The sequence below is a fragment of the Sorghum bicolor genome, chromosome 3, assembly GCF_000003195.3.
Source record: "Sorghum bicolor cultivar BTx623 chromosome 3, Sorghum_bicolor_NCBIv3, whole genome shotgun sequence".
In the NCBI taxonomy this organism is placed as follows: Eukaryota; Viridiplantae; Streptophyta; class Magnoliopsida; order Poales; family Poaceae; genus Sorghum; species Sorghum bicolor.
This window is the reverse complement of record NC_012872.2, coordinates 42,613,840-42,685,928: the sequence shown is the minus strand read 5'-3', so window position 1 is coordinate 42,685,928 and position 72,089 is coordinate 42,613,840. Positions and strand designations below refer to the sequence as shown.

The 72,089-nt window shown below is 42.8% G+C and overlaps 1 protein-coding gene and 1 long non-coding RNA gene across 20 annotated transcripts; one reads left to right on the top strand and one right to left on the bottom strand.

Annotated features, from left to right (window-relative positions):
* On the bottom strand, positions 45,772–55,422 carry LOC8069613 (wall-associated receptor kinase 3). Of its 19 annotated transcripts, XM_021456590.1 has the most exons (12): positions 54,923–55,417; positions 54,395–54,548; positions 54,197–54,287; positions 53,819–54,050; positions 52,888–53,053; positions 52,702–52,793; positions 49,983–50,043; positions 49,252–49,382; positions 48,995–49,113; positions 47,487–48,458; positions 47,255–47,389; positions 45,772–47,063 (listed from the first exon to the last, which is right to left on the bottom strand). In XM_021456590.1, exons 10-12 carry the CDS (start codon positions 48,445–48,447, stop codon positions 45,859–45,861), a joined length of 2,301 nt encoding a protein of 766 aa, XP_021312265.1. In that variant the 5' UTR covers positions 48,448–48,458; positions 48,995–49,113; positions 49,252–49,382; positions 49,983–50,043; positions 52,702–52,793; positions 52,888–53,053; positions 53,819–54,050; positions 54,197–54,287; positions 54,395–54,548; positions 54,923–55,417; the 3' UTR covers positions 45,772–45,858. The 19 variants fall into 19 exon arrangements, 9 of the variants coding, with proteins under 9 accessions (XP_021312265.1, XP_021312271.1, XP_021312270.1 ...); XM_021456596.1 differs by lacking the exon at positions 49,983–50,043 and having other exon boundaries at positions 52,888–53,033; positions 53,920–54,050; positions 54,923–55,422; XM_021456595.1 differs by lacking the exon at positions 49,983–50,043 and having other exon boundaries at positions 52,888–53,033; positions 54,923–55,420.
* Positions 49,915–59,117, top strand: LOC110433831. Its single transcript, XR_002451179.1, has 2 exons — positions 49,915–49,995; positions 58,744–59,117. It is a non-coding gene; the product is annotated as an uncharacterized LOC110433831 (long non-coding RNA).

Below are 72,089 nucleotides of genomic sequence, written 5' to 3'. Positions count from 1 at the left end.
CCTGGCCCACCACTGGGCTCCTAGTGGTATCCCCACTTGTCATGTGAAGTGTTGTCCAAAATTGAGTCTAGTTGCACACTTGCTTGCTTCCATGTGGGCCCAAGGATCCATGTGCTAAGTGTTTGAACCGTTGAGAGCAATCACACTTGGATCCAAGGGTTGGGATTGACTCCTTGGAGTATGCCATGGCTCATGCCATGGAGGGGAGCCCCTGGTGGGCCCAAACCCCGGTCGGTTGACCTAGGTTATGGGGCCCACAGGGCTCATTTCCTTCTTCCCTGCATTAAACAAGCTAAGAGTACAAGTGGAACTTTATTAGTGATAAATATGTTCATGTGATGCTTATCTTTCTTCCATCGAGGACTGTTGATGGGCTTTTGAGTATATAAAACTTGGTCTTATTTCCCGTCAACATCAATCAAGGCATGGAGCCTCTCCTCGTTCTGCGTGTCAGTCTTGGTGATGTACGTGACAAAGCCGTGGAACACCACCTCCATGTCGAAGGAGAAGCCCGAGGAGACAACCGCCATAGCTCGCTTCACCTTGATATGGAGTGCATCCTGGACTCGATCCCTCACGGCGGCACCTAGGTAGCATAGTTGGTCGACCAAGGCATCGCCCCGAGCCGCCTCCCCCGCCTCGTTTGTAGGCTCGAGCTTCCAGGAAGTGGAGAGGTCATTGATAGCGGTCCTGAGACGACCGTAAGAGCTATGCCTTGAGGGTCTGGGAGTTAGTCTGGGCCGCCAGCAGTTCGTCCTTAAGCTCTACGGAGATCGATGTAAGATTTGATACATTGTCCATTTGATACAAAGTTATTAGAGATCATCAAGATCTACATTTTTATATGATAAATAAATTTTTTATTTTATGAAAGTTGTATCCTACTCGCATTGTGAGTATTAAATCATAAAAATAAAAAGTTTAACGTCAATATGATGTAAAAATAGATTTACTGTTGATTGGATATAGTTTTTTAAAAACTTATTGGAATAATATATTTTTGCATTAACAAAATACTAAACATTAGTTATAAACTTATTGAAAATTTTAAAAAGACACTAAGATATTTAAGGTTAAAATTTTTCATGTGTACGTTGAATAAAAATAAAATACATGTCACTTTTTAAAAAATATTATGCGAAATATTCAATTTACTATACAATTAATAAGGTTTAGTGTATATATAAAAAGGAAAAACAATTTAAAAAACTAATCTAAAAAAACAGGCGGGCACAGGCCAAGCACCGGCCCATAGTTGGAACCGGTGCTAAAGGGTCTTAAAAATTTCAGGACCCCGCCTAAGAACACTTTAGCACCGACCCATGGCTGGAACCGGTGCTAAAGGGTCCCTTTAGCACCGGCTGGTGGCACACGCCAGTGCTAAAGGGTCACCCTTTAACACCGACGCGTGCTAGCAACCGATATCAAAGACCCTTTAGCACCGGTTCCAGCTACGGACCGATGCTAAAGAGTGTGCCCCTATATAACCACACAGGCGGCCTAGAATTCGAACCAGCATCCGCCGGCCAATCGACTTCGCGCATGTGTCCTCGTCTCCAGCGCCGCTGTAGCCATCTCCACCACCGCCGCAGCCATCTCCACCAGCGCCGCCACCGTCCACCGAACTCGGGCCTATTCCTACATACTAGATCATCTCCACCGATGCATGGCAGCAGTCTTTATATATATATATACTAAAAAATAATGAATGAATTATATATATATATATATATGTCCAGCAGTTTATATATATATACACTAAAAAATGCATGTTATGAATTATATATATATAAACTTTAGAAAAATATAATTTTAGTGTTTTGTATATATATTATTCTAGTATTTTGTATATATATTAAGTTTATATGTACACTAAAAAATAATGCATGCTAGCCTAATTATTACGTATTTGTATATGATTCTAGTGCTTTGTATATATTATTGTTTGTAGTATTAATCTAGTATTATTTTTAGTCTTATTTTTTAATATATTATCCAAGTTTTATTTTTTAGTTTGGAGCACTCCAGCACTTTCGTTTGTAGTAGTACTAGTAGTAGTATATAAGTCTCTAATATATATTTTATTTTCAATTATTTTGTAAATATTATTGTTTGTACTATTATTGTAATATTATTTTTAATATTATTTTTTAGTATATTACTTAGCTTAGTACTAGTAGTAGTACATAAGTCTCTAATATATATTTTATTTTCTAGTGCTTTGTATATATTATTGTTGGTACTATTATTCTAGTATTATTTTTAGTATTATTTTTTTAATATTATTCTAGTATATTACTTGGCTTAAAAGATTCTAGTATTATCTTTTTGTTTGGAGTACTCCAGCACTTTCGTTTGTAGTAGTAATAGTAGTAGTATATAAGTCTCTAATATATATTTTATTTTCTAGTGTTTTGTATATATATTATTGTTTTCTTATCTTTTATATATATATATATATATATGGTTGCAGACATATTAATGGCAGACTGTCCCCACGATGATCCTAATTATATGAAAGATGCCATGAGAAATATGATCAACGACGGTAGTCAGTACTTTGCTGATTACAACGAGCTCATATAGGACAATCCGACTGAGCAACAAGAGGGCAATGCGTCTAAGCAACAACTCGTCGTGCAACAAGAAGGAAATACCGACGAGGTATGTAAATGTAAACATATATAATTCATCTTTTACATTAGGTTTTAGACTTACTTGGTTATTAATTTAGTATTTTTTCTAAATCTATGTGTAGCCCTCTCGACCTCTACGGGGAGAAGCGTACCTCCACGAGGGCCAAAGAAGCCGTTGGAGGGCCACTACGTAATCTCCGAGTTCGAGACAGCTACACGCAGATGTTGGCATTTCTTAGCGTCACTACTAAAAATAGACCATATATCCATCCTTAGCAATGGCACCGGAAATGTCGGGTGTTGGCATACCGTAACTATCGCTACATTAGAGAGATAACCCAAGGCAACTCGAGGGCGCCGGCCTGAGCAGTGCAGTCTAGTAACAATAATTAGGAATGCCAGATTGGCCTTCCTAACCATCCTTACTTGCGATATGCAAAGCTATGGCACTACGCTTGAAAGTGCACAAGGATTACAATCTTAAGTAACGGTACTTTGGTACGCCAATCGATAGTTCATGAAAGAAGAAGTAATATAACTGCAAGCAGACAGAACTATCATTATAGCATTTCAACCCGTGAGTATTCAAGGATGTCGAATTTATAATTCCCGTAGGATGGCAAAGGGATCAAACATAGTGTAAACATGATTACTTATTAAATGCTTGGTAGACATAGAGTAAACAGGAATAAACATGATATTTAAGATTATAAAATAGAAGAAAAATAATAAATAAAGAATAAAGAAATAAATCTACTTAAGCAGGCATGGGTCACATATAACTATACATAGAACTGTTAGGGGATCATCTAATTAGCAATAAATAGAGTTAGAACTAAGCCTGAGATGAGGGGAGATCCCCGGAGCTGGATACACAGCCGATAGAGACTTTACAGAACTCCTATCGGAATACCTGATCGTGGGGTAATGCAAAGGATGACAGAGCTATCACCTATCCCTCTACCTGAAAGATACCCGCACATCCACTAATTCCTGCATACCTGAACACCATGTTCACGTAATTGGAAACAACTCCTAAACCCCGCAGGCCCCACCCCTTCGGAGTGACAGGCAAGGCTAAGAGCAACCATCACAGCACAGTGAACCATCATCCTATTCCTAATTCTAATCCTAATCATACTAATCTGATGAATAATGAAGAACAATGATGAACATATCAAGAACATAGCACAAGAACTAAGAACTAGTTCATATACTCTGAACATGATAAGAACACAACCATACTCTAGTTCATATACATAATCATACAAAGATAAATAGAACTTGCTCATGGAAGAAGATTGAATATTATTCATACAAAGAAGATCCTTTTTTCCAAGGAGACAAGATCTCTTTGCTAGCTCTTGCCTTGCTCTACTACTAATCTATACTAAAGATACAAGTGAGAGGTGTGAGGTAAATTGACTCCAAATGATGTGTGTGTTGAAAAGGGGGAGTGCCTCTCTTTTTATAGTGGAACTAGGACGGTTCATCACATCCAAATTTGGTAGTAGGTGAAATCGTCCTATGCATGGCGGCATGCAACCACCTGAGAAAGATGGGCCTGGTTTGTTTCCTCCAAAGGTGCGCTCGCACCAGGGTGTGGCCGCACCATGGGTGGGTCCCCCTGGCCACTGCCTTCACGTGGTCCGTTTGGCTCTAGGCCTGGATCTCTCCCGTGGTTACGACCAGGCCTAGTTCTGTGTTGTTCGGGTCTTTCTCTATTTTCTTGGTTTGTGCATTTTTGAATACGTCTTATTGTACTTTGCGCTTTCTTCGTGGTATGACACATTTCCACTTGTTGCACTATAATTCCTGCAAAATATAATCACTATGGTACAAGTGGGACTTGTTAGTAATAAAATGCATGTGTGTATATAATATGATTGATTCTTCTCCTTTTGGATCAATTTGGCAGCTTATGATTGGTCTATAATGACTGCCAGCAAGTCCCCCAAGCTTAACCTTTGCTCGTCTCGAGCAAATAATTAAGTATGGTTGTTGATTAGGAGTTGCTACTATGCCGATATAATTCAAGAGTATCATACCTATAACAAAGCATTCATTCGCAATTTAAATAAGTTGGCATGCTATCCACTCTTTACCTTGACTTCTCATGGGGCTTATAGCTCTTCCAAGTTCTTGGGTGGTTGCAAGATTGAATGGTTGTAACAGACTCACCATTCATTCATCCCTTGATAGACCATCAATCTGGAGGTTTTATAAATTTTTGCAAAATAAATAATTTCCTCGAATGATCCTCTCGATCGCTCAATGAGTATGAAATCCTCACCAAAGGCATTTGTGTTTGCCTTTAAGACCTACCACTAAGGTTGATAATGGAGCTTTGGGAAGGTATAAAGGTGGGTGTACTTATGACACTTGTGTTGCCAAGTCAAAGCCTGGACCATGAGGAGGTACAAGTCATACACCTTCATTGAGATGTGCAAGTGTGTGGAATTTTTGGTGGTAGTCCTATCTAAATATTTTTGGTTACTCCGTGTATCATGACTCTCTTTATTTGAGGAAGAGAATGAGAGAATGTAAACATATGGGCCCTAAAAATATGGATCATATATATATATATTGACGGGGATTTTGATTTTCCCGTCCATGCCTTTTGGCTTTTCCTTTTTTTTCATGGATAACTGATGCCCACATGTTTCAAAGGGATCACAAAGAGGAAAATGGAGAGATGTCATGATGGTGATGTAAGGAGTAAAATTGTGTATGGGGATGCGCAAACCTCAGGGTGAGAGTTTGGCATACTTATTTGGTGGAAGCTAAGGCGCAACTCTCAGGGTAAGAGTTGGCATATTTTTGGTGGACGGAAGGGTGCATGTTGTGCGCAACTTCTCAGTGTGAGAGTCGGCTTTATTTGGTGGGTGCGTGAATCTTATATCATGGGTCCATGACCATAATCTCACTCTAGGATACCTGGTATTTGACTCAACACAAAGCACCGCAAGCCGCATATGACTAAAGGTGTACAAACTACTAAGCAAGTCATATGGCCTTGGTAGGAATTTCATAATCATTGAGGAACTCTTTATTTTGAATTTTTGAAAAGAAAACTCTGGATGTCAAGTTTCCCTTAGAACAAAGTCATAGCAAAATCTATTTATACCATATCATGTCTCGCAACAACTTAGAAAAGGAACATGCATTTGCAACCCATAAGATTTCAAGTTCTCAGAATGAGACATTTTTAGCCAACAAACTTAAATCTTGATGAACACTAAATTATAACTTAGATACTTGAGAATTATAGACAGAGCAACTATTCATCATTTCAACAGAAGAGAAACTAACATATCATAGCGCACATGAGAGTGGAATTTTTTTTTGAAAGATGATGAAAAATTGCTGAAATTTAAATACTGAAATTAAGAACTAAAATTAAGTGCAAGAATGTAAGATACATGTTACCTCTTGTGGGGTCCTCCCCCAATCTAGCTCACTACTGCGGTCCAGGGAAATGTCCCATGGATCGCAGGTAGGCCATCTGTGCCACGTGCCGGCGACGGCTTGCATCCTCAAGGTCGATGAAGCTCTGTTGGGTCTACTGATGCCATTGGGTAGCAGTCTGGATGTGGGCATTCAACGTACCTTGGATCTGCCTGTTCTGGAGCTCCAGTCTTCCCATGAGAGTGTTGAGGACGTCAAGTGTGACCTGAGGGTGAACAGGGGGTGGCATCCCTTTGGAATCTGAGGAGTGTCCTGGCTCGTAATGCCTGGATCCCCCTGCCTCATATGCCTCTGGCTCGCTTGGGCCTACACCTCCGTGCGCCTGCCAGCTCGACCCTCCTACCTGCCAGCTCGAACCTTCAGCCTCGTAGGGGTGAGGGACGTATCCCATACCATATCCATACCCAGGGGTAAATCCGGGTGCAGGTATAGCAGGGGTCCATCCCATCCCTGGCATAGCTGGTGGTGGAGTGTGCTGTGCTGGCTGTGCGGATCGTGCTGGCTGTGCTGCCTATGCTGCCCTTGCTGCTTGTGTTGCCTGCTCTTCTTGTTCCCTCCTCCGTGAGTTCCTGAGAGAAACAGAGCTCCTGCAACCTCCTTCCCTCTCAATGAGGGTGAACGTGAGTGATGGGGAATAATACAGAGCGAGATCCGGGTTAGGTAACTCGATCTCGTTTGTATATCTTGGAAAATAATATAAAATCTTTTTACCTATTTCATCATGTTTAATCACATGTGCATGTGAAAGGTATGATTTATTAATCATGATGCGAGGAGTAGTGATGTAAATAATGGTATTGTTGACGGTCCTTAAGTATCAAATACAATCAACAAATAAATAGAGAAAAGGATCCAAATGCAACCGACTCCCAGATTTAGGGTTTTATCTGACAGAATTCCACGAGTTTTGGTGTTTGTCTATTTCTGTAGGGGGTTATCAGGAATTATGGAGGAAAGGCCCACACGTCGGGTTTACATAGAGATATTAACATGCTGCGCAATTATCCAACATCTAGAAGAGTCCAGAAGCCACGGGAACGAGCAGGAGGCCGAGTAGGCCTGGGGACAGGGCGCCCGCCCTCCCCCCTTGGGCTCACGCCCTGGCCTGAGAGCCAATCAGGCTCTACCTCGCGGATCATGCTCCACCGACCTAAGGGATTAAGGAAAACAGTGCGATTAAGGTCGGTTTGATCCGACGGTCCATATTCATTTGGAAGGACTATATAAGCAAGCCCCCTGGCCCCTGGAGGAGAGGACCTCAGAAGCCCTAATTCATTTATCCATCTCGGGAGAAGAAGTCTCTGATCAAGCCCTAGAGCCACCACATCAACTAGATCTCTAGTTTAGCATAGCTACATAGGATTAGAACTAGAAAGAGTCAATCTTCGATTGGTTTCTGGATCTGTCAAGAGGATTCTTGGTAATTCCTCTACTGTTCTTCATTTGTTCATCATTGTTCTTCAATATTATGAATATGACTTTGTTCTACTTCAATATATTTATTATGACTTTGCTCTACTTGTTTATATTTGCAATTATATCGTTCTTAGTTTATCATAGTTATATGCTTGGCTAAGTTAGATTGGAATTATAGACATGTTTAGGATCGTATAGCATTTATCCATGTGTACAGTGGGTAAATGATATGTATTGTGTAAGTGTGGTGCCAATACCGTATTTATCTGCAATTGTACCCTATATGCCGGATCGTGTGGTAGTTCGTGGTGGTGACAGCTCCATTGATTCTTATATAGTCCCCCTCTCGTGCATAGGGCATGCAGAGCAACATTATTACAGGGGAGTGATTGCTATGTTTCTCATCATCCTTGATAATATCACTATGCATGGGCGTAGTCCTGTCTCGAAATGATTGTCAAGTATAATTGCATTAACTATGATATGCTAGACTTTATAGTTAAGAATAACTTAGGAAATATTCTTGTAGTTCATCCTAATTCCATGCAAATGACTTGCTAGAATATCTGTTGAGGTGCTTATCATTATTATATGTGGCTAGTTATGCTGATCAGATTAATTATCTTTGTCACCATTCACACTTTATCTATATTTTATGTGACATTTATCCCTGTATGAAAGAGATAGATAAATGCTCTCTATTACACATGCAATGATAGATACTCAATTCCATATTCCATTCCATAATCAACATTGATGATTAGCAATCCTTTCGCAGTGGTAAAAATATAAATAACGATACCTGGAATACTTCCCGGTTAAAATGCTACATCGGTATTAATATGTGCGCTTGTAGATCTCATTTGTTATTCATTCAGAAGAGCAATTGCATATTTCAATACCGCGTCTCTCATGTCATGCTAGGGATGACAACGTGGCTTAAGTGGCATGAGGGATAGGTTTGGCATTTTTGGCGCCGTTATCAGAATTATAAAACTAAGTCTACTTTTGGTAATGACGTTAAGAATGCCCAATAGGTATTAGCAGCATGGGGATCAACACTTGCAGCAAGGCGAGTAATAAGAGATGTGCACATGATAGCAATTAAAGTTTTAATGGAATGCAACCAATGATTAACAAGCTCAACAACAGGATCAACCTTAATCCTTTTGAGCGCAGCAAAAAGCAACTTCAACTCTATGTCACAAGTAAGATGCGTATCATCTCTTGAAAATAATGAACTAGCGATCCACTTATGGAGAAGCCTTAGAGTGGGGTGATGGATGTTTGCAGAATGCCCCTGAAACTTTCCAACGATGTGTTGCCCTGAGATCAAATGCCAGAAAGCATGATGTTGGTAACCACCAAGGGAGAAACCTTAGTCAATGGAGCACCATTCGTGGAAACCCAAATGGTTGGCAAGATCCTTCCAATAAATACCGAAATCTCTTCCAAGGCAACGGAAGGTAATACCAAAATCGACAATTTGTAGAGTAACCAAAATTTGGATCGTCGAAAGACGTGACCCAAGCTCATGAATGGGGGTAACTCTACTCCAACCAAGATGCTCGAAAATAGTATCAAACTCAACATCCATACCTATTTGGTGCAAGAATGCGGGGTCAAATGACGGCGAATGGAGGAACTCGCGTTCCTTTATGAGGTTGTATGCCTGCTGTTGACGGTCCTTAAGTACCAAATATAATCATCAAATAAATAAAGAAAAGGATCCAAATGCAACCAATACCCAGACTTAGGGTTTTATCTGATAGAATTCCACGAGTTTTGGTGTTTGTCTATTTCTGTAGGGGGTTATCAGGAAATATGGAGGAAAGGCCCACACATCGGGTTTACATAGAGATATTAACGTGTGCGCCAATTTTCTATCATCTAGAAGAGTCCAGAGGCCACGAGAACGAATGGGAGGCCGAGCGGGCCTGGGGGCTGGGCGCCCACCCTGCTACAGGGACCAATCAGGTCCCACCTCGCGGATTATGCTCCACCGACCTAAAGGATTAAGGAAAATCATGCTATTAAGGTCGGTTTGATCCGACGGCCCACGTTCATTTGGAGGGGCTATATAAGCAGGCCCTCTGGCCCCTGGAGGAGGGCAATCTCATTATTCATTAACATATTTTCAGAGAGGATTCAGAGAGAGAGGTCCCTCTAGGGTTCCAATCTCATAGGGCTTAGCATCCAATGTGAGATTAGAATTAGTTCTTCTAGATTGAGAGAGATAGAGTGGAGGTGTAGATCGGTGGAAGCCCGACCTGTCGGTGTCTACTCCGAGGTTGTACCTGCGGGATCAAGTCTCCTAACCCGAGGCTTGCTCCTAGGATTCTTCAGTATTTCGACTTCTAAATTTGAGTAAGTTCTTTGTTCTTATTGTTCTTTGGTTTATGAGTTTACTTTAATCTCTTCCAGTAGAGTTTAGAGTAATCATTGCTAGCGTAAACGTGGTGTTTGGGCTAGGGTACTCATAGATATCCCCTGTCTAGCTGGACCGTGGTAGTAGCGAGGAACATGACATTTCTGTAGCTACCTTTGTAGCCCACATTCCCGTTAGCAGGATCGGTAGGGTTTATAGGTGCGGGTCAAACATCCTTTGTGGTGTCTACATTCCATAAGCCTCCCCAATAGAACAGTAGATCATTCTTATCAAGGTTAGAATGAGAGTGCTGTTGTAGTCTTCTCTATACATCGCTCACATTAAATCACATTGTTTGTAGCCTAAAGGGTAGTAGCAATAGATTTTGTTAGTCAGATGCACGCTTTCTCCCAGTCGTAAAAATATAAATACGATACTCTGGATAACCTCTCGGGTGAAGTGCTCACCGATATTCGTGCGCTTCCGGATCATTTCCTGATGGCGTTAACAAATATCAACAAGCATTTCTGGCGCCGTTGCTGGGGAGAAAGACGGTTTGCTGAGATAACTTTGAGTCTTACTATTATCTTGTTTTATACTTTTATTCTTTTATCTTTTTTATTTTTTCCATCTTTATGGATAACTAAAATTCCACACCTATTATTGAATTTTTTGCACCTTTAGAGACCAGCCATAGACCATGGGAGTAAACAAGTCCTTTCTTTGCCTCTAATTATGATCTGTGTCCAGAGTTGATTGCAATAGGTCAAAACCAACCCTTTTCTATAGCCGAGGTCCTATCTTTTAATCAAGAAGATAATGAACTTTTAGCTACACCTAGGGAATCTTTTATTATTTTTATAAGTTCTGGTTTAGACCTAGCCCTACAAGTCCATGTTTTTCCTCGATATTTTCACATTGGTCTTAATCATATAACCTTTGGTAGAGTTTTTCTTTCTTTATCTATTAGTAAAGCAAGGTATGTCTTCATGTGTGGACATCCTTCTTGCACTAGTCTTCATAAAAAATCCTAGAGATAGAGAAGGAATCATCTCGGAGACGAGGAAAGGAAGTTTCAATAGCCGATTTCCAAATATTTCAATCCCATGATTCGGCTATCCAACCCAAACTAGTAGTGCTCCTAAATCATCTAAGGGAAGAAGAAATTCTACCTTTGGGAATTCATTTTGGAATGAGCTTAAACTTCCTACTTCATAAGAGACATTTTGAGTGCATATAGTCTGAACCTTCCTAAGAAGGGATCTCTTAGAAAGCATCTCAAATCCAATCCCTTTGATGGACATCTAGAAAGACTCAAGGATGGCATCTTAAGTGATGCAATAGAAGGAGAGCGATGCCATTTAGAAGACAATCTCATCTTCTCCCCTTCTACGCCCACTTTTGATGACTCATTCGAACCAATCTTTAAACCCATCCTTGAGCCTAATAATTTCTACTATGCTCTTTCTCTTGAACCTCCCGATGATCCTATGAATCTCTCTAGACATCCCATGCATAAAAGTCACCAAGACCACAAGGAGGATCGAGAAGAGCAACATCAATGGCTAGAGGGCATTAAAAATCCATGTGCTATTACCATTGAATGGATGGATAAAACAAACTTGAGAGACAATCCAAGAGGAATTTTAAGCATTCATGAAGAATCATCCTTGGAGTTTGAGAATGAGAGAAACAACAGTGAGCATCGAAGTTATTTCATAAATACCTCACCAAGTCCTTGCTCATATAAAACATCTCCCCAATCAATTGGTCTCTCCAACCTTACCACATTTGAGATCTCCAACCCCCTCTTCGTTTCTATTTATAAAAACTTTAAAGGGGTAGTTATCGATGCATATGTCTATAATAAATATTGCAGATATCGTTGAGTCGATCTTGATATAGGCACACTTAGGTTGGTGTTGGAGGGGAAACCACTTCACCAACATAATTTGATGGTTTCCCAAGGACAAGATTAGTGTCCTAAGATAAGCACTTATCAGATCGTAACATGAACTTTTAATTATTTGCAACATTGCCTTGTGTATTAAGCATATAAAGATAATTGTAGAAATATTCCTTCGGGTATTCGTGTCACTAACCTTTCTAGGATTGGAGCAAGAAGATCTGAGGAATGACAAGCGCAAGGTATGCCCAACCAATCATCATACAACATTGAACTAAATTCATCCAATCTTGAATTTTGCAAAATTTAGGCTTGGGGGAAATACCTTACATAAGAACATCCTTTGCCGTGTTGCTATGTTGGTTGTCCATACTTTTGAGGCATGCTCCATTTTTCTAAACACTAAACTTATTTTTCATTTCCACCTGAGTAGATCTCTATAAATGCTGTCATGCTACCTTTGTCTATTCACAAGCAAGTGTTGGTTTGGAAGTACTCGACATACTTCCATTGGCATTTAAATTAAGCATGGTGCTTAGGATAAATAGCCTTCCTTAATCTTATTAGACATGGAGTCTAGTTTGGTTACTGAACTAAAACCTGCTTGAGTAGACATTAGTATATTTTGTCGGACTAACTGTTGACACCGTTTTTGGGCGCGTGTCTAGGATGGCAGGATAAGGTGGCAGTACGATGTTTACAAAGCGGGTTGCCGATGAGGATGGTTGCCGATGAGGGAGAAGTTGAATGTGACTAAGTCCACAGGCAGTAATATGGTGCCGATGGCTAGATAAGAAAGTCTGCCGATGACTATGGCAAAGGATCTGCCGATGATGCAAAGGAGGAGTCTGGAAGCTGCCGGTCGTTATGTGGAGGAGTTTCGGTTTGTCACGAGGGATAGTTTTGTTATTTCCTTAATTATTTGCATCGTTTTGTATACGGATTCCGTGTAATTTGGAATTCAAATTCTAATCGTGTCTGGTTGTAGCTCTTTAAGCAGGGTATAAATATAGACCCTAGGGCCTTGTAATAATGAATCAATCAATCAAACACACGTTTTTACTCATATTCCAGCATTTACTTTTCGACGACTTCGTCATACTTTTTCCTTTTGTTACGAGTTCTTAGGAATTCGTCGACTTAAGCTCGGCGTGTTCTCAAGTTCCGCGTGAGTACCTCTTAGCCGTGACATCCGGGCGCATCGCTGTTGTCAGGACTAAAGTATTCGAGTTATCACCTTTGTCGATAGCAAGGTCAAATCGGCTGGCACGCCTTAACGTTTGAATCGGGTATTAGCCCTTTGTGTTTGCAGATCAGTTTTGCATCAACACATTTTTTGGCACGCCCAGTGGGACCAGATTCAAGATCAAGATCAACATGTCGATCTCTGACCTCGATCAAGAGAACGTCATCCCCGTGACGAAGGCCAACCTCAAGGATGAGCAGAACCAAGCTATTGCCCAAGCCATGGAAGAGTTCAAGCAGCAATGCCTGAGGTCTTTCAGCATAAACAGGAGCGGCGAAGTGGTCCAGAAAGATGCACTGCCGGCACCACGGCAGGTTACCTTTGACGCCAATCCTGGCAAGCTTCAAGATATGGTTGACAATGCCATAAATCGAGCGTTGATTAACCAAGCTGGTGTACTGTCTAATACGGTTTTCAATGCCGTGGCAAGAACTTTCAAGGAAGGACAAATCCCACCAGATTATGTGGGCCCCTCCCATCATCAGCCAGCAGCACCAGAGGTCACGGCTCCATCGGCTGCCTTGACGAATGCAAGTGCACAATCTGCCGTCCCTTCAAGTACATCGGGGACTACTGGTGCACTATCTATGCCGATGGCAACCAACCCACAAATTTCAGTTGGGCAGCATAAACTGACAACAGATATGTTGGCATCGGCAATGTCAGGGTTGACTCTTCCTCCCAACTGGTGGGGTTACGGTATGCCTCCAGAGTTGACGCGGGGAACATCACAAATAACTGACATGAGGGGCAAAACTCCTATGACATCGGCATCTCCCAATGCGCCGGTGAACCAGAGTCCTCGGTATACCACAACTACTACTGCAAGGCCTCACACTGGAAATCCTCAAGATGCAATGTTCCAGATGCCCAACGCATCGGCAGAGTCAATGCTGATGCAACAGAGGCCTATGGCCCAGTCGGGGTATGTCAATTCAACGATGGTACCCAATTACCAATCATCGGCAGCACCTATGCCGATGAACGCTAATAATGGATGGCTTGGACAGCAAGCCTTTCCACAATCGCCCCAGCAGAGTTACCAGACTACAGGGTTCCAGCAAGGACAGGTCTATCCCGGGTTCCAAGGTCAGGGGATTCCCAACCAGCTAATGAATTTTGGACAGCAACTCGGAGGACAGCCAATCGGTGGACAGCAGTTTGGTGGTCCGCAGATTGGAGGACAGGTGATCAATACAATGTTCCGTGCAGATCACGTCCCGAACAGACACGTGGAGGTTCACCACCAAGTGCCAGATCCGCAGCCGCCTCATCGGCAAGATGCCGATGCATATTGGGCCGATAAGATTGCTGAAGTAATGAGGGAACAATTTGGGATAAAACCCAAAGTCAACACTTATTCTTATCGGACACCGTATCCTCCCGCGTATGATTTGATCCCGCTTCCACATCGGTACAAGGTACCGGATTTTACAAAGTTTTCCGGACAGGACGACACGTCAACCATGGAGCATGTCAACAGGTTCATTATTCAATGTGGAGAGGCTGGTAACAGGGACGAATTGAGGGTTCGTCTATTTTCATCATCATTGTCTGGATCGGCCTTTACTTGGTTCATATCGTTACCTCCCAACTCAGTAATTACTTGGGCCGATCTAGAGAAGCAATTCCACAAATACTTCTTCTCGGGGGTTCATGAGAAGAAGATCACCGACTTGGTCAAGTTGAGACAACGTAATGATGAGTCGGTTGAGGGATTTGTGCAGAGGATACGAGAGGTCAAGAATAAATGCTATAGCCTGGTTCTGGATGATCGGCAGCTAGCCGATTTGGCTTTCCAGGGTTTGTTGCCACATATCAGGGATAAGTATGCCTCTCAGGAGTTCGAAAGTTTAAGTCATTTGGTGCAGAGGATTTCTGATCAAGACATCAAGCCTTTTGAGCCTAAGAGAGCATGGAATAAGAAAGTGTCATTTGTCGATGAAGCAACAAGCTCAGATTCTGATGAAGAACCAGTAATCGGTTTGGCAGAGTGGGTAAAAAACAAGAAGCCGATGTCTTGTCCTTTTGGGCAGAAGGAACCAGAGAAGTTTGCTTTTGACACCACTAAGGCTGATAGGATATTTGACTTTCTACTTCAGGAAGGTCAGATTAAACTGTCACCTAACCATGTGATCCCATCGGCAGAAGAGTTGAAGAGGATGAGATATTGCAAGTGGCATAATGCAACTTCCCATGACACCAACGAGTGCAAAGTATTCAGACAGCAGCTGCAATCGGCTATAGAGTCAGGGAGAATCAAGTTTGACAGTTCCAAAGCCCAGAAGCCGATGAAGATAGACCAACATCCTTTCCCGACAAACATGTTGGATGCTAAGGGGAAGGCTAAGGTCTTAACATCGGAGACAGCTGAGAGGAGTGCATCGGTAGATCCTCAGCATCAAGTTACTACTGCCGATGCAAGAAGTAAGGGCTTGGTCCAGGAAGGAACTAGCTCAGGAAGGCTTCCTCGATCTAGTATCGTCATAACTCATAGAAGGCCTCGAGAAAAATGGCAACAACGGGAAGATCGGTGTCGGCGCCAGCAGGAAGATTATCGACGGGAAGAAGAAAGACGCCGACAGGAGTGGAATCGGCACAGGGATCATTGGAATTGTCCATTCTTCATCCATTGTTGGGAGGAAAATATCAAGCTTCCTACTGTCAGAGACTGCCCTGAGTGCAACGGTTATGATCGGTACGATAGGATCGATCGGCATTATCATAATGATGAACGGCGATTTAATGGGCCGATCAGAGGAAGGGTGTCAGTTCATGACCGGCTGGGGGGCAGATATAGCGGGCACGACAGACTTAGTGACCGTGTCCAGTATTTTCCCAGGAACCAAGAAGAGCTCGAGGGAATGGCTGATGCGCGGGTTCCCGATGAATTCATATTTTGCAGGGATGCTAACACGCATCGTATGGAGTCAAGGGAGAACCGACGCCCGACGGCAAGGCAAAGGCCACTTCCTCCATGGTGCCCTGGAGGATTAACCAAGACACAGAAAAGGAGATTGCAACGTGAAAGGCAAGAAGAGCTAAACAAGGGAGAGAACTTTGGAAGTCGGCAGCCGTCAGACACTAAGAGGGAAGGTCCATCGGCAGGCGTCAACATGGTCTTCATGTTGCCGATGGAGTTTCTTGCACCAGCCAGTGATGATGAGTTGGAATTTTCTGATCAGATAGCTCAGTTGGCTCTGGATCCGATGACGGCTATCTTTGAGAAACCTGCCGATGACGGGAGGCAGCATCTTAAAGCTCTGTTCCTCAAAGGAAGGGTTGATGGGCAGCCAATGACCAAGATCCTAGTTGATGGTGGAGCTGCTATTAATATTATGTCGTATGCAGTATATCGGAAGCTTGGGAAAGGGGATCAAGATTTGACCAAGACCGATATGATGCTCAAAGACTTTGAAGGAAACGTGTCTCCAGTCAAGGGGGCGATATGTGCAGAGTTGACCATCGGCAGCAAAACCTTGCCGACAACTTTTTTCGTGATCAGCGGAAAAGGTGCTTACAACTTATTATTGGGAAGAGATTGGATTCATGCCAATTGTTGTATCCCATCTACAATGCATCAATGCTTGGTTCAGTGGATAGGTGACAAGATTGAGATTGTCCCAGGAGATTCTTCTTATGTTATCGCATCGGCAGAAGCGGATACTTACGAAAGGACCAGGTGCATTTCAGGAGAAGTTTGGGAGAAAGATTTTCTCAAAGTTGCCGATTATGAGATTCCACCGATCCAAGCAGTCGGTTCTGACGACGGTTTTTAATGGATAGATTCGCCGATGATGGAAAATTAGGCCAGGGATTCACATCGGCCGATGATTTGGTAGAAATAGATATAGGTAGTGGTGATAAGCCTAGGCCTACTTTTATTAGTGCTAAATTAGATCCTGAGAGTAAGCAACAATTGACTAGTTTGTTAAAGGAATATAAAGATTGCTTTGCTTGGGATTATATCGAGATGCCTGGTTTAGACCGATCAATTGTTGAACATCGGTTACCCATCAAGTCTGGATTTCGGCCACATCAGCAACCAGCCCGCCGATGCAATCCTAACATTCTACCTGATATTAAGGCCGAAATCACCAAACTTATTGAAGCCAAGTTTATTCGGCAGTGTCGGTATGCCGAGTGGATTTCCAATGTTGTTCCGGTTTACAAGAAGAACGGGAAGCTTCGGGTGTGCATTGATTTCAGGAATCTCAATAAAGCTACGCCGATGGATGGATACCCAATGCCTGTCGCCGATCTATTGGTTGATGCTGCGGCTGGTCATCAGGTCATCAGCTTCATGGATGGTAATGCAGGTTACAATCAAATATTCATGGCGTAGGAAGATATTCCAAAAACCGCATTCAGGTGTCCCGGTCATGTTGGGCTATTTGAATGGATAGTCATGACTTTTGGGTTGAAGAATGCTGGTGCTACTTATCAAAGGGCTATGAATTTTATATTTCATGAGTTCATCGGCAAGCTCGTAGAGATTTATATTGATGATGTGGTGGTTAAGTCTGGAGATTTCTCAAAGCATCTTGCCGATTTACAAAAAGTGTTAGAGTGCACAAGGAAGCATGGATTGAAGATGAATCCCAACAAGTGTGCATTTGGTGTATCGGCAGGGCAGTTTCTTGGTTTCATGGTACATCAGAGGGGTATTGAAATTAGTCGAAGATCTATTGATGCCATCAATAAAATAGTGGCCCCTACCAACAAAACCGAGCTCCAATCCTTGATCGGCAAGGTAAATTTTATCAGGAGATTTATATCGAATTTGTCTGGTAGGATTCGTGCTTTCAGTCCTCTTCTTAAATTGAAAGCCGATCAAGAGTTTATTTGGGGAGAAGAACAGCAGTTGGCTCTGGATGAAATCAAGAAGTATCTAGTAAATCCTCCAGTTCTAGTTCCACCCCAACAAGGGAAGCCCTTCAGATTGTATTTATCTACCGATGGATCGGTTATCGGTTCAGCTTTAGTTCAAGAATTTGAAGGGAAAGAAAGGGTAATTTATTATTTGAGTAGGAGGTTGATTGATGCTGAAACCAGGTATTCGGCCATTGAGAAACTATGCTTATGCTTATATTTTTCGTGTATCAAGCTGAGACATTACCTGTTATCGGCCGAATGCACTGTTGTTTGCAAAGATGACGTGGTCCGACACATGCTATCTATGCCGATTATGAGTGGTAGGATCGGTAAATGGATTTTAGCGCTGTCGGAGTTCGATTTGCGTTACGAATCGGCTAAGGCAGTCAAAGGGCAGATTATGGCCGATTTTGTGACTCAGCATTGCGGTCTAGTGGAAACCTTGGAAATTGTACCCTGGACGCTCTTCTTTGATGGATCTACCTGTGACCGGGGGGCATGAATCGGCATTGTATTAGTTTCCCCTAAGGGGAGGAAGTATGAGTTTTCCTTGCCGATTGTTGCCACATCAACAAATAATCAGGCTGAGTATCAAGCTCTGATCAAGGGATTGGAGTTGTTAAGAGAAGTTCGTGCTGATGCTGTTGAAATATTCGGGGATTCTATGTTGGTTATAAATCAATTGGCCGGAAGCTATGAATGCCGAAGTGAAGTTCTCATAACTTATTTCGAGAGAAGTATGCAACTGTTAAAGGAATTCAAGGATTTCCGATTGGAGCATGTTCCCCGATTGCATAATGAAGACGCTAATCGGTTAGCTCAGCATGCCTCGGGATATCAGCCAATGATTAATGCGACATCGGCAGTCGGTGCCGGTGATTGGAGGAAAGAAATTATTGATTATCTAAAAGATCCATCCAAAAAAGTTGAAAGACGGGTTCGATTTCAAGCAACCAAGTATGTGCTCCTTGAAAATGAATTGTATTATCGAACTATCGACGGAATTCTTCTCCGATGCTTGGGTGATGATGAAGCTAGAAGTTTGATGGGGGAAATCCATGAAGGAGTGTGTGGAGCGCATCAGTGAGCTTTTAAGATGAAGTGGATGATTCGAAGGAATGGATATTTTTGGCCAACCATACTTGAAGATTGTTTTAAATATTTCAAGGGATGTCAAGGTTGTCAAAAGTTTGGTAATATCCAGAGAGCACCCGCATCGGCTATGAATCCTATAATAAAGCCTTGGCCGTTCCGGGGATGGGCCATCGATCTGATCGGCCAGATTTATCCACCATCTAGCAAAGGGCATAAGTTCATTCTAGTTGCCACTGACTATTTCACTAAGTGGGTTGAAGCTATTCCTTTGAAGAAAGTCACATCGGCCAATATGATTGATTTTGTGAAGGAGCATATTATTTACCGATTTGGGATTCCCCAAACGATTACTACCGATCAGGGCACCATGTTCACATCGGGGGAGTTCGATGAATTCGCAATCTGTATGGGAATTAAAGTGTTGAATTCTTCTCCTTATTATGCTCAAGCCAATGGGTAGGCCGAAGCGTCTAACAAAGGAATTATCAAGCTTATTAAACGAAAGATTGAAGAAAATCCTAAGCGGTGGCATACATTATTAAATGAAGCATTGTGGTCTTATCAGATGGCTTGTCATGGATCGACCAAGGTATCACCCTATCAATTGGTGTATGGACATGATGCAGTGTTGCCTTGGGAAATTAAGGCTGGATCTAGGCGATTATCTTTTCAAGATCAATTAACTTCCGATGGTTATGCCACTTTGATGACCGATGAATTGGACGATCTAGCAGGGCATCGGTTAAAAGCTTTAATGAGTATAAAAGAAAATAAGAAGAGAGTTGCTAGATGGTATGATAAGAAAGTGAAGGCTAAAGAGTTTGCCGATGGGGATTTGGTATGGAAATTAATTTTACCAATTGGGACCAAAAGTTCGAAGTTTGGAAAGTGGTCTCCTAATTGGGAGGGTCCTTATCGGATAAGTCGATCGGTTCCTGGTAATGCCTACATTCTAGAAACCCTCGAAGGAATTGAATTTCCCAGAGCATTAAACGGCAAATATTTAAAGAAGTACTACCCCAGTATATGGGTCGATGCATAGAAGTTTAGGTGCCGATAACACTCCTATCGGCTGGATCCAAATGCTTGGGGACAACACTTGGTGTTTCAAAAGTTTAGGCGCCGATAACAGTCCTATCGGCTGGACTAAAAGCTGAGGAAGCAGGAAAGCGCAGATACAATGCCGATGGAAACTCTATGTGTTAAGCAGCGTCTGGATTGCCGATATAGCGCGTAGCCGAATTTGGTTGGCTGCTTCTATCTCCTTGATGTCATCATCGGCAGAACATTCTATCGGCTTCAGCTTCTTCTTCAGTTGGAGTGCTTTGCGACCATGAGCATTTCGCTCGCGCTCAAGAAGCCTGATGGTCTCTGGCAATTGGCTCTCTTCCTGTTGGGCTTGGGACAGAGCGTTCTCTACTTCCTTGAGCTCCGCCAACAGGGACTCTTTTCTTGCCGATAAATCGGATATCTTCTGCTTCAGCGCGTCTCCAGAAGATCTCAGGATACCGATGTTCTTGTGCTTCTCATCGGTCAAAAGCTTCTCTTTCCTCATTTCATCGGAGAGTTGAGTCTGAGCGGCTCTATCGGCAAGCCGCCGAGAAGCTCTTTGGTACTGCAGCTGGCGACTCTCCAGATGAGCGGCTTGGAACAGGATTTCTTCAACATCGGCTGGGATTTGGCCTCTGAGAGTTCTGAACAGGGTCTTGGTAGGGTCGGAATCATCAACCAATTGCGCTGTGTCCTGGTGAAGAAGAGCTGACAATTCTTCCAGCCTGACCCTGACCTCTGCCGATGTGATGCCGACCGTCTGAGAAGTGCTTGCTTCTTCACCTTCTTCTTCAGAGAGATCAATGGCGAAGGAGAACAGGCTATCAGGAGAATCTTGTTCCTGGGAGGGAGAGCAAAATTAGCTCATACTTAGAGAATCGGCAAATAGTGCTAACGGTAAACGGTGACTTACTTGCTTCAAGGCGATCTCTTGTCCTTGACTGAGAAGTGCTGACGGAGCTGCAGGCTGATCGGCCAAAGATGCCGATGGAGCTACAGGTTGATCGGCTGAGATTGCCGATGGAACGATATCAACTGAAAGAAGACAAAAGGAGTTATGAGGCTAGATAAGAATAAGTTCATCGGTAGCGATATTGTTAAAGTATGTTACCTGGAGGAGGGACAACGGTTGTCTGAATCGGGAGAACTGCCGATGGTATAACTGGACCCACCGGGCCAGTTGTTTGTTCGCCCGTGTCAGCTGATGTATCTTCTATTTGAGATCCTTCCTGTTGGGGTTCTTCTATCTGTGGTGCTTCCTGCATAGGTGGGGGAGATGGTGCTTGCTATGGCTGGGCTTCTGGAGAAGAAGGAGAAGACTCCACCGGAATTGGAGATACCGGAGGAGGAGGGGGAGTTGCTACCTTCTGGCGCTTTGTTCCAGTCTTAGCACCCGTGGTGCCCTTTCTCTTGGGTTGGCTAGACAGGGGGGCATCGGTACTCTCACACCTGGCTTTCGCCGATGCGCCGGTTTGCTGCAATAATGAACAAGAGTTTATAAGCATAAATATAGCCGATATAAAGATAGTCAGCATAAAGGAAAAGATTTGACAGATTGCCTTGAAAGCCCGCACAAGAGTGGGAGCAGCAACCGTTGGTGATGTCTGAGTTCTTCTAGTGGTGACTTTCCTGAGGCGTACACCCCGATGCACGATGGAAGCTAGAGTGGGAGCATTGTGGCCGATTGAGGAAATCGGGCCTGATGGAAACAAGTCGATCGGCCTGCCACTCCTGCTAACCAATGGAGGAATATTGTCAACCTGCAAAAGGAATACAAGGGTAAGCTGCCGATGGGGGTAATATTGAGAAAATGAAACGTTGGTTTGAGTTACTTACAGTGTCATCGGGAACATCGTATTCGGAGTCAATCATGCCGCGGTATGAAAGTGCCGATCTGCAGAATAGATGCTCTTTCCATTCTGCCCACCATAACTTGTATGCCTGAGTGATAAAAGCAGCCGGAACCCATTCTGACAGATTTACATCTATATCGGCGTTTGGTGGTAGTTGGGCTGCTCGAGTCCACTCAAGAAGGTTGTTGATAGTTTCTCTGGGTTTTATCACATCGGCATAAGGAAGTGCAATCGGCAACTGGCCGAAAGCTAACTGGCGAGCTAATGCCGATGGATTGTAAAATTCGTAAGTTTGAGGGGAGGTTTTTGTGCTACCAAAGAAATTCACTGGAATGATTCTGGGAGTCACAATTGCCATCATCACCTCATTGTCCCTGTCGAGAGCTTCATCAAATGGATTGAAGGTCAGAGGGAGCATGCTATCTGGGTCATCATAAGCCAACCATGGTCGTTCGTCTCTGGTCAAACCCTCATACAGAGTCTGGAAGAATCGGCCGATCTGATCTGGATTACCCCCTGAACCAGGCAGAACTATGACAGCTTCGCCAAAGTTCAAGGGGGCGCGTGTTGCCGATTCCTCTTCACCCAATACATGGTTGTCAGCTATGTCTCTTGGGAAACGCTGTGTGAACAGGTTGAAGTTGAGACGCTTGTGCAGATGCAGATTGAGCCACATGTTGACAAACCACCAGGGGCCTCCCAAGTTGCCAATGGATTGGCCGAGCAGAAGTTTCTGGGCTACTTGATGGAGAAGGTGGTAAGCAGCGCCAAGCAAGTATCGGCCGAGAGGGAATCGGCCACCGTTAGCCAGTCTTTCTGCTGCCGATAGGTAGACAGAAGTCGGTCCTGCCGATCGACCACAGAATACAAACTTGTCCAGCCACATGTTCAGAAAGGTGGTTTGTTCCTTTATGGTGACAGATCCTTTCCCACGGTACTTCTGAATGTACCCCGACCAACCGCCGATAGCGCGAGTCTCCACTTTGGCACTAGGGGCAGTATCAAAAAAGTGGGTGCTATCGGCAGAAGATATATCTAGACCAGTAAGCATGGCTACATCGGCGAGAGTAGGAGAAGCAGGGCCGTGGCCAAAGGCAAAAGCATTGAGGGTGTCTGACCAAAAGTAGGATGCAGCCATCAGCAGTGACTCGTTCCTATGCATATCGGTAATGGACAATCTAATGCATTGGGCTAGATTCCTTTCACCCCACTGAACTTCATTAGAGTTGCTGACCCTCAAGAACCAGTCTTTCCACCCTACAGTTGGGCTGGGCCAAGAGCGGAAGGTGTCCTTCCACAGATCTAAGGAAAAATTTTCGGCTCTGAAGGGGATCCTGTTGGTTTCTGCGTTGATAAGGTCAGTTGGATCTGGGTCCCCTAGAGGGCCGAGGCATTGAAGGTGTGGTTGATCGGTGGGGATGACAATTTTGTTGGACAATTCCTAGTGATTTTGGGCGTAAAAAGAAATACAAAGAGGAAAGAAAAGGAAGATGTTCAGTAAAATGAATTGCGAGTGAACAGGGATATGAAGAAAAATACAGAAGACGGGGTGGAGATTTGACCTCAGGGACGACGAACCCGACGGCCATCTTGCTGCGAAGGAAGCGTGTGAAGGCGCCGGAGTTGATGAAGAAGGGTACTTGTCGGAGACCTTAGGAGTTTTTGGTGGTGCCGCCGCTGGAAAAGTAAAGTTGGGTAGTAGAATGGTGTGATGGGGAAGGAGTACCCAAGAAGGAACTATTTATAGGACAAGATGGGCAAGGGCAAATCCGACTTATCTCTTTGACGCATCCGAGAAATCCGAGGGTACTCAGGTGGATATGGTAACTGTTCGCACGGTAATCCAGGGATTGTGCAGGTGATTTGACGGGAAGCGGTCATTATCTGAAGATATTTTACTGTGCGAGATCTCCTGGTTGGTCCATCGGCGATATTCTATAACGGTCATATTGCCGATGGGCGGATAGAGGGGAAGTAACCGTTTTTGCGAATATCCTGGTCAGAACATCGGCAGATCTTGTAACGGTATTGTTGCCGATGTACGACTGAGAAAGATGCCCGTTTAGGAAGTTGGGGATTTTGAGGAATCTGCGGAGGATTAGGATCAGAGTTGTCCAGATTGAGGTTGTCGGTTACCAGATTAGGAGCATTAATTGCGGGAGGAAGCATCATTACTGCAGAGAATTTTGGAGCATTAATAGTTTTATACTCCGAAACTGGGGGGCATGTGTTGACACCGTTTTTGGGCGCGTGTCTAGGATGGCAGGATAAGGTGGCAGTACGATGTTTACAAAGCGGGTTGCCGATGAGGATGGTTGCCGATGAGGGAGAAGTTGAATGTGACTAAGTCCAAAGGCAGTAATATGGTGCCGATGGCTAGATAAGAAAGTCTGCCGATGACTATGGCAAAGGATCTGCCGATGATGCAAAGGAGGAGTCTGGAAGCTACCGGTCGTTATGTGGAGGAGTTTCGGTTTGTCACGAGGGATAGTTTTGTTATTTCCTTAATTATTTGCATCGTTTTGTATACGGATTCCGTGTAATTTGGAATTCGAATTCTAATCGTGTCTGGTTGTAGCTCTTTAAGCAGGGTATAAATATAGACCCTAGGGCCTTGTAATAATGAATCAATCAATCAAACACACGTTTTTACTCATATTCCAGCATTTACTTTTCGACGACTTCGTCATACTTTTTCCTTTTGTTACGAGTTCTTAGGAATTCGTCGACTTAAGCTCGGCGTGTTCTCAAGTTCCGCGTGAGTACCTCTTAGCCGTGACATCCGGGCGCATCGCTGTTGTCAGGACTAAAGTATTCGAGTTATCACCTTTGCCGATAGCAAGGTCAAATCGGCTGGCACGCCTTAACGTTTGAATCGGGTATTAGCCCTTTGTGTTTGCAGATCAGTTTTGCATCAACGCTAACCCCTACAGGAAAACTTTCAATATCAACTTGGGAAGTCCTGAGATACAAACTCACATTGGAGACAAAGGAGACACATGAAGTTTAACGATTTGCACAAGGAAGACATAGCTCAATCATCATGGAGAGATGATCCATGGAACAAGACAAAGGGTGCCACAAACACGGTGCACAACCGCTAAGAAAGGAAAGCTTCCACAAGGTGATAATGTACCATCACTCTGCAAGTAAGGTAACATCTTAAGGTACTTGACTATCACTTTTATAAGCTTCTCCTTGGTTCTGGCGTCACATGAATAAATAGACAAACATAAATTAACCAACCCAATTAATTCAACATGCTTAGTCCTTTAATCTTTGTTCTTAGTACTACCTTCGTGATCCCACACTCCTAATCATATAAGCTAAAATGTTGCACATTCAATCTTTGGAAGATATCTGATCTGACAAATGTTTTAAATGCTACACTTATGATCTTATTATCTATCAACTTTGTATTGCTCACTATGCTTAAGGTTAGAGAAGAACAAATACACTTTTGGTTCTGTTGGTGTTTTTCACCAACAGGGCCCATGCACTTGATCTCTGACTTGTCTCTATGAGCAGGTACACTTCGAGCAAAACCTGAAGGAGTTTTACAACTCCCAGATTCCACCAAGTGAAGGACTTGGATCTACGAGCACAAACACACTGAGCAGGATGCTGCCAATGCCGCACCTCGAACTGCTGGACAAACGAAGAACATGGGTGACACCGTATCAAGAGGTGCAGATGTCAAGGCCCACACCTAATCAAATGATGCACCTAAAGGAAAAACACGGTGAGAAGTCTTGTCCAGAAGACTTAAAACATTGGATCCATGCCGGAAGGTAAAATCGGTATTTATCCATATTTATCCTTTCTGAATTCCTTTTAATTTTTATTCCATCGCTTGCATTAGCATATTTACTCTTCCACATTAGCATTAGAAAAGAAAACTAAAATATTTGTTCGTTGCCCTGCATCATAAAATCTAAAGCCCCATGTGAGTAGACTTGTGGTTTAAAACCCATAGGTATATTGACTGTGGTGGCATAAAATAAATATGTTCTCATCTTACAATAAAAATATAAAAATAATAAGTGCATGATCCTGCTAAATAAATAAAATTTATTAGGAGGAATCTCAATATGATAAAGGCTATGAGATTTTATGCTAACACTTAACCAGTTCCACAAAGCTTTGTTGTCTATTTGAGCTCCACAAAATTCAAGGATCAAAGATGACTAGCCGGTGGAGGACATAGTAATCGCTGTCAGGGTGCTGCCGACATTCAAATACACCTCCGTCACCTGCTAGCTACATCAGAAGAAATTACGTCAAAATCTAGCTTGGGGGAGAGCACCCCCATTTATCCAGCTAAGTGTTTCTACTTGCGTTTATATTTTACTTAAATAATAAAAAGATGCATAATCATGAAAACCCAAATAAAAATTTTATGCTTATATATATATCTTTGCTTAGTTTGCTAAATAAATAAATAAAGTGTCTAGGCCAAACTGAACGTAAATGATAAAATCTTACATGGATATGATAAATAGTTGCTCTCCCAAGTACCTAGTTTTCAAGTTTGAGCTCTCTCTCAAGTTTAGGCATAACTGTTATAATTTAAACCTGCTCTAAACCTGAACTTGTGGGAAGAGTACTTGATCTAAAGTCTAAGTCGTTAATGGAAATGATATGGAAAGGTTGAGCTGCTGTTTATCTGTTCCTAGAGTTACTAGAATTCTAGAGAATATTATCTTTGAAAATCTTTAAAATATTGCATGATGAGTTGATGTATGATAGGAGTTTAAATTTCTACCACAGCCATACATACATGCTTATTAGACTAAGAACCATACATTTACTTTTTACTGCTTATGAGTGTGGTCAAGCTGTGTAGACCCTTAGGAGCTTGTCATTCGGTTAAAATCAAGATCGACTTGCACGTTCACTCATACATGCTACTTCTACTCCGGAAGTATGCATCCACATACATCAACTAAATTCCATCTCCAGATTCACCTAAAATTATTCTACTCCTTTCCGGTAGAGAATACCCAAAAATATTTTCCTATCCCTTTTATTCCCTATGAAATAAATGCTCCAGTTATTTTAGCTACTACCACTTGCTACATTATTCCAGGAGGGTGAGTGCTCTAAAAAACTAATGAAAACGAGGAAATAAAAAGGGGCAAGTGCCTCGAACCTTGAAAAAAAGGAAAAAGATACGAGGAAATAAAAAGGGGCAATTGCCCGGAACCTCGAAGAAAAGAAAAAGTGAGACGAGAGGTAAAAATGGACAAGTGTCCGACAATAGAATTGGGGGTACAAGATACCCACCTGAGAGAAAAGAAAAAGAAAATATAGAGCATCTCATTCTCCTCAAAAAACTTCAAAGTGCAAGAAAGGTATGTATCCCCTTCAAAGAGCAAAAGTAGAATTAGACTTTCACCATTGTTATCACCATACACCATTCATTCGCCACACATGCACATCTTGATTTCACTTATTGACTTGTTTCTCTGGATCCATGGTTTGACTATGCAATAAATGTCTTGTAAGTATGTATGCTTTATCTCCCACCTATGAGCTCGAGATATCAAAACCTTATTAGAGTAGGGTGAGAGAGAAGGCAATATCACTATGCCTCATACCAAAAATACCACATACTTTGAGAGAAGGCATATACCATTACTGCCTTGGAAAGGATCCAGAAATACCACTAAAGAGAGATTTGAGAGAGTCATACAAGGAATCTCTGAGTTTTATTTGAAAATCTGCAAAAACTCCAGAGCTATAGTTAATCAAAGAACAAGAGACATGGCGCTTGACTAGACTGTTCTATCTTTTAACTGCTCAAGACACAAGTGACGGTTGCAAGCCCCAAGATGAAAGGTAAAATGAGTAAGTTTTAAGTCTTAACAGTTTACTCTAACTCAGAGATGAGATCTTGCTTGAACGCATGTGTACTTTTAAGGCATGAAACCACTGCAGAAATTCTTGAGTCCATCCTTGCTTAGGGACGAGCAAGAGGCAAGCTTGGGGGAGTTGTTGACGGTCCTTAAGTACGAAATATAATCATCAAATAAATAAAGAAAAGGATCCAATGCAACCAACACCTAGACTTAGGGTATTATCTGACAGAATTCCATGAGTTTTGGTGTTTGTTGTTGATATTTGGTAACGCAATTAGAAAATGATCCGCAAGCGCACGGATATCGGTGAGCATTTCACCCGGGAGGTTTTCCAGAGTATCGTATTTATATTTTTACCACTGGGAGAAAGGGTGCATCTGACTAACCAAATCTATTGCTACTATCCCTTTAGGCTAGAAAGAATGTCTCTCGATGTGAGTGATGTATAGAGAAGACTGCAACCGTAGTCTCGTTCTAACCTTGGTAAGGATGATCTACTGTTCTATTGGGGAGGCTCACGGAATCTAGACAACACAAAGGATGTTCGACCCGCACCTATAACCCTACCCGTCCTGCTAACGAGATGTGATCTGCAAAGGTAACTCGGAATTGTCACGTTCCTCGCTACTACCACGGTCCAGCTAGTCAGGGGATATCTATGAGTACCCTAGCCTAAACACCACGTTTACGCTAACAAGTGATTACTCTAATACTCAACCGGAAGAGGATTAAAGTAAACTCATAAACCAAAGAACAATAAAACAAGAACTTACTAGTATTAGAAGTCGAATTACTGAAGAATCTTAGAAGCAAGCCTCGGGTTAGGAGACTTGATCCCGTAGGTACAACTCGGAGTAGACACCGACAGGCCGGCCTTCCTCCGTTCTACACCTCCGCTCTATCTCTCTCAATCTAGTAGAAACTAGAAGATCTATTTCTACTTTACATTGGTTGCTAAGCCTAAAAAGAAATATTATTTAGAGAAGAGGTTTTCCTTCGAGGGCCAGGGGCCAGGGGGGCCTTGCTTATATAGTCCTCCCCTTCTATGCGTTTTTGGGTCGATAGGCGAGGTGGTACTATGTTATTCTGGATCCAATAGGTCGGTGGAACGTCGTGTGCGAAGAGAGTCCGGAACGGAGTCCAGAGGGGGGCGGGCGCCCAGGTCCTCAGGGCGGGCGCCCTGGGCCTGGCCCCTTTCGGGCTCCGCTTCCTTCCCGTGGCTTCTGGAGTCTTCAAGATGGTAGAAAATTGCGCGGTGGGTTGATATCTCTATGTAATCCCGACATGTGGGCCTTTCTTCCTTATTTCCTGATAACCCCCTGCAGAAATAGACAAACACCAAAACTCGTGGAATTCTGTCAGATAAAACCCTAAGTCTAGATGTTGATTTCATTTGGATCCTTTTATTTGTTTATTTGATAATTAAATTCAATACTTAAGGACCGTCAACATTTGTCTATTTCTACGGGGGGTTATCAGGAAATATGGAGGAAAGGCCCACACGTCTGGTTTACATAGAGATATTAACATGTGTGTTGGGCATTCTTAACGTCACTACCAAAATAGACTTAGTTTTCTAATTCTGATAACGTCGCCAAAAATGCCAAACCTATCCCTCATGCCACTTAAGCCAAGTTGTCATCCCCAGCATGATATGAGAGACGCGGTATTGAAATATGCAATTGCTCTTCTAAATAAATAATAAATGAGATCTGCAAGCGCACAGATTAATACCGATGTAGCATTTTAACTGGGAAGTATTCCAGGTATCGTTATTTATATTTTTACCACTAGGAAGGGATTGCTAAACATCAATGTTGATTATAGAATGGAATATAGAATTGAGTATCTATCATTGCATGTATAATTGAGAGCATTTATCTATCTCTTTCATACAGGGATAAGTGTCACATAAAAGATATATAAAGTATGAATGGTGACAAAGATAATTAATCTGATCTGCATAACTTAGCCACATATAAATATGATAAGCACCACAATAGATATTCTAGCAAGTCATTATCATGGAATTAAGAATATTTCCTAAGTTATTCTTAACTATACAGTCTAGCATATCATAGTTAGTGCAATTATACTTGACAATCATTGCGAGAAAGGACTATGCCCATGCATAGTGATATTATCAAGGAATATGAGAAACATCACAATCACTCCCCTGTAATAATGTTGCTCTGCTAGCCCTATACACGAGAGGGAGACTATATAAGAATCAATGGAGTTGTCACTACCACGAACTACACCGCGATCTGGCATATAGGGTACAATCACAGATAAATACGGTATAGGCACCACGCCTACACAATACTTATCATTTACCCACTGTACACATGGATAAACGCTATACGATCCTAAACATGTATATAATTCTATTCTAACTAAGCCAAGTATATAACTATGATAAACTAAGAACAATATAATTGTGAATATAAACAAGTAGAGCAAAGTCATAATCAATATATTGAAGTAGAACAAAGACATATTCATAATATTGAAGAACAAAGATGAACAATTGAAGAACAATAGAGAATTACTAAGAATCCTCTTGACAGATCCGGAAACCAATCGAAGATTGACTCCTTCTAGTTTTAATCCTATGTAACTATGCTAAACTAGAGATCTAATTGATGTGGTGGCTCTAGGGCTTGATCAGAGTCTTCTTCTTCCAAGATGAATAATGAATTAGGGGTCTGAGGTCCTCTCCTCCAAGGGCCAGGGGGTCTGGTTATATAGTCCTTCCAAGTGAATATGGGCCGTTGGATCAAACCGACATTAATCGCACGGTTTTCCTTGAACCTTTAGGTCAGTAGAGCATATTCCGCGAGATTGGCTGTGATTAGCCCCAAGGCCAGGGCGGGCGCCCTGCCCCCGAGCCCGTCCGGTCTCCCGTTCGTTCCCGTAGCTTCTGGACTCTTCTAGATGTAGGATAATTGCGCGGTACGTTAATATCTCTATGTAAACCCGACGTGTGGGCCTTTCTTCCATATTTCCTGATAATCCCCTGCAGAAATAGACAAACACCACAACTCGTGGAATTCTGTTAGATAAAACCCTAAGTCTGGGTGTCAGTTGCATTTGGATCCTTTTCTTTGTTTATTTGTTGATTATATTTGATACTTAAGGACCGTCAACTGTGTGCGCCAATTTTCTATCGTCTAAAAGAGTCCAGAAGCCACGGGAACGAACGTAAGGCCGAGCAGGCCCGAGGGCAGGGCGCCCGCCCTCCCCCCTATGGCGCCTGCCCTGCTACAGGGACCAATCAGGTCCTGCCTCGTGGATTATTCTCCACCGACCTAAAGGATTAAGGAAAACCATGCGATTAAGGTCGGTTTGATCCGACAGCCCACGTTCATTTGGAGGGGCTATATAAGCAGGCCCTCTGGCCCCTGGAGGAGGGCAATCCCATTATTCATTAGCATATTTTCTAGATAGGATTCAGAGAGAGAGGTCCCTTTAGGGTTCCAATCTCATAGGGCTTAGCATCCAATGTGAGATTAGAATCAGTTCTTCTAGATTGAGAGAGATAGAGTGGAGGTGTAGATCGGAGGAAGCCCGGCCTGTTGGTGTCTACTCCGAGGTTGTACCTGCAGGATCAAGTCTCCTAACCTGAGGCTTGCTCCTAGGATTCTTTAGTATTTCGACTTCTAAATTCTAATAAGTTCTTTGTTCTTATTGTTCTTTGGTTTATGAGTTTACTTTAATCTCTTCCAGTAGAGTTTAGAGTAATCATTGCTAGCGTAAATGTGGTGTTTGGGCTAGGGTACTCATAGATATCCCCTGTCTAGCCGGACCGTGGTAGTAGCGAGGAACGTGACATTTCCATAGCTACCTTTGTCGCCCACAATCCCGTTAGCAGGATCGGTAGGGTTTATAGGTGTGGGTCGAACATCCTTTGTGGTGTCTAGATTCCGTAAGCCTCCCCAATAGAACAGTAGATCATCCTTATCAAGGTTAGAATGAGAGTGCGGTTGTAGTCTTCTCTATACATCGCTCACATCAAATCACATTGTTTGTAGCCTAAAGGGTAGTAGCAATATATTTGGTTAGTTAGATGCACGCTTTCTCCCAGTGGTAAAAATATAAATACGATACTTTGGATAACCTCCCGGGTGAAGTGCTCACCGATATCCGTGCGCTTGCGGATCATTTCCTGATGGCGTTAACAAATATCAACACCTGCATCTCCTGCTCGCTCTCCAAGTCGATGAAGGGGGCGTCGGCCTCATTAATGGCGTGGTCATGTGGCTCCTCCTCCCCTCCTCCATGTGCAGGGGTTGGTGGATCTTCCCCGCCTTGGCGGTGGCTCCTTCTAAGCCCAAAAGTTTTGTTCATGGTGGACGAGCTTGCACAAGTGTATGGTGTTTTTGCTTGGAGAGGGAAGTGTGCAAGAGGTTTTTGACAGAATTTTCTTGCACTAAGCTTGTGGAGTAGGCTATGAAGTAAAGTGGAGCAAGAGAGTGAAGAAGGAAAGAGTAAAAAAATGTGTGTGTGTGAGGGGTGAGGTGCTCCACCCGGGATCCTCTCTATTTATAGAGTTGATCGCAGGCGGGGGAGTGCCCCCCTCAACGGCTACTAGCCGTTGCCCAAAGGCCGAGGCTAGCACGCCTTGGGCAGGGTGCGGCCGCACCCTGGTGTGCCCGCACCAGTGGTGGGCCCGCCTCTGCCCGGCCTTTTGGCTGCTGGATCCAACGGTCACCCCAAATGTCTCTCTGGTTACGATCAGACTTGGTTCGAAATCTTGCTCCAGATTTTGATTTTCCATATATTTATTCAAAATATTTTTGGTTTTCAAAAATTATATAAAAATAAGATTTGGAAATGGGAAAATCTATACTACTAGAAAATAATTTTTATAAGATTTTCAGAGAAACTTTATTTTTGACAAAAAATAAAACTATAGAAAGGGAAACTTTTGGAAATTAAAAATAAAAATTTTCTATAAAAAGGGAAATTAAAATGAAATTTGAAGAATTCAAAAAGACATAATACCTGAGCGGGTGTTGACACTAGCTAACACCACTTAGATACTAGATTGTCATCCCTAGCATGGCGCCAGAGTGTACAAAGGTATTTATAAATGTAAAGGCTCTCTAGAAAATAATCTATTCTATCCGCAAGCGCACAGATAAAACACCTCATTGTAGCATTTCACCAGGATAAGTATTCCAGGTATCGTTATTTATAATTTTGCTCAAGGGATCTCAAGAAGATGGAATTAAATCAAGGGACAAAATCTATCAAGGCATAGACTAGAGATAAACTTGCAAGAACATGATTACTAACAAGAAACTCGTCACACAGTCACATACTTTAGCAGGGGGTAAACCATAAAGATAATGATAATGAATTATAAGTTCATGGGTAGATAACACAGCGATTAGAAAATAGACTACTCCTCATATATGTAGGTGATGTCGGATTAGCTAGAGAATGGATTCTAAGTTATCTACTAACTACTAAGTCATAATCTACTCTAGTTATCTGCAAGATCAAATATAGCATAAAAGACTCTTCATTCATGTATAAGGAACATTGATAAAGTAAATCAGAACATCGCATGACTTACTCCACAATACCGGTTCTGCCTGTCCTATCAACGGAGGGTGGACTATATAAGAATCAACGAAGCTGTCACTATCGCGAACTACCACACGACTCGGCCAATAGGATACATTTGCAGATAAATAACATCTAAGTACCACGCTCACATGTGATCTATCACCTAACTCCCTCGCGTCAAGAGCTAAGCGCTTTGCAAACCTATACATAAACTCATTATCAATTAGAACTATATCAAATATAGAACTAGAGCAAACTAAGAACATAATAATTAGAGACATAATGCAATTAGAACAATAGGATTAGAGAAAGATATGAATAATACCAATCTTTATTACCGAAGATCCGAATCCAGAGCGTAGTGCTCTACTTCTCTAATTGCTATCTAATCAACCTCTAAACTTGAAGGATTAGGGAGTAGCTAATTCTAATTCTCTGTGGGAGAGAAGCTCTAAACCCTAACTTTGATGCCTACCTCTGAATTATGATTTCTCCTCCCTTCCTCCAGGGGCCAGGGGGTCTGGTTTTATAGTCCCCTCAAGTGAACTTGAGCCATTGGATCAAACCGACATAGATTGTATGGTTTAGATTGATCCTTTAGGTCGGTGGATTCTTGCCCCGAAGCAGAGTCCTGTTTGGACTCCTGGCCTGGGCGGGCGCCCAAGGGGGGTGGGCGGGCGCCCAGCCGCCGAGCCCGAATCGCGTCCCGTTCGTTCCCGTGGCTTCTGGATCCTTCTAGATCGAGGAAAATTGCGCGGCACGTAATTATCTCGTTGTAAACATGACATGTGAGCCTTATCTCCATATTTTCTGATAAACCCCTGCAGAAATAGATAAACACCAAAGCTCGTGGAATTCTGTCAGATAAAACCCTAATTCTAGATGTTTGTTTCATATTGATCCTTTTTCATGTTTATTTGATTATTAATTTCAGTACTTAAGGACCATCAACAGCGAGGACATCTCCCCCAAGCTTGCTTGATGTCATGGGCCCCCTTCAGATATCTTTATTGGGACACAAATGGCACAAAATTTATTTTTATTATATATAGTTTTTTTAGATAACTACCGAGTGCCTTCGGCAAGGGCTCAACATTTATAGTCCGTTGGTAAGACTTTCCTTCCTTCATTCTTCTGTGGCTGCATGGACAAACTTAGTAGAGGTTTCCGGTTGCCCTGGGATCCTCTCTGTGTTAGTGACTCGAATTGATGAAGCTATCTGTGTTTCTATCATCTTGTTGAAACTCGTCTGACTTTTTACAGATGAACAAAGAGTTTCAAGCTTGGCGTTGATGTTCTCAATGATCTTGTCATTGTAGGACAGCTTCTTGGTTAGATTCTCATTGATTTTAGATTGCCCTATGACCAGATCTTTCAAGGAAGGCTGATTGAACAAATTACCCTGCGGGCGGTGCTGATTGTTCCACCCGTTGTTACCTTGCTGTGGTGGCCGAAACCCATTGTTGACATATGTTGCTTCTTCTTGGGTTTTGGGGCAATTGTTCCCTGAATGGCCATGATCACCACAAACTTCACACGATGTGTGTGAGTTCACTGCTTGCACGATGCCCATGTTGGGATTTGCAACTTGTCCATCCATCCTTTGTAGCAGCAAGTCTATTTTTGTGGTAAGCACATCTGTCTCCTTCGCAGATTACGAGCCTTTTTGTGTTTTCCTTCCTTCTCCCCAGCTTTGATTTGCCACCATCTTCTCGATGAGGGCAGTAGTTTCATTAATTTTAAGAGAAAGGAATGCACCTCTAGCTGCGGCATCTACGTGCCCCGATGTACTCCTAGATGAGGACAGGTCTAGAGCACAAGCCAGTCTTCCATTCCATGATGAGGACAGGCCCGGATGTACTCCTAGAGCCTCTCCCATGCTTCGGGTATGGACTCAAGTGAAGACTGCTGGAAGTTAGAGATCTTCCCCTTAGAGCGCTGGTCCTGCTCATGGAGAAGAACTTGGCGAGGAATGCCGCGGAGCACTTTTTACATGTGTCAACAGCTTCCTTGTTCTGATAAAACCATTGTTTCGCCTTTCCGGCGAGAGAAAAGGGAAATTGACGGAGCCTGATACTGTTCTACGCGACGTCCTTGATGACGACGGTGTCGCACATCTGAAGGAAGTTCTAAAGGTGGGTGTTGGCATTCTCGCTTGGCAGGCCATAGAATTGGCTTGCCTGCACCATAGAGACGAGGCCAGTGCAGATCTCGAAGCTTCCATTCCCCATATTGACAACGAGCCTAGTCGGCACGTTGGTAACAGCGGGAGTGGAGTAGTCATGGAGTGCCTTGGCCATAGCGATTGGTCCGGTTGGTGCTGGAACGGGTGATTCGCTTGCCGGTTGCGTAACAGAAGAAGAGACGGTACGAACCCTTCTCTTCCTTAGGAGTGCTTCTGGATCACTGTGGAAGTTTGTCGGCAAGTTGAAACCGCTCATATACTAACCTGTTTTCATTCCAATGAAAAGAGAAAGAAAACAGTAAAAGTTATCCTGCTTAATCTATGGCTACCAATGCTTATTATGCAATCAATGTTTATGCCAGTATGATTTTTGCCTTCCCCGGCAACGGCGTCAGAAATGCTTGTTAGCAGTTCTTAGCGTCACTACTAAAAATAGACCATAGATCCATCCTTAGCAATGGCACCAGAAATGTCGGGTGTTGGCATACCGTAACTATCGCTACATCAGAGAGATAATCCAATGCAACTCGAGGGCGCCGGCCTTAGCAGTGCAGTCTGGCAACAATAATTAGGAATGTCGGATTGGCCTTCCTAACCATCCTTACTTGCGATATGCAAAGCTGTGGCACTACGCTTGAAAGTGCACAAGGATTACAATCTTAAGTAACAGTACTTTGGTACGCCAATCGATAGTTCATGAATGAAGAAGTAATATAACTACAAGCGGACAAAACTATCATTGTAGCATTTCAACCCATGAGTATTCAAGGGTGTCGAGTTTATAATTCTCATAGGAAGGCAAAGGGATCAAACATGGTGTAAACATGATTACTTATTGAATGCTTGGTAGACATAGAGTAAACAGGAATAAACATGATATTCAAGATAGTGGACACACATTAGATCAACCTCAAGGATAAAATAGAAGAGAAATAATAAATAAAGAATAAAGAAATAAATCTACTTGAGCAGGCACGGGTCACATATAACTATGCATAGAACTTTTAGCGTATCATCTAATTAGCAATAAATAGAGTTAGAACTAAGCCTGAGATGAGGGGAGATCCCCGCAGCTGGATACCCACCCGATAGAGACTTTACAGAACTCCTATCGGAATACCTGATCGTGGGGGAATGCAAAGGATGACAGACCTGTCACTACCCTGCCACCTACCCCTCTACCTGAAAGATACCCGCACATCCACTGATTACTGCATACCTGAACACCATGTTCACGTAATTGGAAACAACCCCTAACCCCCCGAGCCCCACCCCTTCAGAGTGATAGGTTAGGCTAAGAGCAACCATCACAGCATAGTGAACCATCATCTCATTCCTAATTCTAATCCTAATCATACTAATCTAATGAACAATGAAGAGCAATGATGAACATATCAAGAACATAGCACAAGAACTAAGAACTAGTTCATATACTATGAACATGATAAGAACACAACCATACTCTAGTTCATATGCATAATCATATAAAGATAAATAGAACTTGCTCATGGAAGAAGATTGAATATTATTCATACCAAGAAGATCATTTCTTCCAAGGAGACAAACTCTCCTTGCTAGCTCTTGCCTTGCTCTACTACTAATCTAGACTAAAGATACAAGTGAGAGGTGTGAGATAAATTGACTCCAAATGATGTGTGTGTTGAAAAGGGGGGAGTGCCTCTCTTTTTATAGTGGAACTAGGACGGTTCGTCGCATCTAAATTTGTTAGTAGGTGAAACCGTCCTATGCATGGCGGCATGCAACCGCCTGAGAAAGATGGGCCCCGTTTGCCGCCTCTAGGGGTGCGCCCGCACCCTGGGTGGGTCCCCCTAGCCACCGCCTTCGCGTGGTCGGTTTGGCTCTAGGCCTGGATCTCTCCCGTGGTTACGATCAGGCCCAGTTCTGCGTTGTTCGGGCCTTTCTCTATTTTCCTGGTTTGCACATTTTTTAATACGTCTTTGGTACTTTGCGCTTTCTTCGTGGTATGGCAGATTTCCACTTGTTGCACTATAATTCCTGCAAAATATAATAACTATAGTACAAGTGGGACTTGTTAGTAATAAATTGCATGCGTGTATATAATATGATTGCTTCTTCTCCTTTTGGATCAAGTTGGCAGTTTATGATTGGTCTATAATGACTGCCAACAGCAGGCCACTTGGTCAACATGCAACTAAATATGTCGGTCACTGTGGTTACCTTGTAAGAGACAAAATACTGTTCAGTGCTCGTGAATGGAGAGATAAGCAAAGTGCTCCTAAAATCAATTTTGTCTTTGATCGTGACAAGGAGTTATTTTGGAAAGCCGTCACAGCGGTTTTCTCCTTCGACACCAACGATGAAGAGTTGAAGGCGTGAATTTATGACTAGACTATGAAGAAGATGGCAGTACTGGTCTAGAATTAGAAGAAGACTTTGTACAATAAATTTGTAAAGAAAAATGAGACCCCCAAATTTCAACCTCAAGCAATATGTAAAGCTGAGGGCCTTTTGGGATGACTTCGTGCAGTACAAAACATCAGAACAGGGCGAGGAATGAGCCATTAGGAACCAAGAGAATGCATGTAAAAAGACATACCCCCATAATATAGGATCAGGTGGTTATAAGAGTGTCATTCCCAAGTGGGACCGAATAGAATAGGAGATGCTTGCTAGGGGGTCACACCCGAGACAATAGCAAAGAATTAGAGCGAGCGCTCCAAGCATTGGTTCTACAGTCATGGGAGAAGCGTGGACCCAGACATTGGGATGCTAGTTTGGGATCAAAAAATCTCTAGAGCAGCAGAGAGATTAGTCTGTGCACGAGAGGCGGTTCAGTCTGATGAGTTTAGGCCCAACTAGGAGAAGGACGAACTCACGTACGCGCTTGAAAATCCTGAGCATTGTGGGCGTATGAGAGGCTATGGGGCAGTTCCTTGGCCGTATTCATTCGAAGTTCATCAAGAAACCTAGAGAAGCCGCTAGAGAAAGAAGGACAAGGAGGCAGAGCGGATCCGCCGGCTAGAAGCTTTTGTTTTGCAGTCACAAGAGCACGAGAAATCTCATGAAGAATGGATGCAGGCGGAGATTAAAAGTCAAGTACAAGAAGCACTTTGTCAAATGACGAAAGGGCAAGGTACATGTTGTTATGAATTAACTTCACTCCTTTAAATAAGATTTATGTAAGATTATCTGTAAGCGCACAGATATCGTACCAATGCCACATTTTACCCGGGGGTTTTAAATAACGTATCCATAGGGAAGGTCTATATATAAGACTTATAACTATAACTTATACTATGAACAGTAAACCATAACTAGTATCCTACTTATAATAGGGATAAGTCACTTGATAAAAGATATAAGATAAATAATGATCAGTCATCATAAATAGATAAATATCAGAGCTCTTCTAGTCATAGTAATAGCTAGCCAATGGGATAAACTCAGGAATAAATACTAAGGTAATTCTATGACTACATCAATGAATAACTCTAATTAGGAAAATTATATCTAGAAATCATTGTTAAGTCAACCCTATATCATAATCACATGTAAAGAGGTATCAACTAATGAGGGTATTAAGACACAAGGGTCACCTCCTTCGTGACCGCGCCCATGCTAGTCCTACGTACGGAGGATGGACTACAGAGGATCCAACGCAGCTGTCACCTGTACGGTCTACCACATGTCCCGACACGTCAGGGTGCACTCGCAGATAAACAATATATTTATACACCATGTCTACATATTGTCTACCATCTACCAAACAATTAATTAGGTACACGCTATATGAGCAATTACATGAATTTTGTCGAGGATGTCAATACGGGGTACCCCAGCCAGCGCTCAGAATGTAAGGATCCACAAACAATTCGAGGCTCCAGCTCGACGCTCCGATATAAATACGTGATCACCAGGGTGCGGTGTCAACCATAGCCTCGAATACGGAAACAGGGTCGAGCGAATCGATAAGGGCTCGATGGCCAGTGACTGTTTAATACGGAAATAGCGTCGAGAGAATCAATAGGCCACGAGCGCAAAAGCATTCCCCGCCACCTATCATGGGTACGGGAGATAGAGCATTTAATGCGGCTGCCATGCTCCCACCTAACCCGACAGTCACGCGAAGCGTGATAGGGGAACAAGCACCCATCAAATCTCTACTTTTTCCAGCTTTATCCTCAAGATTGGAGAAAAGTATGAACTGGCACAGTGTAGCAGGTGTAATATCCCATCACGGTCCCCCTCGAGAGGTTCAAGGTCAGCGCTCCTGCGTCACAGAGCCACCCGTGCCACCCGACCCTCGAACAGACGTGGTCCTTCCTAGGGAAGGATCAAGCGATGGAAGTCAGCGCTTCAACCACTCTAGACGTGACTACTGCCACGACGTACAAGTGTGCTCGCGCCTAAGCCAATACCAGATGATGTGTAGGAGCTGAATTCAGGGGAACCACACGCCATCATCACCAAAGTGCCCAGTAACAGGATGGCTCGAGGCCATGCTGGTACGGAGGCCTCGAGTAGGTCAGCGCGCCATACCCCTATCGAGGTCTACTCAAACACCTACACCCTATAACCTAGGCCTCCCCTTGGACCTATAAAAGGGGATGCTGAGAGAGACATTCGAGACAGACATAGAACACGATTCTCATACCACCACCACCGGCTAGGACTTAGAACCCTCTACCGCATCCACTTGTATTCACCCCTGTACAAGCACTTCGGTGCAAGATAATACAAAGTTTCCCCCCTGCTGGACGTAGGGCCTTCTTTTGCCCGAACCAGGATAAATCTTTGTGTCACTCTTGTATCACCATCCGGAAAAGGGAGCACACACACAAATTCACTCGTTGGTGTCACCCCCCGGGGTCAAAACACCGATAAAATTAATAAGATCAAACCAACTATCCTAGACATATAATCAAAGTAGACAATGACTATTGTAATTAAGAATCTATAAGAGATTAAGAACAATGTTGCCTGAATCATAATGTTGAATACAATAAGAGAAAGGTACTAGAACTATACCGAACTCCACGCTTTAGACAGACGCAAGGGGCTTTAGATCCCGCTGAAGAACTAGAACTCTTCTACCTCTAATCTAACTAGGCTAAAACTATGAACTAGAGAGGCTTTGATGAACTAGAGAAGGCTCTTGATGGATTGATCTCCAAATGAATTTATGCCTCTAAGGAGGGGGGTCTGCCCCTTTATTTATAGCCCGGTGGGAGTGACGTGCGCTGCAGGATCAAACCGACTTAACCAAGAGCCAAGATGACTCCTTGGAGGCGATGGAGGAAGCTTCTAGAAGAGGAGGGTCAAAATGCTAGAAGGGGCACCGGTCGGCGCTAGGGTGGGGCCGGCCGGCCCCACTTGGCAGCCACCATGCCCCCTGTTGCTTCGTGTGTCTTCTTGATCCTTCCTGAGTCTTCCCGTGATGTTTCCCGTGGTGGATAACTTTTGTGTTTATTTTGCACTAGAATCCCTCTTTTTAGCTTTCCTGAAATTCACCCTAGAAAATATAGAATATACAAAAGTCATGGAAATTGTCAGTTTAAACTCTAGACTAGTGTGTTTTCATATTCTGCTTCGGGTCTAAAGCTCTTATAAAAGTTGACGTTATCGACCGTCAACAGTACATCACAGTCTGAGGTCAATATTAGCCCCCTAGGCCAGTTGAAAAGCAGTGCGCATCCCCAGAAGTACCAACCATTCAGGATGACACGAAGCTACACTTCCCCGTGGATGATGTCACAGAGCATTTAACTACCTGTAAGCTGCACATACCAGATGGGAATGCCACAAAAAAAGGTGGCTATCGGTGTTGCCAACCCTATCGACAGAATGAGAACTCCAAGAATCCATAGTTGACGAGTACCAGCTGGATATCCTAGCGTCTCGGTTGAGAAGGTTGAGCGAGGTTGTGGCAGCGTGCCTCTAGAAATAGAAGGGGGAGACGGAGAGAAGACCTTAGGTGAAGCTAAGAAGACATTTATTTGTTGGCGCAAGCATATCATAATTATTCTCGCCTCTTCCTCACCATAGGTTTGTGTGTGATTTCACTTCTTATATTATTTATGTATTGCATTTAAAAAAGTTTGCTCATAGAACTCATTGTTTTCTCGGTTGGGACTCCTCCAACCTAAGTCCAGTTCATTCCTCAACGCATTATAGTGATGCGGGCGATGACAGTGCTGGATTCAATGGAATGACTGCAAGCCCATCTCCTCCAACACCTGCGGTGACCACACCGACCCTGCCACCACCTCCACCGCGGTCTTCACCTCCTCCACTGAGGTCTCCAACACCTCCATTATGTTCTCCAACGCCAAAAAGATCGGCCCCACCACCTCCACCGCCTACACCGCCCTCTCCAAAGAGTACACGGTCGTTCCCATCGCCTCGAAAGCGAGGGAGTCAGAAGCGGTCCACCCCAGAATGACCAAAGTCGTTAGTCCCACCTCCAAAGAAGGCTGCCTTAGCAAAAAAGCTAAGGCACCAGAGAAATTATCTTATAAAAAGAGTGAAGATGAGGTAAATGCTTCATCTAGAGCAGAGGTGAAACAATGGTTTGCTAAATTGAACCAGGAAGCGAAAGAGCGGTGGAACCCAGAAAAGACGTACTTATATGTAAATCCAGAGGAACTGAGGAAGAAGGTGATGGACCACCAAACGAAGCAGCTGGAAAGCTTAGAAGAATCCAGCACTGTCGGACTATGAGCGCTCTCTCATCAAGTCTGCCCAGGAGCCAAGGAAGAGAGCAGGAAAGGGGGTCCCACAGCTCGGGGAAGTGTCAAAACCAGTGCCTCCGTTGATTGTGCCAAATCAATATGGCTCAAATGAGGAATTGATGTCAAATCATTCTTTAATCTTGTCTGAGCTAGATTCGCTTGAGCATTTCTTTGGAGTTTGGACAATGCGGTATAAATATCAAAGACATTTATACCGTGGGAAACATTTACCATGTTTGTTGAGTAGGGTTTGGGAAAGATTTATTGACCGTGAACATCTCATTGGTTGTAAAGTGCCGCTTAATATAATTCATCCACAACTAAGTTGTACTAGCTAGCAAACTTTCGCTAACTTTTAGCTTTCTTATTGTCGTGGTCATGAATCTTTTTTATATATCGTACAGTGGTGTTTAAGACAAGAAAGGGGAACAACCTATGTTTATGTGTGCAAATTCTTGATGGTACACGTCAATCAAACACCCACAAAGACGCTCAGAGTATGTTACATGTCTCTTTTCATTATCTCCTGAGTTATATTGAATAACTTAGATAACTAATACCTTTTTTATTTTATTTCAAATTGAAGACTGAATGGTTGAAGGAAAAGGTTATGCAAAAAGACCGCATCAAAGCTATTCAAGAGACGATAGCAAGATTCCTCCGCGAGCAAGTGATCAATCCAAACGGCAAGTTTCACTTCAATGACAACAAAACTCTTATTCCAAACAACGATGATTATTTGTATCGATTTGGAGATTCGGAGAAAAAAACTCTATGTATATATGTGTTACAAATTTTGTAGTTATAGAACTATATATAAGGCCTTTTACACTTCCATCTATTTAATTATTGATGTGGCCTATTAGTTTTATTATAGGCAAAGCTTAATTATCTTCAATAACTGTCCAAATGCCTTGTCACATGTACCATTCTTTGCCTTACATTGCAGCAATTCCAGTGTGGTACCTAGCTTTTTTCCCCTCATCAGCGGTGGGATATAGGAATTTCCTGTGGTCCTCTAGCATGCGCTCGAACTTGGCTTTCTCTTTATCACTTTCACATTCTCTTTGTGCATTCCGAATGGCATCACCAAAAGCATCATCATCCCGAACATCTTCTGCCACTACCTCTTCTTCATTATCCTCCCCCATTGCAACATCATTGAAGCTACCGCACTGAGCAATAATGTTGGCGTGGTCCAATTCTTATTCTTCTTCTTCAGCTTCATCCATTATAATCCCGCTTTCTCCATGCTTGGTGCAATAAATATAGTTTGGTACGAAACTAGACTTTAATAAGTGCGAATGAAGAGTTCTTGAGTTAGAATATTCTGTCAAATTTTTGCACACAGCATATGGACAGCACATGAAACCATCCCTCTTGTTTGTCTCGGCCACACTTAAGAAATAGTGCATCAAAATGTCAATGGGGAACCGATCCCCGATTCCCCGCGGGGAATTCCCCTATTTGGTGATGGGTTTGGGGCAAAATCTCTCCCCACGGGGATCTAAATGGGGCAAAATTTGTCCCCGTCGGGTTTCGCGGGGGCGGGTCTGGTGTGCCTCCCCCGTCCCCGTTCCCCGTGGAGACCCGATAATAATAAACCTATGTTCGATGTTTGGATTCTTAGTTGCTATTTCTAGTTGATGAATCACTTGTGGTGAATGTATGAACAGTGTGATTGTTTCTGTGTTGTTATGAACTATGCAGTAGGCAATTATGGACAAATGGCTGTTATTTGCATGTGAATTATTGGACATTTGCTGCTGTTTATGTAAGTGATTCGTTGTTGTTTATATAATTGACACGGGGACGGGGATCCCCGCGGGGATTTAATCCCCGAGCGGGGACGGGGATGGGGCATAAGTTCTCCCCGTGACCCTTCACGGGGATGGGGATGGGGGAGAATTTGTCCCCGCGGGGACGGGTTTGGGGCAGTAACCTCCGATGGGGAATTCCCCGTTGACATCCCTAATAGTGCACGCCATTAATGAACTATTCGGAGCGCCGATCAGCATTACACATCCAATTACGTGTTACCATCTACATTAAATATAACATATATATTATGAAAACCATGCACATATAGTTTCTCTTCTTATTGCACAACATGTCTAACACACATAGTTGATTAATTCAAGCAAGCTTGGCAATAACAAATACAATCGCAACTACCACTAAAAAACCAAAACTAAAATGCACTTAAGCAACATAATTAGTTTGTGTCAGATCCCAACTATAATAGATAGATCGTTCGCTTGATCAACATCATTGAACTCCTTTCGCCGGCTCACTGCCTCATCACCTTCAGCCTCAACCACCTGTGCAAAAGATTTCTTGATGTGTTGAATGTATTCTTCCTCCTAGTACCAACCTGTACATCCGCCGGTACCATCCCACTGAAATTAAAAGAGATAATCAAAAGTTTAATTAACATCATTAAAAAAATAAGCACATATATAAGCAAATGTTGGAAATAACTCACATTACGATCCGGACACTTATAGAATATACGACTCTTGTTTACTCCCTCTTTCGACACTTTGTACTCCATCACAATCTTCTGCCCACACTTGCCACAAGTAATGAGAGGGAGTTCCGGCCGGTATCACTTTTGAACCCGTTGAGAGACCGAAGACCCAGTCACGGTTGCCATCTACTATCCATACTCAATTTTTAGACAATTATAAATTCCACATTTACTAAACATGTATGATTAAAGAAGAACCTAATAATATCCTTTATTTGTCTAGTTACTTCAACAAATCATCTAAATTATACAATGGACATTATGTAGTAATAAAAACTTATCAAGTGATATTAACAAACCAATTAATTTGAGGTATCCTACTTTCTAAGATCATAAAAAGATACTATAATTCATTCTTGCAAACTACATTAATACTAGGTCAACCATGAAATATGATATATATATATATATATATATGGATACAGTGAATGATTCAAAATAACAAAGTGGATTTGAGCTAAAAATAATGGGAAAATCATAAGCCAAAAACAACATGAAAAAGACAAGAAAGGATGAAGTTAGTCACCTCCAAGTACGAAGAGACGATGACGGAGTCTAAGAAGATCAACGATGGGCGTCAGAGATGAAGAACAAAGGAAGAACAACAAAAAGCTCTAAAAACAACAATGGTGCTCTCGGTTTCAAATGATCCCCACACAGAGGGGAGGAGGTAGCCGGCCTATAAAAGGACCTTTCGCACTGGTTCAGGACACAAACCGGTGCTAAAGGGTTACCTTTAACACCGGTTTGTGCCACAAACTGGTGCTAAAGGGTTTGCCTCGGCCCATGGCACTGGCCGGTGCTAAAGGGGACCCTTTAGCACCGGTCAGCACCTATCAGTAGCCGTTGGGCAGGACCCTTTAGCACCGACCCTTTTTACAAACCGGTGCTAAAGGGTCCTTTAGCCCCGGGCCGCAAAAAGGCCGAGATTTTTGGTGATTTTAGACATCGACAAATACCTCATTATATATATTATATAGTAGTGACTTAAATATACGTAAATGCCAACTAAAGATAGTGTGTTAAAAATGAATATTGCAAAGATCTTCAAACTAGAAAAAGATAAAAGGCATGAAACACTATCGCGGGTATCTTGCTGACAAGAGGTACTCTTCTTCAAGACTATACTGTCTACTTGACTCCTGCTTGCTTGTACCCTCCACTAATGGATACATGACAGCCTTCTGTTTCTCATCACATATCCTTGTACCTGTACGTTGCACAACGTTTTGTACGGGTGCTTGAATGCTTTCAAGGGTCATCTCCACCTGTCTCATGGTCGGTCGATCCTCTGCTTTCATTTTGACACATGATGCTGCTATTGCAGCTACTTCCCCCACTTGTTCACCTGCCTCTTCTATGACCTGAGGATCAAGTACATGGACCAAATTGCCTTCCGAGAGCAATGCCGTGAAATGTGCAACAAGACCATCATCCTTAGGTGATCTATAGGAGTAGGGCTTTTTCCTAGTCAGCAGCTCTATAAGAACAACGCCAAAGCTAAAAACATCACTCTTCTCAGTGAGTCTTCCAGTGTAGTAGTACATAGGATCTAAGTATCCAAATGTTCCTTGGATAGCAGTTGAAATCCCAGTGTTGTACGTGGGAATGCATCTTGAAGCTCCGAAATCGGACACTTTTGCTATCATTGAGCCATCTAAAAGAATATTATGGGACTTGATATCTCTGTGGATTATAGGGAATGACACAGCCATGTGAAGGTAGGCTAGTGCTCTAGCGGTTTCCGTTGCAATTCTCAGCCTACACTCCCATGATAATGTTGCTGGTCCTTCAACATGAAGATGATCATAAAGAGTACCATTTGGAATGAATTCGTAAACCAATAGTGGCACTTGTGTCTCAAGGCAACATCCAAAGAGTTTTACGACATTTCGATGATTGATTTGAGAGAGAATAGCTACCTCATTAATAAACTCATCAATCTCTCTTTGGATTGCCACTTTTGACTTTTTTATTGCGACAACATGCTGGTCAGATAGAATGCCCTTGTAGACAGTACCATGTCCACCTCCGCCAAGCTCACGAGCTTTGTCAAAATTATTTGTGGCTTTTTCCAGCTCTATCAAGGGGATGATCATCTTCTCAGCGATATCAGCCTTTTGAGACACCAATTGTTGCAACAAATGTCCACGGTTCTGCTTGAAGAACTTCTGCTTCAGCATTCTTGCCCTGCGATGCTTAATCCTACGAGTCACAAAGACAGCACCGAGTACCAGCACCAAAAGACCTGCCCCGCTGCCAACTCCAAGGCCAATACTCAGCCCTGATAATAAAATAACACACAAATTTTTTTCTGTCAGAGAGTCAGAGTGACATATTAGGCTTTGAATTATGACAGAACAGAGGAAGAATGCAGTTGGTGCTTGTTCCGTGCAAGTACTTGTCGAAACAGAGGAGGAAACGATCAAGGAGTATTGCAATACAAAAGCAGCGTAATGTGTGCTCTCTGCTCACCTAGAGAAGATTTGATGCAGCCATGTTCCACGTATGGGTTACCACTAGCACCGCGTGGGCACCGGCACTCGTACGATCCGTCCGTGTTTGTACATATACCGAAACAATTCCCCGGGACTTCGCACTCATTGATATCTGATGAATGAAGTAACAAGCATACTGGTATGAGTCTGTGTGCTAGTAGTACTAGTGCACTGCACCCAACGGTGCCGTGCCCATGTAACATGAGTACCTTGGCATCCGCTGGACAGGTAGGGGTTGCCGTCGTAGCCGTTCTGGCAGCGGCACACGTAGCCAGTCCGGTAGTTGTTGGTGACGTTATGGCAGGCGCTGTGGCTGCCGCGGCAGGCGCTCCTCGCCGCGTCCGAGGGGCAGGACGAGTTGCCGGCGGCATCCGCAGCAGGCGTTCCCGGGACTATTGGGGTCGACGCCACCGCCCAGTCCAGTACCACTGGAACCGGCGTCCCGAGCGTGGAATCCCTCACTGAGTTGTTCAGCATTTGCGCGGCGACACTGTCAAACCAACCATGCTCGGCGATGCGCACTGCCACAGGTAGCAAACCCGTGTTCTCAACGTCCAGGTACTTGAACTGGACGTTGTAGGACGGGCGGCCAATGGGGATGGGCGTCTCGCAGCAGCGGATGCCGGAGCACGCGGTGGCGCCCTCGTCAGGGGTGGTTACCACGGCGCCGGTCCACTTGTCGTCGATGGAGCAGAAGGAGGAGCAGCCGGTGATGACGTTGCCGCTGCCCCCGAGCAGCGTCCCCTGAACGTTGCACCCTGTGACAACCAACTGGTTGCGCCACTCTGAGACCACGTACGGGCTGTCACTGGCAGCGCCGAGGCCGCCGCTCCAGGTGCCGCTGCCGTCGACGGATGTGGCCGATGTGCTGAAGTTGATGTTAACGGCGCCCGCTGTGTACAGGGCCCGGACCGTGGAGTTGGCCAGAGAGATCTCCACGATCTGGAGGGCGCCATCTCCGACCAGCAGCCGCGGCGGGTGGCGCGTTCGGTCGCAGGTGAGGTTGAAGCCAGGGAGGGAGCAGCTGGCGCCGATGCCGAATGGATACGGCACGCTCAGGTTGCCGCAGCTGGATGGGCAGGTCGGCGGCGGGCCTACGTTTCCGGACTGAGCTGCTGAAGCCAAGGAAAAGAGCTGCAGAACTAGCATCAGCGCCGCTGCCGGAACCATCACCACGCCGCCTGCAGAACCAGAAATGTCGTCTATTGCTGTTTCGAGTAGTTGTGGCATGTCCATCCACCGCGACATCCATATTTAATACTTAGAGAGATATCATAACTCAAGGTCTTGTTTACTTTTGCAAAATATTTTGCAAAATTTAAATAGTACCAAGTTCGTTTGTATTTGACAAATATTGTTTAATTATGGGCTAACAATGCTCAAAGGATTCGTCTCGTCAATTCTAACCAAACTGTGTAATTTGTTTTTATTTTTTTTCTATATTTAATACTTTATGCATATGTCTAAAGATTTGATGTGACGAGAAATCTGAAAAATTTTACAAATTTTTTTGGAAAGTAAACGAGGCCTCATAAGAAGAATGCTATTTGGTCAAGGAAACTTCGACTTCCACTTGCACCTGCTTGAGCCTCGACTCCCACGTCAAACGTCAAGTGGCAGCTAGTATAGATGTGACTGCCACTTGACTTGGAAGTTGACCGGATACTTCCCACAGCATGCTTTCACAACTACCACTCGCAAACGTCGTATGGCTTACCATAGTCTTGAATATGCGCACATGCTAAAGCGTCGTGCTCCACGATCGATATTTGCTTGCCATCATTGGTCCAACGTTTGATTTTCTCACCAACGATCCATCAGTAGCGGTCCTTTTGTCTGCAAGGACGGGATTTCATTAACAACTGCTACTACTGTAATTTTTTATTCGGTAATTCATGCTTGAATTAGTTTCAGAGTGGCTATTTGAATGATTGCTACTACCGCATGTTAAATAGCTCATGCTTTCACACTTACCACTCGCAAACGTCGAATGGCTTTTCTGCGCACATGCTAAAGCGTCGTGCACCACGATTGATATTTGCTTGCCATCATTGGTCTAACGTTTGATTTTCTCACCAACGATCCATCAGTAGCGGTCCTTTTGTCTGCAAGGACGGGATTTCATTAACAACTGTTACTACTGTATTTTTTTATTCGGTAATTCATGCTTGAATTAGTTCAATCTGTCTACTATACAACCGTGTGTTTTAGCAAAAGCAAGCACATGGTTGTTTGCTGGCAGCAAAACACACGATTTGTAACAGAGAAAAAACTGTGTTTTAGTACAAACTAGCACATGGTTGTTGGCTGCCTGCAGAACACATGATTTCCAACAGAGAAAAAACTGTGTTTTAGCACAAGCTAGCACACGGTTGCTGGCTGCCTGCAAAACACTTGATTTTAAAACAAGGCCCACGCACAGCCGATCTGTTGTAATTTTTGTGCAACCGATGATTAAAATAGTAAAGCCCAATAACTAAAAAGAGAAAGTGGTCCATGAAACATGCAGCAGCCCGGAAAAACCGTCCAACAACAGGTAATCCATAGGAATAAAACAACAGACAAGACTTGAGAAAAAAAGCAAAGCAAACAAAATAGATCTGCTCTACATTGGGAAAAGCTCTGCTCTGCTCAGCAGGGGACAGGGGCAGAAATCATATTGCAAAGAAAATTTGAAGAACAAGCACTACAAGTCTGATTCATACCTCATCAGGTAAGGTTAGTACACCAATCTTTTCAATCAATTTCTCTGGTAAATCAATTTCTCTGAAGAAGCAACAACGAACAAAATAACAACTGAGATGAAAGATTAGGAGAACCTAGATCCATGGAATCTGTAATCATGGGAGCTATAAACACAGTCAGGATGGCAAAAATGGACTGTTGCTTGTGCTTGCTTCAACAGCAGGGCATGGCTCTGGTTGCTCACTGTGCACAAGAAGCAGATCCAGCACTTGGGAGGTTGTGATGTGGTCTAAAAGGCTAGAAGCACAGAGAGCATAGTGCAAAATCAGGAATAAATCAGAAACTCACAGAAAAATGATTAGACTGACAGGAATAGATGGGTAAAAATTATACTGCAAGTATACCGAATTACAATGCGCACATGTGCAAATTACACCCATATATGCAATGTAAATTCAGCACAATAAGAGAGTAATTTACAATGCTTCATTATAAACTGTGTAGCTACAAATAGAATTTGAATCCAAATGCATAATTCTTGAACTAATAATGTTTTATAGAATCTCCAGTGAAGCCAAAAAGAAATTGTTTATTTTTTTTAATGAACAAGATGTCAATTAATATATATAATTTCAGAAGGAGGGATACAATTTTTTTTCTATGAAAGAACAATTTACAATATCTTTTACCAAAACCAGCACAATCACAACTAACAAGAGACAATTGTTCTATGGAAGGACAATTTACCAATTTTTTCCAATACTAGCACAAACACAGATTACAAGATACAATTTTCTTTCTATGGAAGGACAATTTACAATATCTTTTACCAAAACCAGCCCAATCACAGATTATGACAATTTTTTTCTATGGAAAGACAATTTACAAAAATTTTATCCAATACCAACACAATCACAAACATAGGGGTAGAGGAGCATAACAAACACAGACATGGAACAACAATAGGTATCATATTCGTGATATAGACATCAGTCCAATTGATTTAATAAGACCATTTTGATAGTCAAACCATGAGACTCAAGGAGCATTAATATGCGACCATCTGTAATTTTTAGTCATTCAACTGAAACTAACTTTCTGATACTGCCAAATTAATAATTAGAATAGGGGTATAAAATTCATTGCTAAGTTTTTAACAACCTAGTTCAATACAAAAAGAGAATCACACCTAAAACAAAAACTAGGATATTCAATATTCACACAATCATACCTAAAACCAAACACGACGGAAGTACTTGCTCATCAATCAGGCCAATGCATTGCTCCAACTTTAGCATTACCACCAGACTAATGATACCTTACTACAACAACCAATTTACTAAACCTACAGCTTACTAAATTACACAAAAGCAGCAGTGACAGCACAGCATATTTGCACAACATATCAGCTAGCAGAAAAAAGAAAAAAAATGAGGAAAACGGTTCAACAACATTATATTGCACATTCTCAGAACAACAATTGCAGTACTAGACCCTTGCAATTTACATTATAGCCGACTGCAATAATGTAACTGAATCTTTTAGTTGTTTGGTTTATATATGCTCGGAAATTGTTCTTTACTATCACTAAAATGCTATAAAAAAGAACAAAAAAACAGATGGAATGAATGTGAGATTCAAAAGTCATACCTCATTTATTAAAAAATAAGTTGGCACTAACAAAATGGGCAAGGCCAACATGTACAAGCTTACAACTTTTAAAGAGTGTATTTAGCTTACTAGATAAAAATAAGTTGGCACTAACAAAAAAAATAAGTTGACAAATTCTTTTAGCTTACTAGAGTTAAGCATATTTACTGTGGCTTATACACTGTTCACGAGACAGAACTACAAATAGTAAGCTAAAAATTCCAGTTACCTACAGAGCGTCATCTTACTAGACCATTCCTTCTCTTCCAGCAGCCTAGTTTTTTGCAGCACTAGATGTAAAAGTTATCGTCTATCTAAAAGATAGCACGATCAATTTGTGGGGTATTTGTTGCCACAAACACAACTAATAGATTTTAAATATATGCTACAACAAATCACCAAAAACAATATTTTTCTATGAAAGGACAAGGATAAAAAAAGAGGTGTGTGTCAGCACAAATAACAAGTAACAAAGATGTGGTGTGTGTTAGCACAAAACATAAAGAAACAATTTTTTCTATGAAAGGACATGGATAAATTAGGTTAAGAAATAACTAGACCTATAGGATCATTAGAAATAATCTTTTCAATAATTTTCTATCAAAATCCAAAATGATATGGTACAGATATCTTCAGACCATAGTTCTCAAGGCGTCGCCTAGGCGACGCCTAGGCGTCCAGGCGCCCCCCCCATCGCCTCGCAGAATGGGCGCCTAGGCGGGCAAGGCGGGCGCCTAGGCGTCCAGGCGCACCCCCATCGCCGTGCCTCGCCTTTACGCCGTAAGAACTATGCTTTAGACTAACAAAGTCAGTCACAACACAATACATAACACATAAAAAATAATAATACAAAAACAAGTGTGTGACTTGGAACTACTAATGAATATTTGAGGTCATTTCAGGACAAGGTCTTTATAAATTCTCAGAGCAATAAGCCAGAGTCTTAAAATGCATGAACTAATTTATTCCAGTACATATTAACTATCTACCGGAACTGAACACAAATCTGCTTCCATAATGTTATTATATTTCTATTTCTATATATAGTAGCTATCTCAGTAACTTGAGAAAAGAAGATTCAAGCCATACACAATGGTGTTGATGTTCAGGACAGGCTTCCAATCTTCACGCAAAATGTTCAGGCACACATTTCCCTCCAAGTCAATATTGGGATAGTAAACCTTGCATGTTATAAAAACTAAACATTAGTACACAGAATTTCCACATTAGAAAATAAGGTTAGTAATAAGGCATGTAAATTGAAACAGGACATACACCACAACATATGCTCCCCTGCCACCTGCACGCCCACATCTTCCGTCTAGGCCCCTGTAGCAGCACCAGCCAGCACCACCAATAATTCAGGCTCCGGAGTCCAGCCCAAGCTCCCCAGATTGCATAACATTTGCATCACCATCTCTCTATCAATCATTAGCCAAATCTGGTCATATATTATGAGCAAGTTAGGGGCACCAAGAACAAAAGCAGCTACAGAAATGAAGAAGAAACGATTTACAGAGCAACCAAACTAGTTATACAGAGCAACTAAAGTAATTGGAATTTGGATAAATAATAATCAATAACTATTAGATAGAAACAAAATTCAATCCACCAAAGATCAGGAAAGAAAAAATATACATAATTAGAAAGGAATGTCTATGACAATCTGAACCAAGTTGTTTGACTGAATTGGGTTGGATCTCAGTGCCATATAGATATGCAATTTCATAAGTTCAGAGACAACTAGCTAAATCAATAGCCAGCATAGACATTCAGAGAAGAAAATCAACTCTCATTTCAGAAAAATCAATCCAAAAGATAAATTTTAAATGATCAGACACAAATAAAAAAACTCAGAGAGCACAGGAACTAATCAACTCTCATTTTAGATAATCCCAGAAACAGTAGAGACTACACGTGCCACAAGCCACTGACTAAACCAGTGGAATGGAATGATGATCATGTGACAATGCAAATGTGCACACTCAGTAATGACGTACAAAGCAACAATTTACCATGCATGATTTGGGAATACATTATATGACAATAGCAGGAAAGTTTTATATATAATAACTGGAAATTGCACACGCTGAACACCAAAATTGCAGTAACTAAAATGTGCAATTTACTACTTATAAATGTGCAATCAAGAAATCGATACTAAACATGCCTTTTTGTATAGTATATGCAACACAGGTAATATTACCTTTCCTGGTAGCACTGAGTCATACACACATACTGATCCACCATCAAAATATAAGTTGTGCGGGATTAGCTGAAGAATTATACATGGGCAACATTCTAGACCTTGAAGTAAAGAATGCAGAAAAGTAATCTGATTTGTGCCGCTCTGTTGCCGAGTGTCCTCTAGCGTCGTCCCCTGATCTTATTAGGTGGTACCCAATCTCTTGGTCACGAGACGCTTGGTTCATGAGATCCTGCGGGGCAAAGGGTTGGGTTTTTGTAAGAATTTTACTACACTGAAAAGCAGCACAAGCTACAACAACCTTTTGACAATGAAACCAGATGCAGTATGCTCTAGATTTTTTTTGAGAAGCTGCACTATGCTCTAGACGAGTAGTACCTTGGAAGTGGGGTTTGACCCAGGATTGTTGCACTCTTTATAGCCCGTTTACCAAGATTGATCTGCATCGAGATGCTAGCTTCTGATAAATCTACACCCGAGTTTTGCAGCATAAGATTCAAGGTACTAAGCAAGCTGTTATAAGTGGGTGAAAACAGGATGGGTCATGGGGCAGGAACGAACTCAGAAGTAAACAACCTGCTGTCCCTGACTCCCTGTCCTGCTGCACGCAGCGAGCCTCCAGGCCGACGGGGATCTGTTTCGCGTCGCCCAGCCGCCCGTCACACCAGCCTGCAGCAGCGTGCTGCGCGCCAATGCCGGCCGTCCGCACGGCCGCACGGGCACCGAGCAGCTGGTCCAACCGTGGCGGTCGGTGAACTGATTTCGCAAATCAACCCCAAAAGCCAATATTCCCCACCCCGTGATCGCGCGAAGGAACGCACGAATCATACTCCTCCCAAATCCAACAGCTCCGTTGCAGAATTTGACCAAAACTCCGATGAACCCACCACGCGTAAGAGAGGAACGCCCAAATCCGCCTCACCGATGACCCAACACCAGATGAGGCGGGACCGTCGCCCCAGAAACCAGCCGCGCAGCATCCTGGCAGCCGAACGAATTGAACCTCCCACTCCCACCCCCACCCTTTACCCCTTCGTCGCGAGATCCCTCACCCAACACCGACGCCGAAGGACGGCAAGATTCGATCGAGGTAGCAGCACTCACCTGGCTGGCAGGGTCCGCGTCACAGAGGCGCGGCGCCTCCACCGAGAAGATGGAAACCCTAGCGGAGGTAGCTGCGCTCCACCTCCTTCCTTGGCGTCGTCGAGGAAGAGATGGGGGCGCTGCGAGGGTGCCGGTGAAATCGCCGAGGACGAACCCCTTCCACTCGAGTGTTGCTGGGCAAAGTGGGATATCCAGAAGATGGGGAAAGTGGGATAGCCAGAAACAGACAGGCGCGACTCCCCATTTCAAATAGTAACGTTTGAGTGGGCTCTGCACGTCAGCGAGACAAAACAACCAGAACAGTTCAGACCAAATCTGGCGCTCCAGTCTTCATCCAGCGGGCTATAAAATTCATGTGCCAACAAACCACAAAACACACATGTGTCCTATAGCATTTCTGAATTAGTTTCAGAGTGGCTATTTGAATGATTGCTACTATCGCGCGTTAAGAGCATCTCCAACAGTTTGCCAATTGCACTTGCTATCTTTGTTTTTTTTGACGAAACAAGAAAAATGATGGTCCAACTGTTTGCTAAAGCACTTGCCAAATTTTGCTGGTTGGCCATCCAGAGGGCTATCACGCGCAAATTTGCACGCTTCGGATGAGTTGCCATCGTGCGGACTCTGCCTCTCCCGCGCTCGCCTGGAGTATTTCTGTCCTTCGTGCGCGACTCAAGAAAAGAAGGCCGCCTCTCCCGCGCTCGCCTGGACGACTTCGATCAGATTTGTAGCAGAGCCGATCGAGCCTTGCGGATCTAGGCGCAGTGACCTCTTGGCTTCAGGTTTTCTGTCGTCTCGTGGTCATCTTCCAATTCCATCGCTGCCACCGCCGCCGTCGTCGCCAGGTTTGGGGTTTCTGGCGATACGACTTCGATGCTTGGTTTGTGGGGTTTCTCGCGATACGCCAAACGACTTCGATCAGATTTCTAGCTGTGACGTGTCTACGCACGGCTTGTTTCATGCTTGGTTGCCATGATTATTCTTCTGGGATGTGCGTATGCGCTTGTTCGTGTTTGGCTGATCGAATCGGTGTTTGGCGTGGTAAAGTTCGGTGTGCTAGTATTGTTGCTTAAGCGCTGAATTTTCCTTCGCTGATTGGATGTGTGCGTACGCGCTGATTGGATTGAGGTTTGGTGTGCTAGGATTGTTGCTTGGCTGAATTTTCCTTCGTTAAAAAAATAATGTCAAGTGATTGTCTACTGTTTGAGGGGTTGTCTCAACGTGGGATTTGTTCTCTCCGTACGGTTCGGCCTTGGCTGTATAATTTTCTTGTGATTGGGTTTGTTCTGTGTAATGCCTAGTGGTTTGGCAGCCAAAAAAATATGGGTACAGTGCTACAAGTGTTTGATCGAATATCAAATCAAATGAAAGGGAGAAGATCGCTCAAAAGTCAAAACCTAAAGGTCTTGGATTGGAGGCTGAACGCGCTTGGCTTGTTCAAGGATACCGCTGGCCACGTACGGCGCAGGCAGCCAACAGTTGATCGGTCAATCTTCAGTTCTTCACCTTGATGTAGACCTGCGCAGCAGCGGCCACCAGGTACGACGCGCAGGACATAAAACATACAACAAAAAACAGTTGGATTTGTTTGGAGTGGATCCACTTTTTCTAATTTTGCCAAAGCCTAAATACCAAACTATTGGAGATACTAATTTTTTTCAATTGCCATATATTTTAGTCACTTGCCAAATTATAAGATTTGTCAAGTGATTTTTACCAAATTGTAGCTACTATTTGAATAAGTTTCAAACTTGAACGCTTCAAATCAAATAAATAAATGACAGAAAAGGGAAAATATCCTAGAGGGTAATAAAACACATTTGGACAGGGTAAACCACAGGTAAATTTGGCTCCGAATCGTAGTATAGTAAGGGTGAAAAGGTTCATCAATATTAAGGCCTTGTTTAGTTCGAAAAAAATTTCAAGATTCCTCATCACATCGAATCTTTGGTCGCATGTATGAAACATTAAATATAGACGCAAATAAAAACTAATTGCACAGTTTACATGTAATTTGTGAGATAATCTTTTGAGGCTAGTTACTCTGTGATTGTACAATGTTTGTTAAATAAAAACGAAAGTGCTACAGTAGCCAAAAACTAAAATTTTTGCGAACTAAACAAGGCCTAAACATCAACACTACTACGGATGAAAACGGATCAGATACGGACGGATATCACCGATATTATATTTGTTTTCATATTTTTGGTCGAATTCAGATTCGAATACGAAAAATATCAATCATGTCAGATAAGATACGATTGGATGTCGACATCATAAATATATGATTTAAGTATTCGGATACAGATACGTTATCGAATGTTGAATTCGGACTCGGATACGGACAGATCTAAACCTCTCTAAATGAATTCGGTCTCAAATATGGTCGGAAAATATCCATACCGTTTTCATCGCTGAGCACTACCGAGGAGTGGAGGCCAAAACTATTATCCAACAATAGGAGCTACGTGCCCACATGCAGTAATCATCCAATTCAACGAATTTATCACTTATGGATGACCTAGTCGGCTAGTCGCCTAGTCCTTTATGAACTATAATAAGGTCCTGTTTGGAAAGTTAGTTTTAGGCTCAATACAGGTCTGTAATATTGTACGGTTGAATTTGAAAATTGTTGTTTGGTTGTTTAGGTATTAAAATTACTGGTGTTTGACGCTATTACAACAGGAAAAAAATAATGATCTCGCTGGCCACTAAATTTTTTCCGACAAATGCCGGGCTCCACCTCCGAGTCTCGAACTCCAGAATCGTTCCCTTGCGAAAAATTTTGGCTTTTCTTACTGTAGCACTTTCGTTTTTATTTGATAATTATTATCTAATCATGAACTAAATAAACTTAAAAGATTTATCTCACAAATTATAAATAAACTATATAATTAGTTATCTTTTTTATTTATATTTAATGTTTTATGTATGTACCACAAGATTTAATATGACGAAGAATTTTAAAAATTTTTGGGAATTAAACAACGCCTCCTGCCCCTAGCGCGACTCGCGGCAAGGGAGAGAACTGGGCGCCGCCGCCTGTCCGCTGAGCGCCAAAGCACTCATAGTGTCTTCTAAGTTTAGGCCTTGTTTATTTCCTAAAAATTTTCAAGATTTTTCGTTACATCAAATATTTGTACGTATATATAGAGTATTAAATATAGATAAAAATAAAAACTAATGATACTGTTTATCTATAATTTGCGAGATGAATCTTTTGAACCTAATTAATTTATAATTGGATAATAATTATTACATACAAACGAAAAGTGCTACAGTAGTCAAACTTAAAATTTTTCGCGAACTGAACAAGACCTTAGGTAGCACATGTAAAGGGTATTATATCTATTTTTAGTTTTTTCAACAATAAAATCTAAAAGAAAACTTTTTTTGCAAATGAGTCATACTATATCGGTTAGAGGCTATAAATATTATGTTACAGAATTATTTTACATTTGGGTCTCCTAATAGGTTATCTATGAAAGATAACCTGAGGCTGTCTCCAATAGGAGACCTATTTAAAAACCCAAATTCAAAATGAGTCTCTAACCTAATATTTATAGCCTTCAATAGAGTACTCGTACAGAAGACCCATTTTACATATCAGGAGAGGCATAACCCAAATTTGGGTATCCTCTTTTCTCGAGACCTGTTTAGAGACAGTTTTGTTTTGTAGGTCTTGTTATTAAAGAAGACTAAAAATAAGTATAGAATTTTTTACCTATAGCACTACCCAAAGAACAGATAAATTTTATATTTTGGATGTCGATTGTTGAAGATAGTCTGACGCCCATCGGATCGGGATCTTGGTGTATCAGCCATGTAGCTGGAACGGTGCTGCCGCAGCAGGAGCTCGTCGCCGGCCGCTCGGCAAGGCGGCAAGGGCTAACTACCTAGGGCGGCCTCTGGGGCATCGCCGCCGTCGCCAGCTAGAAGCCCGACCAGCGGCCGTTGCTCATCTAGTGTTGGCGTGAGATCAAAGTCATAGGCCTTGCTTGTCTCGGCTAACCAGGCTCATCCCTAGAGAGTTTTCCCTGTATGTCATTATAAAGTTGCACTCTGTCTCTGTGTTCTTGAAAAGTTAGTTACCTTTTCCGTGCCATCCACGAACTTTATTTGTGTCATTTCCGTCAAGTTTTGATGCTAACAGTGGCTAACGGCTATTTCAAATGACCTGTCTACCCTTTATACATAAGTTTGTTTCTTTCCTCTATGCCATTCTACGGTCACGTACTGTTGAGTTAACAGCAAAAATCAAACTGTTGGCGTCAAATACCAGCCTGGCGCCATGAGATGCCCGAGGCCACATGCTCTTATCTGGTATGCTATGGTACTATAGTTAAAAATATTATTGGTTCCTTCCAAATGCCCACACCTGCGTACGACTGCTACTATTGAGTGCAAACGAACCTTACTCAAATAATAAAAAGATGCATAATCATAAAAACCCAAATAAAGATTTTGTGCTTATATATATATATATCTTTGCTTAGTTTATTAAATAAATAAATGAAGTGTCTATGCCAAAGTGAACTCCAATAATAAACTCTTACATGGATATGATGAATAGTTGCTCTGCCAAGTACCTAGTTTTCAAATTTGAGCTCTCTCTCAAGTTTAGGCTTAACTGTTATAATTTAAAGCTTGCTCTAAACCTAAACTTGTGGGAAGAGTACCTGATCAAAAGTCTAAGTCTAGAAATCTGGAGAATTTTATCTTTGAAAATCTTTAAAATGTTGCATGATGAGTTTCTGTATGATGAGAGTTTAAAATCCTACCACAGCCATATATACATGCTTATTAGACTATGAACCATACATTTACTTTTTGCTGCTTATGAGCATTGAGTGTGGTCAAGCTGTGTAGACCCTTAGGAGCTTGTCATGCGGTTAAAATTAAGATTCACTTGCACGTTCACTCATATATGCTACTTCTACTTCGGAAGTACGCATCCGCATCCATTCACTCACTTCCATCTCTAGATTCACCTAAAAATATTCTACTCCTATCGGGGAGAGAATAGCCAAAAACATTCTCCTATCCCTGTTATTCTCTGTGAAATAAATGCTCCAAATACTTTGGTTACTACCACTTGCTATATTATTCCAGGAGGATGAGTGCTCTAAAAAAAGAGAAAAATACGAGGAAATAAAAAAGGGCAAGTGCCCGGAACCTCGAAGAAAACAAAAAGTGAGACGAGAGGTAAAAATGGACAAGTGTCCGACAGTAGAATTAGGGGTTCAAGATACCCACCTGAGAGAAAAGAAAAAGAAAATATAGAGCATCTCATTCTCCTCAAAAAGCTTCAAAGTGCAGGAAAGGTATGTATCCCCTCAAAAGAGCAAATTTATAATTAGACTTTCACCATTGTTTTCACCATTATCACCATCATCACCATACACCATTCATTCACCACACATGCACATCTTGATTTGACTTATTGACTTGTTCTTCTGGATCCATGGTTTGACTATGAAATAAATGTCTTGTAAGTATGTATTAGCTGTCCCCACCTATGAGCTCTAGATATCAAAACCTTATTAGAGTAGGGTGAGACAGAAGGCAATGTCACTATGCATCATACCAAAAATACCACATACTCTGAGAGAAGGCATATACCATCACTGCCTTGGTAAGGATCCAGAAATACCACAAAAGAGAGAATTGAGAGAGTCATACAAGGAATCTCTGAGTTTTATTTGAAAATCTGCAAAAACTCTAGAGCTATAGTTGATCAAGAACAAGAGACATGGTGCTTGACTTGACCATTCTATCTTTTAACTGCTCAAGACATAAGTGACGGTTGCAAGCCCCATGGTGAAAGGTAAAATGAGTAAGTTTTAAATCTTAACAGTTTACCCTAACCCAGAGATGAGATCTTGTTTGAACGCATGTGTACCTTTAAGGCATGAAACTACTGCAGAAACTCTTGAGTCCATCCATGCTAAGGGACGAGCAAGAGGTAAGCTTGGGGGAGTTGTTGACGGTCCTTAAGTACCAAATTTAATTATCAAATAAACAAAGAAAAGGATCCAAATGGAACCAACACCCAGACTTAGGGTTTTATCCGACAGAATTCCACGAGTTTTGGTGTTTGTCTATTTCTGCAAGGGGTTATCAGGAAATATGGAGGAAAGGCCCACTTGTCGGGTTTACATAGAGATATTAATGTGTCGCACAATTTTCTATCATCTAGAAGACTCCAGAAGCCACGGGAACGAACAGGAGGCCGATCGGGCCAGGGGGCAGGGCGCCCGCCCTCCCCCCTTGGGCGCCTGCCCACCTTTGGTGGCCAATCATGTTCAACCTCGCTGATTATGCTCCACCGACCTAAAGGATCAAGGAAAACTGTGCGATTAAGGTCGGTTTGATCCGACGGCCCACATTCATTTGGAGGGGCTATATAAGCAGACACCTTGGCCCCTAGAGGAGACAACCCCTCTTGATCCCTATTCATTATTCATGGACAGAGCAAAAGCTAGGGTTTGGAGATGAGAGCTCTCCTCTCTTCTCTAAACTAGAGTAGATCTAGATAGTAGCGAGATGGAGAGCGAGGGAGGATTGGAGGTGAGGCCGGCCTATTGGTTCTTCCTCCGGTTGTACTTCTCCATGATCAAGCTCTAATCAAGCTTGCTCATGGGATGACTCTGGTAATCTACTTCTATTTAATTATGCAATTACTATCCATGTATGTTTTGGTTCACAACTCTTTTGAGTACTTTTAATCTATAGGACCCTATAAGTTAGAGTTGTAGTATAGGTGTAAGTATGGTGCTTAGACCTAGATTACTTGTGGATATCCCCTGTCTAGCCGGATCGTGTGGTTGGCCACGTAGGTGACAGCTATGTTGGTCCACTGTAGTCCACCTCCAGTTAGTAGGACTAGTAGGGTTTATCGGCCTATGGATAAGCATCCTTTGTGGTGTATTCTTATCATGTGGTTCGTCCCAGACATAGACATACCCCTTTGAAGTAGAGAAACCATAGTTATCCTCTCTATTCTCCAACCATCGCCCATATAGATTGCTCTACTCTCTATTCCCATATTATCACCCATTGTTATCTTACCTTTAATATTGTTCTTATTCAATTCTATTATCTTTCCTATTTACACCTACCTATCTATCTAGGTTAAGTTAGAGCGTAGATCAGTTCTCCCGTTTCCCTATGGATACGATAAAACCTTTAACCGGGTAAAAGCTACAACGGTATCTGTGCGCTTGCGGATTTATCTGTGTTCGTATAAATACCATAGTACACTCTAGTGCCATGCTAGGGATGACAACCTAGTATTCAAGTGGTGTTAGCAAGTGTCAATAAAGATGCAAGTGCACATCTATAGGGCCTCATGGAGATTGAAAACACCATCGCCATAGAAAGAGACAATCAAGATATCATACTACTTCGCCTCTTTCCATTCTCGTTAGTGGGAAGAATGAAGCAGTGGTTCTATGCCAACAAAGAAGACATCAACACATAGGTGAAGTGTTCCAAGTCACTTCTAGCAAAATTCTTCCCAATAGACAAGACAAATCCCTTAAGAGGAAAGATTACCAACTTCCAATAGTAGAAGACAAAAACTATTTCAGAAGCATGGGAGCGTTTCCAATGATACATTCAAGATTGTCCTCATCATGGAATGGAAGAATGGTTACTCATGCAAGGTTTTTATCATGGATTAAACCAAAAGACATGTGAGCACCTAGATGCCACTTCTGAAGGATCATTCTTATCACTCAGTCTTGGGAAAGCTAAGAAGCTTATGGAGAAGATATCAGATAATCAAAGCTGGTCCCAAGACAATGGTGAAGAAGTAAATGCACTGTCCACCAAGATGGATGACTTGCTCCACAGGCTAGACCAGAGGGCCAAGTTCAAGGAAGACCAGAGGGCGATTGAAGCAATATCTAAATCAAACTCAAGTCCCGCCGTCAAGAAAGTTCTACATCAACCAAATTGGAGACAACATCAAGATAGCCATGTATGAATTCAGGTAATTTTACAAAGCAACCTTCTTTAAGAGAGATAATTATGCAGCAATCTAAAATCAATCTAGATATTAAAGCTAGGCTTGCTAATAATGATAAAACCTTGGAAGACATAAATGTTAAAATGGATAGTTTCTCATCTGCCATTAATGACCAACTTGAATATAATAAAAACCTTGAGCACAGTTAGCAAAAATAGCACAGTTAGCCGCTATGTTGCCTATTGCCACTAACCTTGAGCACGTAAAGAATATCACTACAAGGAGAGGGAGTTCCACCAAAGATCCTCCCTACCCAAAAGGTACCAAAAGACCAGTGGTAATACCATCAACATTACCAACAATGGTGGAGAACAACAACAACATCCCTGAAGACATAATACCAGAACTGGTCCAAGACCACAAGATGAGACAAGATTTTCAAGACACCAATTACCTACTGTTTCCTCGTCAAAATAGAAGACCACCACAAGTAGATGAGCAGTTTGGTAAGTTCATAGAGGTACTTAAAAAATTATATATCAATATACCTCTGCTAGATGCCATATAGGTCCCTACATACGCCAAGTACATCAGAGACATTCTTAATAAGAAGAGACCACTGTCATCCACTGAAGTAATCAAGCTCACAGAAGAGTGTAGTGCGACCATCCTCAACAAGTCAGTTAGAAAAGAAAAAGGATCCAGGATGTCTGACCATCGAATGTACAATTAGATATCAACATTTCAACCATGCACTCTGTGATCTTGGAGCAAGTGTTAGTGTGATGCGTGTTTCTATCTACTACAAGCTTAATCACACTGCACTTGAGCCAACATCAATGTGTCTTCAGCTGGCCGATCAATTAGTTTGATATCCATTGGGCATCGCCGAAAATATTCCAGTCAAGATCGTGCTAGTCGACTTTGTGGTACTGGATATGCATCCAGACAATGTCACTCATTCTCGGGAGACCATTCTTGAGCACTTCCAATGCACACATTGATGTTGGGAAAGGAACTATCAAATTCACCATCAATGGTCAAGAAGAGTAGTTCACATTCAAGCCAAAACAAGAGCTCAACTCTTCTATGAAGATGGTAGATCAAGACAAGCTAGAAGAATCACCAGAGTCACCCACTTTGGAATCATCAGCGGAATAAATAATTTGGAAGGTTGTTGACGGTATTTTCACTATGATTTTTGAACAAAACTGTCAACAATGGTTAAGTTTTGGGGATAACACCAAGCGACTAAGTAGTGACATAGGTACAATTCACTTGGTTCCACATGTACATGTCATTATTTGGATGCAGGTCCAAACAACCACTAATCAAGCCTGATCAAGCTCAAATGAAGCAAAGATGATCAAGAACCAAAACCACCACATATCAACAAAAGATTTAAGATGACAAGTGGGGACAACATGTGGAGCATGGTGGTGGGCCAACCCCCCCAAGGGTAGGTCGGCCGACCCACATTTGGTGGGACCCCACCTGGCCCACACTCCCACCGACCTCAGCACCTTCTAGAAGATTGGTGGGGCCCACATCGAAGCAAAAGGTCGGTCGACCGACCTATGATATGGGCCCACCTGAAGTTAGTTCACTCCCACCGACGTCCCCATGATGAATATGTGATGGAAATCCCCAACCGTTGATCATATGGCGGTTCAAAGGTCGGTTTATCCAATGGTGGAGAAGAGGGAGCACGCGGATCGCTGACGTGGTGCTGGAGTAGCCCCTACTCCATCTCTCCCCTATAAATACCCCCTTAGAGAGCCTAGTTAAGCATGATGTATCTTAGGAAGATCTACTCTTAGCTAAGTGTGAGAATAGAGGGAAGAGAGTGAGGAGTTCCTTGAGGAGGAGTCCTGGCTTGTCGGGAGTCTTCTACGAGCGCCTCAGCGGATGCTTGTCTTCTAGTAAGTTTTTCTTCTAGTTGCCTTTCATCTGTGTACTTCCAATATTTACTTTCTATCTTAGTTTATTTTAAGTATACAACCGGCCTACTGGCACATTGCTTTGCCTTGTGTGAAGTGCTCGAAACCTTAGCTGGTTCTAGAGTAGTAGAATTAGTGTAGACGTGGTGTCTAGACTAAGTCTGCCCTTGTGGACTTCTTGTCGCACCTGAAGAACGCCAGCAACGAAGCTTGATAGGCCTCTGCTAGACATTAGGAGTTCTCTTCAGTGTGTTGTTAGGAAAGTTGCAAATAATAGTTGGCCTGCATGGTAGCTGCCTAGGGATGTATTTCGCCACACCCTTTTCACCTATCGGACACAGTAGGAAGGGAGTTAACTCTCGGTATACTTAGGATAGCTTAGCCAGAAGCCAAATACTAGAAATACCTCTCCACCCAATCCTAAATCCTTTGATCATCATCCGATGATTCAATTGGTCTAGTTAATCCACTCTTCGTTCCCCGTGGAAAATACGATATCTGGAATACTCTTGGTGAAGTGGTACATTGACCACCGTCCGCTTGTGGTAAAATCGTTTGCCACTTCTAGTGTCACACAAGCATTTCTAGCGTTGTGCCACGGACTGACAATCCTAGGTAGTGACGATAAGTAGAGTCAACAAAGGTCCAGTTCAGAGCACGCTAAACTTTGAACCCTCGCCGGAAGGTAACTCGGTATTTATCTATACTTACTTTTTTAGTTTATATATATTTACTTTATAACACTACATTATAAAATTCTACACCCCATATAAATAATTTTTCTGGTGTGTAACAACCCATTAAAAATATTTATTGTTGTGGCATAAAAAGATTGAGTTAGTTTATATATTTATTCTCAGCTTATTCTAATTTTTAATTACTGCATTATATTTATATGCTTTATATTTCTTACATGGTCTGTCCACCACCATGGTTCCCACATGTCATAGACCTCACCTAACATACATCACATCACCACCTACTCTCCTCCACTCACCCTTTTCTTTTCCACTGGCCAAGTCCACTAAATTTCCACTCACTTTGCTTAGGATTGAAGCAAAGTTTTCAACCACAGAATTTGAATGGAGGATGAAAGGAGGGGGGGGTGAATATGCGTATCTTAAAAACCTGAAACTCAAAAACTCAAGTTGCAGAAGTTAAATACCTGCCGGTACTACCGACAGTTTGGGCCGGTACTACCGGTGTAAGACAGCCAGTACTACCGACGCAACTGTTGGTACTACCGACGCCCTATGAGAGCTACAAAATCAGAGTAGATTGAGTTTTGATTTCAGATCTGAGAGTTACCCCACTCTCCAAGATGTAGTAGAGGATGATGTTGAAGTTCCCTTGGCTCGGTTCTTCTCCAAAATGTAGATCAACCCTTGTTCACCTATGAAAGGGAGTAGAGAGGAAGAACACGAAGAACACAAGAACAAGGGTAGTCGATGCTACCTCCACAGCAAGACAAGATATTTTTCCCGAGGTTCGGCAATCCCCACGAAGGAGTTCCTACGTCCCCGTTGTTGAGGTGACCACGAAGGTCCAACCACTTAGGTCTCCTCCCTCAAACAACCACACAGGTTAGCTCAAGATTTCCACTAAGAATCAAAGGGTTATACAAACACTTCGGGGTGCCCTCACAAATGAATCAACACGGGCAACCACGAAGAACGCCTAGCCGGCTAGGGTTCCAAGAACCCAAGAGTAACAAATGCAAACCAAATCGGCAATACGAAGAAACCAAGTGCTCAAGTCACAAATCGAAGCTCCCAACTCTCTAATCTCACTTCTCTAGCTCGAATCTCTCAAGGAGTTAAGTCTAGGAGCAAAGAGGGAGAGAGAGTGGGTGAGTCAAAGCTTGGAGACTATTTTCTCAGATCTAGAGTTGAAGGAATGGGAGAGCTAACGGTTAGAAATGAGGGAAGAGCTATTTATACAGGTCCTGAACAACTGCCGGTACTACTGGGGCAACCACCGGTACCACTGGCTACCTCAGATCTAACGGTAAGAAGTCTCTAGGATTTGTGAGAAATAAGCCTACCGGTACCACTGGGCTTTTGTCGGTACTACCGACCATTGCCGGTACCACCGGTGGAAGGCCGGTACCACCGGCAGTTCAAATCTCCGCAACCAAAGTCAGCGCAAATTTGGCCTGCCGATACTACCAACGTTTCACACCGGTACTACTGGTGCTGGCCGGTACCACCGGTCCGAGCCCGGTACTACCGGTAGTTCATTTTCTCGCAAAACTGGAGAAGGGCTGGCACTGCCGGTACCACCGGCCCTGAGGGTTGGTACTACCGGGTCACCCTGGCAGAGAAGAAAATTCCAAGTTGTTTCATGCGTGCAAGTGTGTCTCTCAGGCGCAAGAGCTAAGTTGACCTGAGCACTCTTATCCTCATCTTACCAACTCAATTTGCATCCCTCTTGATAGTGCGGCGTTTCCTATAACTCAAGCAAAGAATAAAAACTTTGTAGCCACGCTAAAAGAATTCTAGGCTTCTGTGACAATTAGATTATGACGAATATAGCCTGTTTCCTGTCACTGCTTGCCTGCAGTGACGAAGTAACTGTTGTCACAGAAGGTGGGTCACTAACAACCTTCTGTGACCACTAGAGGAATTCGTCACTGATATAGTGATGATAGTTCTCATGTCATTGATGCAATGACGAGACTAAATCGTCATAACAAATTGAACAGAATAACACCACATATATGATGACATGACACCTGTGACATGTCAGATGACATGGCTAATGACGTGGCAAAAAAACATTTGGCCCATTAGGAATGGGCTTTTTTCATTAATTAGGGCCAACCCAATTGGCCCACTTGTTGTGAAAAACTTCTTGGCCTAGTTATAAATTGACATTTTTTTCCTTTAAGCCCAATATTGTTACAATCCAAGCTGGGCTGGCCCATTTAAAAAATAGTCACAAACAATATAATAACAATTACTAATTACACAATAATGACCATACATAATGGGTGCTCCAAACATAACATTTCATATATGTATCATAAATGGGCATACAAAATGGCTCCATAAACTAACATACAGTACCAGCTATATTTTTTCACTAAACAAGTTAATTTGTTCCAGCTATTTACGTGGCCACCCTGCAGCAAGGAAGGCAGCTTGCAGCCGCTGCACACGTTTCTATGGCTACCCTGCACCAGTGAAGACAACTTGCAGTCGCTGCAGATCGACCAACTGGTTATTCATGCCTGCAATTAGTAGACACCAATGTGATACTGGTGAGTGGTGATGCAGCTAGTAGACATGTAATACGAAGTGTAGAACTTATAATATGATACTGGTTATGCAGTCAGGTGCTAAAAGGCAATTCATAGCTTTCACTAAAACTGTTATCTAGATAGTATATGATTTCCCCCTACTAGCTGCCATGGTATAGGTGGATGACTTTGCAGTTTATGAAAAAAAGCATGCAGATTATTTTAAAGAAGAATGGAGACGCATATACTTGGTGCCCGGGATCAAGTAACATATATATGAAGATGTCATTCAGCTTGGGGTAAAATCAAAGCACATTTAGTTAGAAAAAATTTCAGAAAGCAGTAGGTACAATGCTGAAATAATGTGACATAGTACATCAGATTTGATCGTTACTATCTGAACTCTGAATTGCAACAAATTCAGATGGTGAAACAATTAAATGTACATGTATATACAATAGGCATCGATATATGTTTTCCTCTATAGAATGACCATACAACAGAAAATCAAGTCATTCTTCTAGTCATGAAACAACCAAAAAAACTAAATGAAAATTGTTTTTACTAACCTATCTACAATTCAAGATGCAGCATATATCCTTCTCGTGTAAAAGCAGTAGCTTTAGTGTTACATTTTTAACACATAAATTCAGTTTATAATAGTATTTAAATTTCTAAAACAGTAGCTTTCAAGGAAAAGCTTGCGGACAGTTCAATCCATGGTGTTAGCTTGTTTCTCACTTACAGGGCAGTAGTGTCTACTACGATAGCGATTATCTTTGGCTATCTGAACACTATCACCAATTTTACTGTTTGCAACTGTATATACATGTTATCTTGTGGACATAACATTAAAAAGTATAACAAAGGGTCACTGCTAGTCTGCGGCCACACCACTTTCCATGGTGTGCAAGTTCAAAAAATGCATACCTAGTCCAAATGGCTTGCAGAAATGAATGGGAGCCCTTCACTTGCAGTTACTGATTGTGCTGGTGTTGCAGATGAAGTCGAAGACTAGACCACGGTTGTTGATTTGCATCCTGTAATCGTGTCATACTTGTATCTGCATCTTAGTTGCATTAGCTTAGTTTGTCAGCATGTTTAATATGCGTAGAATTCTGGGTGTCATGGTGATTGCACACGTGAGCACGCCGGAACCGCAGATTGTAATCCTCCCCGTCATAGCTGGTGGGCCGTGCATGTCGCATGGGTGACCCAAATGAGGCACACCGTGCAGCCGCTATTTGTGACGGGGAAGAGGCCTATATAAGGAAATAAGATTGCATCGTTTAAGGCTGCGCATTGCAGTTGAAACAAATCCCGTCTCTCTCGCGTTTCTCTGTTTCCATAGTTTGTTAGGGTTTAACTCGCCACGGTCACCACCAGCCGGTGCCGCGACGTCGCCGGGCTCAATCTGCGAGCTCGGTTCCAACATTCTGGTATCGGAGCGAGGAGTGGATCCAGAGGTCCACAGCACGAGTAGAAGGAGAGGGAGATCGCGAGCCGCGCCGTCGTTCACTGTAAATCACCATGGCAGGCGGTAATGGAGAAACCTCAGCTTCCAGTGCTGGGGTCAAGGAAAATTCTCTCATGTGGCCGATGCTGACCAGCGATAACTACACAGAATGGGTGATGTTGATGCAATGCAACTTCGAGGCGATGGAGATCTGGGAGGTGATCGACCCAGGTACCGATCCCAAGAGGGCGCATGATCGTCAAGCAATGAGTGTGTTACTGCGCTCGGTCCCAAAAGAGATGTGGCAAACGTTGGGAAGGAAGTCTACGGTGAAGGAGGCGTGGGAGGCGGTGAAAACCATGCGTGTCGGAGCAGATCGTGTTAAAGAGGTGAATGCCCAGAGGCTCTTGAAGGAGTTTGAGAACATTCAGTTCAAGGAGGGGGAATCTGTCGATGATTTTGGGATGAGAATAACCAATCTCGTCGGAAACCTCAAAACTCTAGGAGAAACGATCGCCGATTCTCTTTTGGGGGAATCTCGATGATTTTGTGCGTGTGGTGAAGAAATTTCTGCGCGTAGTGCCACCTCGATTCTCACAGATAGTCGTCTCGATTGAGATGTTCTGTGATCTCAAGACTTTGACGGTGGAGGAGTTGATCGGCAGACTGCGAGCGGCGGAGGATCGTCTCGACGATAAAGTCGAACAGATCGTCGACAAGGCAGGCCGTCTCCTTCTTGCCGAAGATGAGTGGCTTGAGAAGAACAAGCACCGTTTTCATCCCGGGCCGAAGCAAGCTGGAGGCAAGGGAGGCCCTGGTTTCTCGAAGAACAAGGCCCCGATGCGCTCTGACGGCGGAGGTTCCCAGGAGCAGGTCAAGCTGACTTCGATGGGAACACCGAGAAGGAAGGGTCGGTGCAGGAACTGTGGTATATACAGTCACTGGGCAGAGGATTGCAAACGCCCAAAGAAAGAGAAGAAGGAAGCAGCCCAGCCGGAGGTGAATATGGCTGCGGTAAATCAAGATGGCGGTGCGCTGTTATTGGCCATGTGCGAGGTTGTGCACGGGTCTACAGATGTCGTACATCTCACTGAGAAGGTAGTCCCTGTCGATGTTCCAGAGGGAGTCTGGGTGCTAGATACCGGCGCAAGCAACCATATGACCGGAACTAGATCAGTGTTGTCACAGCTTGATCGATCAGTTCGCGGCACAGTGCGTTTTGGTGATGGATCTCGTGTGGAGATTGAAGGCATCGGCTCTGTCGTGGTGCAAGGTCGCCATCAGGAACACAAGGTATTAACTGATGTTTATTACATTCCTAAGTTGAGAAGTAATATAGTCAGTTTGGGACAATTAGAAGAGAAAGGTTTTAGAGGTGCCCTGGGAAGCGGAAAGCTGTGTGTTTATGATCAGGAAGGTACTCTGTTAATATCTGCACCTAGAACTGCTAATAGATTGTACACTGTCAAGTTCAACTTGTCAACACCCATATGTCTGTTAGCAAAATCAGAGGATGCAGCTTGGCGTTGGCATGCAAGGTTTGGCCATCTAAATTTCAGAGCTTTGAGAAATCTTAGCAGTAAAGGGATGGTGGAGGGCATGCCAATAGTGAAACAAGTAGAGCAAGTATGTGATGGATGTCTTCTTGGCAAACAACACATGAAACCATTTCCACAAGCTTCAAAATTCAGAGCAAGAAAAGGCTTAGAGTTGGTTCATACAGATCTATGTGGTCATATTACTCCAAAGACCCCGGGAGGGTGCTCATATTTCCTGCTAGTTGTTGATGATTACAGCAGGTATATGTGGGTGGAATTACTGAAGACCAAAGATCAGGCTCTGGATCACTTCAAGAAGGTGATCAGGAGAGCTGAAGTTGAGTCTGAACTGAAACTCAAAGCACTAAGAACAGATAGGGGAGGTGAATTCACCTCTCAGCTGTTTACTGTCTTCTGTAATGAGCAGGGAATCAAGCATTACACCACTACACCATATACACCTCAGCAAAATGGTGTGGTGGAACGTCGAAATCAAACAGTGGTAGAGATGGCAAGGTGCATGCTTAAAACAATGAGTGTTCCTGCAAAATTTTGGGGAGAAGCAGTGACAACAGCTGTGTATGTGTTAAACAGGTGTCCTACAAAGGCACTGAATGATTTGACACCTTTTGAGGCGTGGCACAGGAGAAAACCAACAGTCAGTCATCTGAGGACTTTTGGGTGTGTGACTCATGTCAAGAAAATTGGTCCAGGTGTAAGCAAACTGACAAACAGATCTTCAAAGATGGTGTTCATTGGCTATGACTCAGGCACTAAAAGGGTATAGACTCTATGACCCATCAACTGGTCGTCTAGTGATGAGTAGGGATGTAGTTTTTGAAGAACACTTAGCCTGGAAGTGGGAAGGTGTGAGCAGTAACACAGCTATCAGTACAGGAATAGAGACTGAAACATTTACAGTGCACTATCAGAACACTGTAGCAGAACCGACAACAGATGAAAATGCAGTTTTTCAACCTGCAGACAATGAGGAGGAAATTTTCGTTGATCAGGGTAATG

What these genes read in the sequence shown, in the direction of transcription:
- LOC8069613 (XM_021456596.1), bottom strand. Translation starts at nt 48,447, where the DNA reads ATGGTTCCGGCAGCGGCGCTGATGCTAGTTCTGCAGCTCTTTTCCTTG. An exon ending in CCTGTCCAGCGGATGCCAAG is followed by an intron (nt 47,390 to 47,486) that starts GTACTCATGTTA and finishes TTCATTCATCAG; the next exon opens with ATATCAATGAGTGCGAAGTC. An exon ending in CTGCATCAAATCTTCTCTAG is followed by an intron (nt 47,064 to 47,254) that starts GTGAGCAGAGAG and finishes TTTTATTATCAG; the next exon opens with GGCTGAGTATTGGCCTTGGA.